The sequence below is a fragment of the Cibotium barometz genome, chromosome 14 (genome assembly GCF_041138505.1).
Source record: "Cibotium barometz isolate CiBa-2024 chromosome 14, ASM4113850v1, whole genome shotgun sequence".
Lineage (NCBI taxonomy): Eukaryota > Viridiplantae > Streptophyta > Polypodiopsida > Cyatheales > Cibotiaceae > Cibotium > Cibotium barometz.
Window position 1 is genome coordinate 37355061 of NC_141059.1, and position 72089 is coordinate 37427149.

The 72089-nt window shown below is 38.5% G+C and overlaps 1 protein-coding gene across 7 annotated transcripts; it reads right to left on the reverse strand.

Moving 5' to 3' along the window:
- Positions 1 to 23352: 23352 nt before the first annotated feature.
- On the reverse strand, positions 23353 to 59270 carry LOC147631984 (uncharacterized). 7 transcript variants are annotated; one of them, XM_086808523.1, is made up of 7 exons: positions 58640 to 59269; positions 58257 to 58320; positions 56658 to 58158; positions 56524 to 56580; positions 56359 to 56432; positions 44983 to 45075; positions 23353 to 23624 (listed from the first exon to the last, which is right to left on the reverse strand). In XM_086808523.1, exons 2-7 carry the CDS (start codon positions 58306 to 58308, stop codon positions 23575 to 23577), a joined length of 1827 nt encoding a protein of 608 aa, XP_086664649.1. In that variant the 5' UTR covers positions 58309 to 58320; positions 58640 to 59269; the 3' UTR covers positions 23353 to 23574. The 7 variants fall into 7 exon arrangements, with proteins under 7 accessions (XP_086664649.1, XP_086664648.1, XP_086664646.1 ...); XM_086808524.1 differs by lacking the exon at positions 44983 to 45075 and adding an exon at positions 43436 to 43484 and having other exon boundaries at positions 23502 to 23624; positions 56360 to 56432; XM_086808521.1 differs by lacking the exon at positions 23353 to 23624 and adding an exon at positions 44499 to 44820 and having other exon boundaries at positions 58640 to 59270.
- Between the last annotated feature and the right edge of the window lie 12819 nt (positions 59271 to 72089).

Genomic DNA, 72089 nt, shown 5'->3' on the forward strand with positions numbered 1-72089 from the left:
GCTGTGTGTGAGGGGGAGTAAGATGTAAAGCATAAGAAGGCGGATATCACATATGGTCAACCTTTACATAGTTGAGCTCTAGGCATAAGCCGACAATGGAATAAATTAATCATTTATCTAAAATTTCGACTTCGATAGTTTTTCTGAGTTTTCTCATTACCATCCTAGAGAATATGAAAAGGTAGAGTTTTCTCTCACATAGTATTTACTTATTCGTTTACCAATATTCATGGGATTTAAACATAGGATTAAAGAGTCTTCTTATTTTGATATAAAAATTCTATATGCATCTATTTATGCATAAAATCCAACTTCTATGGAAATAACACTTTTATATAAAAAGAAATCCTTTTATGCATCTATTTATGCACAAAAATCAATTTTGATGAAAGTAACACTTTTATAATAAAAGTAACACTTTTATAATAAAAGTAACACTTTTATAATAAAAATTTTCTTTTATGCATCTATTTAAGCATAAAATTCAATTTTGTTTTTTATGCATAAAAATCAATTTTGATGAAAGTAACACTTTTATAATATAAAAAATTTCTTTTATGCATAAAAATCAATTAACACTTTTATAATAAAAAAAATTCTTTTATGCATCGATTTATGCATAAAAATCAATTTTGGTGAAAGTAACACTTTTATGATAAAAGAATTATTTTCAATATGCATCTTTTTATGCATATATAATAAAAAAATATCCAATATGCATCTTTCTATGCATAGAATTTAAAACTAATGAAAATCACTCTTTTATAAGAAAAACATAACGAATATGCATCTTTCTATGCATATAATTTAAATTTTAATGGAAATAACACTTTTATTATAAAAATATTTCTACTATGCAATTTTTTTATGCGTAGAATGAAAATAACACTTTTAGAATACACAAATGGTGGGGAATACTCTTTTTGAATAATATAAGATAAAACTTATTTCACAAAATTTAAGAAAATTTTGCCATAACCTCCTATGTATGGCTAACAATTTTTTAATTTTTTCTATCCTCAAGTTACTTAAAAATTATCCCAAATGGTTTAAAGCATTCTAAACTAATCAAATTCCACTTTTAAAAGAGAAACAGGATCAATCCCAAAAACAAAAGATTTGACCAATCATTGAATGCTTAATCTCTATTTTACCAAAGTCACTTCAGATTTGATATAGGGCTTGATGTAGCTTCTCCTTGATGAATTTCAAGATTCTGAAGCCACCAGCATGTGCAAAGCATCCAAAAACCTCTTAGGCTAGCTCCAATGGCTCTAATTCCAAGGCGTGATGAAGAATTTATGGTTTTTCTGAGAAAAAGAGGCGTTGGCAAAATCGTGATTTTCTGCAGCATCCGATGGCGGTTTGACGATTTGATTTGACAAGCTGATGCATGGGGAGGTTGGCTAGGTGTGGCTAAAAGCTTGTCAGCTAATGTTGAGGCTAGAGGGAGATCAAGCCCCTCCACTAGCTGGGGGTGCAGAGTATAGCTGCAAAAGACTTAAAAAAGAGGATTAACTCCTAATCTATAAACAATAGAGTGATTAGGCTTAAATATTAGCTGGATCCTAAGCTATGGCTCTGATACCAAGTTAAATTTATAGCAATGTGATGAGCTATGGTGGATCAAATGCAAGGATCAACATGATTAGCAAATAATTAAAAGGTGATTAAGGCGAGATTAGTGCACAATTAATCTAATAGCTTAATGTAGGCATGGATACTCAAAAACCAGCAATTTCTCATTAGGCCAATGCCTCAATTTATAGATTTTACATCAAGTGCCAAGCATCTAATCCCACTTATTTCTCCTTGATTTGTGCCACCTCCCCTGATTCTTGTCACTCATGCTACCCTTGATTCTGTCATCTAGTAGATCATGCTACCCTTGATTCTCTCATCTAGTAGATTCTTCTCACCTTTTCAGTGCTACTCCCTTTTACGATCTCTAGCGAAGGGCTTCTTCCCGCACACACCCATTCACTTGCATATTTCAACATCCTTGAGTTCCATGGCTTGAGGAAGAGACATCTTATAGGTTGTTTTTGAGATAGGTTGATCACTAGGGATCAGCTTGATTTCAAGATCAACTTCTTGAGGAGGTAGTAGCCATAGTGCAATGTGTAGGAAGGAGGTATCTTATGTTTTTTCCCAATATGTGGCTATGGGTGCGACTATGTGCATAAGCTATGTACGTGGGCAGAGCTACATGCATCATAGAGGAGAACCCACCATGCATTGGGCCCCTTGTTTTTTGTAGATTGTAGGCAAGATTTTTTTTAATCCAATGAAGTGGATTATTGATACATTTTTATATTCTAGATGTTGACAACTAGGCGTCTACCCATGGATTTAATATTAATGTGATTACTTAAAAATTTGATGTTATTAACATGCCTAAATAAGTCAATAACACACCAACATCATTGACATAAAAAATGTTGGCCTGTTGTGGTGCTTTGTGAAACCTCTAAAGCCCGTAGTGTTTTGTTTTTCTAGTTGGTCTCGTCAGCCTTTTGCTATTTCCCGGCTTGCTTGACAATGTTATATAGATATCCCCCCTCCGGGTCCACGGGGCTCATTCTCATTGTATGAGAGATAGAGATCTATACACAGAGAGAGTGCTAGAGAGAAGGCTTTTTGTAAAGAGTCAGCTATACATGCATTGGGTTGGTTAATTATCCAAATAGTAACCTTTTTGAATAAGAGCTTTGAGCATTGCACTAAAGGCAATCGAGAATTGCATCCCAATTGGGATAAAGTAGAGTGCATTTTCTTATTTATAATGTACATACATTTGTAAAGGAGAAGGTAGCTAGAAAAAACCTACTTGAGTTTTTGAGATGTTAAAAAAGATTAATACCTATACTCAAGCAATGTGTTAGCGAGGAAATTGACCACTTATTTCCCTGGCAACCTACTAAAGTCCATATTGGTTATGCGTGCAACATATACCAAACTAACATGACGTTAAATCAAGCAACAATGATAGTTTACAGGTTACTCGAACAATTATCGGATTGCCTATTCACTTAACAGTGGAAGAACACAATACTATAGAGCTAATCTCAATGAAGTTAACAACCGACATAGACATCAAGACTCATAAACATAACATGATGACTCATGTTAAATGAAGCTAAAACCCAAAAAGGCAACAGTCTTACCAATATATATATATATATATATGCTAAGCAGAGCAATGATACAAGCAATGATACAAAAATGGTAGCCAGCCTCTGTAAGGCTCATGAATCATGCCTTTATACTACTTTTATACTACTCACTTGCTGCATATGTCACTACTAAGATTTCTTCAGGATGGTAATATGCATTATCAAGGTGTACAGAAGGTGCCACTGAGTAATAATGACCTTTTATCTACCGGTTGTCATCGGTGGTGCTGACTTGCAGTTGTGGCAAGGTAGATATCCGGCTAGGCTGTGGTCATTAGTTTGCGCCTGCCCTTAGCCTACGACTAACACTTGGCATGCTCGATGGTTTGAATTCCCAATCCGAAGACTTAAACCCAAAATTGCTGACAGTTTTTGGAATGTTAGCTGCCTCTTATGTTATGTGGGATTTTTTATCATGGTCTTGGTAGCTACACCTTAGACTTTAAGATCCGTAAGGCGAAATTTGAAGGATGCCTTCCATGAAAATCCATGTTAGGGAATTTGGAAAAATCCATGCATTTTGGAAAAAATGAAATTGATATCTTTAAATTAATTTTGGTAATTCTAATGAATTTGTTAATTTCATTAAATTTGAAAGAGAAAGTGTTGCTACTCAAGGTTGCTAATAATAACACATATGGGGTGTTTACAAACATCGTTTAAGCTACAATGTAGCCAAGAAAATATCCATAAAATTTTAAAGAAAAGTATAAAAAACAATCTAATTCTAAATAGTAGGAGACTAACATGTACTAACTCATAAACAAAAGGTGACCAACATAGATCCAAATAGTACTGTAATGATCTAAACTCGTTGGTCTTCATCACAGTCCTCAGATGTTGTGAAACTCTCCTTTGCCTTAGCACACACATTTGCTAGAATCTTAATCTTTTGTGGCATTTTTTCCCCTTAGTGATCCACGTAAAAACTATCGTGTTTGATAGTTCCCAACGCATAGGATCCTTCTTGTTACATATCCAAATTTTTTTCCAACAAACTCTACAAACCTCAGCATCACTAACATTTCTCTTTTTGCATATTGGTGCCCAATATTATATTACAATCCTCTTGTAGTTTTCAGATGTTCTGTTGGCATCTATGTTACTTTGCGCTACACCCAACCATATAGCATATATTGGTTTTGGTGGTCGAATAAGAACAAAGTATTCCTTTCTAACATCAACCATGGGCTAAAAAGCTTGCTTTGGCCTTTTACTTTGTGGTCCACAATAGTGATCATCAAGTTCCTCCAATCCAAAGAATTCATCATGTCAATAGTCATGTCATCCACATGTGTGCCTAGAGTTCTTGGCCAAAAGTTTTGATAGAAGCCTTCGTCCTAGACACCTGGTCTCTCTAGTGCTGCCTGAGCCATGGCCTCCCAATACTCAATCACTGGGCTGATGTACAAGGTGAAATCTGCATATCAGATCCTTGAACATTAGTCCATCTTTTCCAATATTGTTTTTGTAATCCTTAATTCCTTTTACCACCTCAATGTGATCTTTAATGTACTCAAACATTAGAACGACACATGGAACCCATGTCGGAAGTATTGTGTTACCATCACTATCCTTCTTCCATAATTCAATACCACACCATCCCTTGGCAGACATTAAATGGATTTAGGATGCACTTTATATTGCATGACTGGAACCTTTTCCTACAAGAAGAATCTAAATTGTAATGGTTTTGAGTGCCCCACTAGCACATCTTGTCCATCAGACAGGTAACCATCAATGAATCCCTTGAAACCTAGGACATCAGACAAGTACCCATCAATGAATCCCTTGAAATCTAGGACATTTGTCATCAAGAATAGGGTTGGAGCAGATACTGGCTATCCTTGAATATTTTCATTAAATGTTGGAAGGTGAATGTGTGGCTAGTCCTTAGTTTCTTAGAAAACCTGCCAAGCAATGCATCAATATCATCATGTGTATGACAAACCATCAGAAATCCTAGCTAGATCATCTTAAATACTCCTTTGGCAACCAACAATGATAGATAGGCAAACAAATACCGATTCTTGTTCTCTGATGCGTAATTGTCCAATTGCAACATCAAATTATCTAGTAACTTCTTGAATTCTAAACTAGCATTTGTGTTCAACACTTCTATTGCTATCCCAACATCATTTGATGTAGTTGAGGAAGCTCCCATGTATCCATCCTCATGTGTGTAATGCTGATCAAGAGCCTTTCTATAGTTTAAATCATTCAAAAATGTGCTAGTAGATCTGGGCATACCATCATCGGAAAAACCTCCATACTCATGTTTGTCACACCTCTCAAGGTTTCTTAGATAGAAGGCAAGAGAACCTATTTGTGAAATTTGGATCAGATGGCCATAAGCTGATAGCAAAATGTCTATAGTTCCCTTGTCCATGTCCATGGGCTATGATTCCTGTTAGTGACACTCGCAATTGTGTTGAATTATTTGTCTCCTTGGAACGCACCTTCAATCTCGGGATTGTTGTTCTTTTTTTGTCCATCTTATCATTTACTATGCATAAGTACTTATTAGGATTTGATTGCCCACGTGGAAAGCCTTTAGCTCACCACGTGGACATGTGGTTACATGTGGTGGCAGTGCCATGTGGGCTGTTAAGTACACATGGCATTGCCACATGTAATGCTCGAGTGGGCATTACATGTGGCAATGCCACGTGGACAAAATAACCCACAACAAAATAGCCCACGTGGCATGACCACATGTAATGCCCGCGCTCGGGCATTACACGTGGATTGGCCAGTCGACGTGGTGGCGATGCCACGTGTAATGCCCACATGATGTGGGAATTACACGTAGTGGCCTCATGGCCTTTGCCGCCCATGTGGCAAAGACTATGAGGCATGTGGCCTTTGTTGCGTGCGTGGCACATGGCAATGGCCACACTGGCCACGCAGGCCCATGTGGCCAGTAGTGCAAAGGCTATTAAGCCATTGCACAGTGGCTGTTAAGGGCTCACAAAAGCCCTCAACAGCCTCTACCTCCCCCCTCTCTTTCGCTCCCCCCTTTTTGCCTCCCCCTCTTGCCTCTCTCACTTGCCCTCTCTCTCCCCCTCTTGTCCCCCTTAGTCCCCCCCTCTCACCTCTCTCTCGTTCCCCCCCTCTCGCCTCTCTCTCACTTTCCCTCTCTCTCCCCCTCTTGTTCCCCTCACTCGCCCTCTCTCTCTCCCTTGCTCCCTCTCTTGTCCCCCTCCTTGCTCTCTCTCTCTCTATTACGTTCATCTTGGCAATTTGTGTCTCCCAACTGATCCTTTATTATTCCACTACATATAGTGCACTTTGAAAACTCGCTTGTTTTGGCGAGGCCAACATGCTTGAATTCTGTATTCCAGATCCTACCAAATGTTGATGCTGACATTTCTTTTTGATTGATATTATTCAATGTCATATTAACCTCATTCAAAATGTCCACCTACTTGTAGACATCTGGAACACCTAGTTGGGTTTCCCTAGAACCATCTGTCATGGTCCTACTCCTGTGGGGCATCTTCTTAGAATTGTTTTGTATAAATTCTCAAATTATTGCCCTTCCTAGTTCATTGTGATCCCATTCCTTTCTTATAATCCCCTTGTTTTTCTGCATTCACGTTCATATACCATTTTTAAACTTACCCCTATACCATGCATCTCATATACCATGCCCTTGAACATACTTCCATACCATTGAATGTGAAGCTATACTATCTTGTCTCCACTCCATCCACATGGCATGCCATTTCCATAGAATCATACACATAATCAGTGCGAGATTGTAAGAAACGCCCCCAAAAATCTTTATGGAGTTGTATCATTGCATTACAATTAGTAACTTGGCAACATTTTCTCCTCCAACAATCAATTGTAGCTACATGGGAAACAGCATCTAATGTTGTCCTCTTTGAATTACATGTTATTCCCAACACTTTGGGCTGCCTTTTCATCATGTAGTATCTTCTCTTCTTAGTTGGAGCATCAACACATTCATCAATAAACTGGTCATCCATATCATTAGAATCCTCTTCAATGAGGAGCGCTGAACCATCCTCAAATGTGAGTCTATTAATAGGCCACCTAATGAGATTAACACCAGTATTTAAAGAAGGTACTGGTGACTAAACTTGTTGGATAGCTTGATAAACCACTGTGACACAAAGTTGGGGTTTTGACTTCGGTCACTTCTTAGAATCAAAACACACTTGTATGAAACCTCACAGCCTCCTCACCTCCCTTTCTCTCCCTAGGTTAAGATAAAGATAAACACATCAAAGGTGAGATCATAATTCATGGAAGGAAAGATAAAAGGCTCCAGAGAAGCAAGAATTTCTGCCAATCTTGTAGCTCCAAACAAGAGGGCAATTCTTTGTTGTTGGAAGAAAATCTTCCGACTCAGGATTATGTGAACGGAAATATACGGGGGAATGTTGATAAGGTTCATCCGTTCAAATTAGGCAATTTGCATGGAACATCTTAAAGTAAAAGAATATAGCAATCACTTACAAAAGGATAAGATACATGGTATTTTCTTTTTGATAAGAGATTAAGAGGAATTAATCATTATTAAGAAGAAATAATGGCCAAAAGTCAATAAAAATAGAGATACATAGAGAGTTGCAGTTTTAAATCCATATAGACTGTACAAAAGAGGTTTACATAGGTACGTAGAGCTTGAAGAGAGATTTGCGTCTATATAAAAACTTTCAAAAACGAGCAACCGAGTAAAAAGTTATGAGCATTTTACTACAAGACTATAAAACTATCAAAATTCGCCTAAAAGTTAGCAACTTTGGGAGAAATTCTGATCATCAATGAAGTAAAGGATTAGAAAATTAGTTACATGAGTGGAAAGACCATATAAATAGCTTCCTAGCCATATGATCAATTTTAGAAACCAATACCCGAGTGATGAGTAATTACCGGTTAAAATTTGGGTATTAGACCACAAAAATTGCACTTCCCTCTCTTTGCATGAAACCCCAATTTTCACATAGCCTCTTTCCTTTCATCTCCTTTATGATTCAAGCTAGAGGGTAAGGCTTAACATTGCTCAGTAGACAATCATAAAGATTTACCTATGGTCCCCAAAGTCTTTCCACATGCTCATTACTGCTAAAACCATTGGTACCTCCAAAGGAGGGTGGCAATAAGGCAAGGGCTACCTTGAGAAGTTACAGGCCCACCAAGATAATAACTCCTTATCCCACTTATCGTGAATCATCAAAGAGGTCCAAAATTGGGTTAGGCATGAGATGCTAATGCTAAACGAGGCATTCACATGTAAAGAGAGTGTTTGAAGATAAGAGAATGGCAATGACACAAAATGCTCAATTGAGGAGGCTTCATTCATTGATTTGAAAGGGAGAGGAGGGCTCCTTTTATAGGTGGAGAATCACCCTCTCTTCCATTGTTACAAATTATAACATAAAAATCTTCAACCCTTCAGTGACATAAGGGTAGATGTCACCATCAATTTTCCTCTTAGGCTAAGTCTTCTATTGATTATTAAATTGAAGACTTTTTTACTTTGAAAGTGTGATGAGATAATAGCCAAGTCTAAGTGGCATGTAGGTGGAGATCCCACTTATACATGGTGGAATTCTCCTCTTCCATGTAGGCATTTTGGAAGAATCTTTCCTAATTATGCACCTACATACACTCCTCCACATGCCTTCCACACTCCCCAACTTGTAGTCTTATGGTGAATACTATATTAATAATACAATTAAAATCCATGTGAGCATGAAGGCCCACTTTTATTTTCCACATCACTAGCCCATCTACCATACCAAAGTATTTATCAAGCATACTTGTGGCATTTACAATGTGTGCACCTTAAATCAAGTACAACCATTATATTTGAAGATAGAATGCTGTTATCAGGGTAGCCGCCAAGCTGCCACATCACCACGCCGTTATTCCATTATTGTGGGCACCGCAATCTTCTTGGACAAGCTTCCATCTTATTACAATTGAGAAACCATCCAAATATGTATAATATTGAAAATGAGAGATATCAATTTTTCATGTCACATCTTTCCCCCCCAGCAGATCCTCCATGCTTGTCTTGGGGGTCTGCTAGCCATGGTGCTCGAGGGTAAAATGTCTTTAGCCGGTACTCATTGGCACGTCCGGGAACCTCCTAGCCACTTGCATCCTCTAGAAGATAGGTGTTATTTTTAAACTTTTGCTTTATCCTGAAGGGGCCTTCCCAACACCGAGGAAGCTTCTTACATTAGAAAATTTTTGGACCCAAAAAGGGCCTCCTAAGGATTCCTAATTTTAAGGGATTAGAGCTTAAAAAGCTAGGCTTAAGGGAGACAAAGGCTATGATGACCCCTATTTTTTGCCTTGCCACATCAGCCATACCCCCTAGTTTCACTTTTTAAAGGGAATATTCTCATACTCTCTCTCTTACTTTTTGACTTTTCTCATACTTTCTCTCTTCCTTTTTGAATTTTTATCTTCACTCTCTATAAATTGAATCTTTCTTGTCAGTTTGAAATCTCCTTTCTCATTAACTCCAACCATATCTCCCTTCCACACATCAGCAAAACATTCTTCTATTTAGGTGGGCCCCAAAAAGTGAAAATTTTTTATTTTTTATTTTTTTACATTTTGAGGTGGACAAAACCAAGACTAGTTGGCCATCCTAAAACTGGGGCCTCTTGAGATGGTGGTCATGCCATGCTTTCTGTTTGTTTTAATCCACCTTTAAAGCCTAGTTGTCCAATGCCTAGGGTTTCTCTAGAATGGTTAGATGGAGCACTAAAGCATTGTGGGTGGTGTCATCCTGGTGGGAAGTTCCTCCCCTATATGACCTTTGGTTGAATTCAAAGGGTAGAATGGCCTCCAAGACGTGGACCATCTGAAAGGGGTTGTGGAATGTCGTGGATTTGAAAGTGATTATCTAAGCCCATAAGGTTCTAAGAAGGTCCTTTGACCATTTACTAAAATTGGTGTTCGTACACCATTGAGTTGCTCCAATAGCTTACTCACAGAAATTATCAGACACTCGGGCTAATCTGGAGCACATCAAAGAGGTTCACTGACATGGTATGTCCCGTGAGTAGATTCTCCACCAAGAAAGATGTAAGCTGTGGTTTGGAATGTGTAAGGGAAGCGGTAGGAGGTTTTTTTGACACAAAAGGTTGGTTGTGGATGTCCTTGAAGACCTGCAAAAAGGAGTGATCTATGACTGTGTAGGGGGGTGGAAGAGTTTTATCATTTGGCTCAACCCCTTGTTTCTCTTTAAGCATGGCCTTTTTTTGTGATCTGGTGACCACTATGGTGGATGGTGGATCTTCATGGGTACGTGTTGGGGGTGTGACAGACACTTCAAGAGTGGGAGAGGAAGGTTGGCAAGTGGACAGAGGATGTCCTATAGAGACAAAGTGGGTGGTTGGGGTTAGAATTGTGATTTCTGAGGATGTACTATGGATGGAGGATGTCCTATAGAGACTAAGTGGGTGGTTGGGGGCTTAGAGCAACACTTTTCTGTGCAGAATTTGGTGATTCTGACACTGTAAACGCGTCCGAAACGGCCCAAAACCCCAAAAACGGCACTGGAAACGCTAGAATCGGACATCCGGAGGCCCGAAAACGGCCAAAAAAGGTCCCAAAAGTGGATTTGCAGATAATTTGGTACCGTCTTCCCGAAGCTGAGACTCAATTCTGTTATGGTACGTTAGATAAAGTAAATCCCGATCAAATTACACAACTTGATCATTGTAACCAATCCAGAAATATTCGATCAATGTTGTAAAGAAGCAATACATTTAGATGATAACATGCTAAGATGATCTTGCTATGAGGTGTTCCTCATCTAAACCAAGTGAAGCAATAGCAAAAGAAAGATCGATCTCAGAACTGACATTCCAAAAATTTTATGCAACCTTGCTTAAAACCTTAGAGAAACATCTCTAAAAGAGAATGAAAAACTTTAAAACCAGACATCCTTAATGCCTTTAAAAGTGAGGAACGAAATGCCTTGTGTTGAATGCAATCACTACGACCATGATACTAAAAAATGTCCCGCTTATGGTACTAAATTGAATTTTTTCAGTGCATTTCACCCACAAACGGATAGCCAAACAGAAATCTACAACCAGTTGGCCTTTGATGTGCTGAAGTGTTATGTCCACGATCAGCAAGGTAAGTGGGAATCTTATTTGCCTTTAGTACAAGCTATTTTGAATGATTCTTTTTCTTTAGCTATTAGTAGGACTCCATATGAGGCAGCATTTGTTGGAAGACCATTTCAGTTGCTATTGACCACCAGAACCTTGTCTTCAATACTTGAAGCGAGAATAGATTGACGGAGTCTTACCAGGAGATTTTGGCCATGTAAGACATTTCATTCTCACAAGATCTTCAAGAAGAAGGTACCAAATCGCGTTTATCTGCAAATCCACTTTTGGGGTCTTTTTTGGCCGTTTTCGGGCCTCCGGATGTCCGATTCCAGCATTTCCAGTGCCATTTTTGGGGTTTTGGGCCGTTTCAGACACGTCTGCTATGTCAGAATCACCAAATTCTGCATAAAAAGTTTTTTTTTTAAGATTCAAATTGGATCACCTTATTAATGTGACACGCTTCTACGAACATACATTACTATTTCTTTTTCTTATTTTCATCTTCTTTTGTTGAATTTTCAACGTAACATTGGCCCACTCCTGATTGGTTGAGAGCCTATTTTCTCTCTCTTCTAAAAGGCCCCAAAATGAGCTCCCTTTTTTCCTAATGTGCTCGCCAGGTCGTCGCCCTGCGCTGGCACCGAGTTAGTGCCTCTCTCTCTAGGTGGGCTTGGGGTTCGCAAGGCCGCAACGGCTGCTATCTCCTCTCTAAACGGCTGCAACAAGCAAGGCTAGCTGAGGGGGTCCTCTTGTCTCCCGGTTGCTCCCGTGACTCCCGGCTGAAGGAAATTAGCTTCGCAGCATGCCAAGGAGCTCTAGGTACTCTCTCTCTCTCTCTCTCACTCACTCTCACACACACATACACACAGGCATATTCACATGAGTATATCGCCTCTTAAGCTCTTTCCTCTCCCGATCAGAGACCTTTGGCTTGATCAAGCCTTGAGGAGGTAAAATACTTTGATATTTTCCTGAAGCAAAATATTAAGACCGAAGCACCTAAATGCATTTGAAGCATTGCTTCCACTAGTGTGGGTCGAGAGAACTTAAAATGTGTGTTTCAAAAGACGCTTATGAGAAGGTTTGATATCTTTATGGTGTGCTGTCTATTAGTCAAGATGCATGGTTTTCCTTTTTCGTTATGTGAGCATTTATACAATGCTTCCTTTAGTGCTAGGCTTCATTATGGCTGAGTTTGCCCTTGATCTACGGAGTCTATACCTTGCACTTTCCTTTAAAGGTGAATTTGGGCTTATCCTGGATTCATCTTGGTATATATATTGTTTGAAGAGGTGGTTTGTGCCATGCGTGTGGCAGATGACAAATATGATTAAGGCATAGTGTAGATAATTTTGGATGCTTTTGATTGAGTAAGTTCCTTTGCCCTTATGTGAAGATACACATGCGAAGTTTTCGTCCGAGTTACGACCAGTTGATATTGTGCTAATTATTCCCATCTTTCTCTGTGGTGCATATGTCCTATCAACCTCCTTTTTTGTGCTAATTTTTTCTATTTAATGCTTCTATTAGTGATAGGTTTCATTATGGCCAAGTCTGCCCTTGATCTCCGAAGTCATATACAGAAACTCAGTTTGTTGAACTTTGTATTGATGTATGCTCGTGTGTGTGGGGGAGCATATATTGGTATACCTAATTCTACAACCGCTATTAGGCAACTGACGACGTTAGTAGGGATGTTGTAGTATTTAGTCAATACTATATGCATGATGGAGCTAATGGTTATATGGTCTTGTGGATGGCTACCATGAGTCTATACCTTGCACTTTCATTTAAAGGTGAATTTGGGCTTATCCTGGATTCATCTTGGTATATAAAGAAGGGAAGTAAGAAAGTCACATTAATGGTCTTTTCAGGTCAAAGTTGGCCTATAAGACAAATTAGATACATTATTGGCAGTACATTCCACACTTTGAGATGCTATAAATGACACTAAGAAAAAGCGAAAAAAAGTAAAAGCACATCAAATAGAAACTGCTCTCGATAAGTGAGAGAGGAGAGAGTTGTGTGTGTGCGTCTTTGCATCGAGTCGCTTAATTACCTTTGCATTGAGTCATTGAGTCATACTTGAGTTGTGGATGAGCTTCACATGCTTAAGAAAAGTCAACTAATGTATGGTGTTTTTTTCATAAGCTCGATGGCCACCAATGAAACACAATTGTTTGAAGATGTTTTGCTTGACGCGATGGTCGTACCGCTCATTTGTGCATTTCTACAGAGGAGTGTTGCAGGTTGAATGTACGATACCTCAGGCGAGGTGATATGATGGACCATTTGCGCAAAAAGCATCATATCAATGTAGATATTCCTATGCGAAAGGGTAGTCGTCCTCTAGGTCATCGCACTCAAGAGGCCCCAAGAGCTTTGTACACAAAGCAATGTCGTGCGCGCTTTGAAAATCCGAACCATAAGCTCAACAAAAACACGAGGACTCAAGAAGCTCGACTTAAAAAGAGGGCTGAAGAGGATTGGGATGCAATGGGTGATGACGAAAGATCGTGCTTTGAAAGCAAGGATACTTACATTAGAGAGAAGGTCAAGAGTGCAATGCAAAAATACCTCACGGGAAAGGATGTTCGCTTGAGTCGCATCAACAAGCGGATTGCTGAAGGCTATGAGAAACATGTGAGTATAGAATAATTGCTTTGGTTGGTAGTGCATTATATTCATGTGTGTTTGCATCATTTTGAGTAGTTTCTTAATTTAGAGGCGGCGCTTAATAGTGAAGGATAATGCAACGACATCCACACCCGCCGCCGCCAATCCTTTAAATGATGGATCACATGAAGTACGTGACGAAGTAGTCACTCCGGTAATACTCTCCTGACAGAGGCTTAATGTTTTTTTCTCATTCTTTTTTACAACGTGGTAGAGGTTCTTTTATTGTCATTAAATTTATATTGCTCATTCTCTTTTGTAGGAGAAGTTGGCGAGCTTTGATGATCAAGGGCCACTTTTAGCTCCTATGAAAGAGGATAGCGCTCGTAAGTTCTTCGAGGGAAGCCGAATCTTGTGCTCATTGCAAATTGGTGAGCCAATGGAAACTCCCCTTGCAACTCGTGTGCAAATGGCCAAAAAAGCAAGGGTGTGTTAAAAATAAATTCCTTGTTTATGTAAACGTTGCTTTCATAAAGTGTAGAATGGATATGTATCAAATGTTTCTCTAATTTTGCATAGGTTGGCATATCCACAAGGCTTGGGTCTCCTACTATTATTAGTGACTCCCCTCTATCTAGCACAAGTGCTCCCATTACCATGGTCATTTGCGAATGGAAGCACAACTATAGATGCTAACTTAAGTCAACCTTTGAAATGTGATGATTTCATTAAGAGGTAAGGCTATTTAATAGAAGTCTTTTATCTTTCATGTGTGAATCATTTTCTACTTGCATGTATGATCATATGTCTTTTACACTATCTAGGTTTGAGAGTGGTCTTGCTATTCAGTTTGTGTCTCATGCATCGAATCAAGTTGTTGATGGTAGCCTTTTGTAGTCAATTGTGACTCAAAAAGCATCGACACGGACAATGAATTTGTTTCATATGTAAGTCTATTTTTTAAAAAAGGCTTGATCTTTTCCATATGTATATTGCACAGGTGTGACATAGACCCGCTTAATTTATAGGTGGTTCGAGAACACAATGCCAAGCCATGTCTTCGAAAAAGCATGGTTTTGTGACAGCCTTTGGTATGCCTTTATGAAGGCATGTCAAAATCAAGAGGCAAAAAAGCTTGATAGTTACTTTGGAGAGGTAGATGTGGCAAAGTACTTGTTTATCTTCTTTCCAATTGTGGATGGGTAGGTCTACTAACTTAGTACCTTTGATGTTCAAACTATCTATTAGGATGCTTAATGGATTAATGTGTTCTTGTTGCTTCTCATTCTACAGACATCATTGGTAACTTTTTGTGTTATACAACAATATTCATAAAAGGCTAGTGCGTTGTCCATGGGAGACTCATGGATTACTATATCTTGATCCACTCTCAAGGGTAGTGTCTCCAACTCATTTGTCATCTGTTTACAGGTACATATTGGCTACTTGTTTTGTTATCTTAGAACAAAAAAGTCATTTTTTTTACCATCTACACCAATCTTAGGGCTTTGCAAGTCATGGCTTCACATTGCTCTAACAACTCATTGAGGGAGTTTATGGAGAGGCCAAGGAAGTCCTTGGATACCTTGGAGAAACCACATGTAATAATCCTGGCACCCTTGTGATCACTAACCATGAAAATTTGTATTGGTTCACTCATTCTTTGATTCTTTGTTGGCAGGTGCCGCAACGGCCTAATGCTATAGATTCACGGTGGATTCTATGTCATGGCCTACATGAAATGGATGATTGAGGGGGCATACGGCAAACGATCGAAGAGCTATGTAAGATGCTTCTCTTGAGTCTTATCTCTAAGTTTCACAATTAAGGAGTTGTACTCATTCGATTTTATTTTCTCTTATGTGTGCAGTTGACTAGGACCTCGTTCAAACATGAGGCCGTGGAGCAGTTGAAGCTAGATTTGGCCACATGGGTGAAGAAAAAGATCTTGGAGATACAATGAGTTCACCTTCTTTGTGTCGGCATAGTTTTGGCTTCACATGATACTCGTTTTTGTATTGTGGCAACAATTTTGGGAATGATAGTTTGTATCGCGGAAAACTTATTGACAAACTTAGTTGTCTTATGACAAATATTTTGGCAATGATAATTTGCATTGTTTCTTATCTTCTCTTGTTTTTCATGAATAACTCTACTATGTTGTGAATGTGAAGTCCCTCATGCTTCTTTCTAATGTGAGTTGTTGTGGATGTGAAGTCCCTCATGCTTCTTTCTAATGTGAGTTGTTGTGGATAATTTCTTGGCAAACACAATTTCTTTAAAGATTGTTGTTCTTTCTTGATATTTAACTCTATTATGATGTGAATGAGAAGTCCCTTATGTTAATTTTAAATGTGAGTGGTCGTGGATAATTTTTTAGCAAACACATTGTCTTTATGGATTGTAAATCTTCCTTGATGGAAAACTCCATTATGTTGTGAATGAGAAGACCCTTATGCTAATTTTTAATGTGAGTGGTTGTGGGTAATAGATAGACAATGGTCTGTACTCCCTTTATTCTCAAAAAGGGCTCCTAAGTAGATGAACATAATCCTTAGAGGGTATGTGAATAAGATACTCATGCTTGTAATCCTTGTGTGATCCTAAAGTGAAACATGTGTGAACCTAATGTGAACCTTGTGTGAACCATGTGTAAACCCAATGAACTCAGAGCAATGAGTCTCGAGAACATGTACCTTCGGGAAAATATTCACAGGGTTGTAAACCCTGAGTGAACCAAGTGTGAACCATGTGTGAACCAAGAGTAAACCCCATCAATTTATGGCAATGTGACCCGAGAGCATACAATTTTAGAAAAGTATTAGCAAGGTAGTGAACCCTGTGTGAACCATGTGTGATCCAAATGTGATCCAAGTGGGAACCATTTGTGAACCATGTGTAAACTGTGTGAACCCAATAAACTCATGGCAATGTGACCCGAGAGCATGCAACTGTGGGACAATATTCACAGGGTTGTGAACCATGTGTGAACCCATTGTGAACCTTTTGTGAACCATGTGTGTACCCCATCAATTCAAGGCAATGTGACCCGAGAGCATGAACCTTTGGGAAAATATTTACAAAGTTGTGAACCCTGTGTGAACCTTGTGTGATTCATATGTGAACCTTGTGTGATTCATATGTGAACCATTTGTGAACCAAGAGTGATTAACACTGCTTGAACCCCATCAATTCATGGCAATGTGACCCGACAACATACAACTTTAGAAAAATAATAATAGAAATGAAAACCTCATTTGAAGTGAACCACGATCATAAAGACACGGTAAAGAAAGCAAGACTCTTAATTCATTGAGGATGGAGTTGTGTAAAGCTTGATTACAAGAGAACAAGCATCCACTCAGAGGCCAACACGTTGCGTAGCATGTCTCCATTATCTTGAGCCAAGGAAAAGCATCTCTCTTGATCTACATCACCGCTGGGATCACATGACACAATTTTAGCAGTAACGCTAGAGGAGATCCCACATATTCTTACCACTTTTCCAACAAGAATACAATCGCCACCACCTGGGGCTTGCCTTGATGTCAAGGGTAATATTGCATGGCATGTGCAACAAGTTATGGTCACTTTAGGGTCCAGTATAAAAGTCTTTGAGCAACAATGGGGACACCAAATCCATGGTTTTTCTGGGAATCTCACTCGTTGTCGACCATGTTGATGCTTTCTTCTCAACACTGTGGTGAGTCTTTTTGGCCTGGAGGGTTGACAAGTTCCTATTTGCTCCTCCTCACTTATTGAAGATGCCCTTTGTATGTGTTTCACCCCATGGCCAAGCCTCGTGCTTGTGACATTCTCCTGTATCTGATGGATGCCTCCTCGAGTGGGCATTTTGATCTATCTAGGTGTTGGATCATCCATGAGGATGGACGTGTAACTCTTGAGATGGTCCAAAAGAGTTTCAAGCTGAGATGAGTCACTCTCTTGCACACGCACTTCAACTTGATCGAGCATGCTTCTTATTTCATTGATGCTCGCAAGTACACAACTCTTCTGTTCTGAAAGACTAGAGGATGCAACACTAATCTCAGGCATGTTTTGAATGTGCCCCTCGCTAACATTAGTAGTATCCTCCATAAGCATACTTCTTGCGCTGTCTATGACTGGGTGGATTGGAATCAGGTGACAAAAATGCTTCTCAATGATTAGCCTTAGGCCATATAGATGCTTGCAGTTGCTTGCAACATCCGGACAATCACAAAAATTGGTCTGCAGACTGACATGATACCATTTATTAGATGAAGCACTTAACATCTTGAATAGCAAATTTAGCTCATTTACTGCAATCACGGAAGAAGGCCGTTCTTCAAATCTTTGTAGCAATTTTTCTCCTTCCCGTAAACATGTTGTTTGCTATTGAGTATGTCCATAGATATTGAATCATCCGGAGTCAACTAAGAGAGGAGCAAAGGAGTTAAGTTAAGAAGTGAACATATTACTATGCAAAAGCAACCAACATAGTACCTATCTCTTGTTTTTGCATGAAAAACTCTAATAAGGTCCCACCCATGCAAGTGCCACTTTGCGAGTCACCAATGATTGCATGTACCAAGTCCAAAACAGATCGATTAATCTATGCATTCAATAATGTGTACTTTATATATTGCCATAGTCTCTCCACAAGGTTTGTAGTGCCCACATTTCCATAATTGAAGAGGCGACCAAATCTTGGCCATCTAGTTCGCCAAGGGCAATCACTCCCACACCAACCATTTGTAACATATCTCTGCACATTTGTGTTTAACTCATAATTTTGCAAGAGAATTTCATAGTTAAGCTCAAATGCAGCTTACGTAGAGCTATTCAAAAGGGTACACATTGAGGAGTAGAGATGGTCTTGGGACTCCTTGGGAGCCTACAGAATACATTACCAAACATTAATGAAGCGTATGGTAACCAATGAGAAGCATTACATTGGAAGTCAATGAATACCTTTGGGAGTAAGTTCTCTACCCACGCTTTCTTTGCATGGAACCAGCAGAGAAGGACATGGCATGCCACTTGTTGTTGGCCACCTAAGCCATTGTCTATCCAACAATAAGGATCTTCTTGCACCACTTTGTTGAAAGCCTCAAGCTCCATGTGTGACTTGTCAATTACCAAGGCAGTTGGATGAATATCTCTCATTCTAGATAGCACTGTCTTGAGAGTAACCTCGAGAGCAATTGCTTCTTGTTCAGACCTTGGATCATTTGTGCATAACATAAACCAAATAGATATGTCAATTCCATTTTGATTGGGCAATACTGCAGCCATACAATGGTAGCCCAAAAATGTTTGTTTTAAATGTACTGTCAATTGCCCATGAGTTGTTCAAAGAAAAACGCATTGCCATGTGCAGCATCCACTCATCTTAAATTATTACAATGAACGGTCTTTTTTGAGCAACCTCCACAGAAGGATTGTAGGGTTGACAATAACACACCTGCAATGCCGAGAAAATCTTGTTACTTTCAAGCTGCACTGGGCCTAGCACCTTACACACATGGCCAACTAAATTTCATACCTTGCCGTGTTTTTGCAATAGCTGTACCTCTTTCCACATTGCAACCCAATCATCTCCAGATAGCCTCCGTACAAAAGATAATAAATGCCATTGTTTGTTCATCACATTATTGCCAATTCAGTGAGAGGTATGTGCTAGTATGCTTTGTACCTTGCCGTCTTATTTGGAAGGACATCATCGACACTTCTCGTGGTATCATAAAAAACCTATAGATTACCTTATCCACATTAGAGGCATTATCATAATGCAACTTCTCCTTTGACAAGGACATTTTTGCAACATGACGCGGAATTCCCACATCAAACAAGTCCTCTATATAACATTGGAGGACATTTTGATGCACAGGTAGGTGATACAAGTCTTCTCATGAGCCTGGCACATGTCCTTCATGATAGGGATACAAAGTGATGGAAGCAATATCAGAGACATGGTCAATACGTACTGCAACACGAAAAGGACATCCACACCTTTTTGATTTTCTTAGCCTTCTCTTGCTTCCTTGCCTTCGAGGTTCCTTGCCTTTATGACATGCATATTCAATTACCTTTTTCTTTCCACATAAACTATTTCTGGAGCGAACAAACACTAGCCGTACTTTGTGCTCAATGACAATGTCATCTAGTGCTTGACCCAGATTAGAAACTGCAATGTTCACGTATTCTTACTTTGCTAGATTTGTGTACAAAGTGTCATGAATATCACGGTGGGATACTCCATCTTCTGCCATGTGACATTCTCTAACAATTGTGGCCCACTCATTTATATGGGATATTTTTAAATGTGGTGAAGAGACCAAGCATTGGTTAGAGGACCCATCTTCATTCTTTTGTAGCCGCAAATTGTCCCATAGTTTTCTCCATCGCTTGAGATCCAAAGAACCTGTGGTGCTGTCACATGCCTTTATCTCCTCTAATCTTGTGGAATCGTTATTTTCAAGAGCTCCCTTCATTAAGTTGTAACTTGCTTTGTTAAAGGAGTAAAATCGTTGAGAAACATACCAGTGTGGATCAAGCGAAAAAAAAATACTTGAGTTGATCTCCAAGTCGAGAGGTGGTCTTGGGGCTTCGCATGAACGGCCTTCATTGGAGCTTGTTTCAACGATATTGTCCTTGGATGTAGAGAGCTCACTGTCAGTAATACTATCATTGGATGTAGAGAAGTCAAAATCATACTCACTTGATTCACACCATAGCCAATCCTCAAATGACCACACCGGTCTGTCAAGATCACTGCTTGCAAAGAAAGATGCCATAACACACTCCTTGAATAGTTGATAACTTTAACCTTGCGGCACTAGTTTACTAAAAGAATCCCATCATTGTTTAAACCAAAAGCCAACCCGTTCACATCAAGATCACACAAGGTTCACATTCGGATGACATTGCTACTAGTTCACGTCAAGATCACACAAGATTCACATCGGGATGACATTGCTAATAAATCACATTATACTCAAAAATAGGCCTCACCACTAAAGGGAGACTAAAGGGAGCCAAATGTGGATAAATGATCCAAAGGGGGTGATAAAGGAGCTTTAATTCAAAAAAGATGCCTTGCTTTAAAGTCCGCACCCTCTTGAATGCTGACAAAACATTAGGACCTCAATGGAGTCTTCTTGGGCCCTTTTATTTGGCAGTTTAAGGGAGTCAAACCTTTTCTCTTAAGAAGAAACGTTTTCTAATTTGAAGCTTCAAAACGGCTACTTTATTCGAATTTGAATTTTGGGGGAAAAATAGAATTTAAAATCTAGCGGATAAAACCATATCATGTAGCATATCTATGGAAAGCTCTTGATGCGTAGATCACGGATCTGTTTAATCACCGCTCAAATCGGAGCTTGTATGTAGAAGTTATGGAGGTCCGAAAATTGTAAAATTGCCCCCCCCTTTTTGGGGGGAAAAGTGCACCCTTTGACCACTCTTACACCTCTCTTAATCACCAATGGTTTTTGCTTACATGGCGGGCTCCTATTTGTCAAAAAGTTAAACGTTTCCATAACCTCATGGCAAATTAAAGGGCCCAAAAAGACTCCATTGAGTTCCTAATGGCCCGTCCTGACCACTGCGCCGCCCCTAGTTCACACAGGGATCACAAGATGGGATCACATAGGGTTCACACTTGGATTACACAAGGATTACACATGGATCACAAAATCCGACGGCCCACCCGATCCTCGATTTTTGAGTGAAAATGTCCGCCATTGATCCCCTTTGAAAAAAGGGGTGTCATATAGTCCCGAGAGGCAGGCACCACTAACCATTGGCAACACTTAGAGGAAATGGATTGTTAAAGCCACCAACACTTAGAGGAAATGGATTGTTAAAGCCACCAACTCGTAGGTATACATTGCCAATCAAAATTTTAATGAGGAAAAGTGAATGTAAGTTTGAGCAAGATACAAATTTATATGAAGACATTTATTGCGTAAAAAGTCACAAAAACTATGGACTTTTCTAAATATATGGGACTTCAGCTATTTTTAGATCTTCTTTATGAACATTGATTTAATTTTTAGTACAAAAGAGAGAAAAGTGCAACTTAATAAACTCTAGTTACTATTGTTGGAGAGAAAATTTTGCAAATTAATTTGGGAAATCACATATGGCTGCATGGGATACAACTCTAATACTTTATTGTGCATTCAAGAATGGATAGAATATTTATTATGCATTTAAGAATGGATGGCATATTTTTGGTGGGAATCTAGAAAGTCATAGACCTTTAATATGTGTAGGGGTGGATGAGGTTAAGTTGTGCTAAACGCCCCAATTCTAACTCCTCAAGTAGGACATCTAGATAGAAGGAGTCAACATATCTTTATACTTGTACCAAGATAGTTAGATTGTATTTGTAGTTCATAAGTTTATTTTCCTACCACAATGACAATGTTTTTTACTTTTTAAACTATGGCACTTTAGACTTGTACAAGATAGGTAGATTGTATTTGTATTTCGGACGTTTATTTTCCTATCAAATCAGCACTTTTACTTGTTAAAGAAAAAAATGAGGGGGCCTTTGGGTTGTGGTAGACCTTGCTCGTGCTCTCAAACAACCTAAACTATTTATGAAAGCATCATTATAGTTGTTAATCCACCTTTGCAATATCCTCCACACTTAATCGAGTATGCTCAACCTTGTGACAACTTGCCTTGTAATAACAACAAGCCTCAAGTGCATTAAAAACAAGAGAGAAAAAACGGGGAAAAGTGATTTGATCCCTTAAAGGGAAGTGATATGGAAAACAATAGTGTATAACTTTTTTGGAAAATCGTGTAATCCCATTACCATTCTTGCCTCTTCAAATTTGGACCAAATTTACATCCTTATAGTTTCACAAATGGTTTCATCATTTCTCCTTAATTTACTATTAGCTTTTATTTGTAAAATGTTCATGTTGAGTACATATAAAAGGAAAATTTCTAGATGCAAGCGCTTATTAAACTATTACGAACTACCATTAATGCATTGCTTATTACACAATTTATGATCTTAGCCATCCAATCATTGTGATCGAGGCATAAATGAAAGCTAAAGTCAAACATCAGAGTAAGAGAATTAATATGAAGTTGATGTGATAAGAAGTGTTGTTGAGTTTTTGAGCATTTGCACCTATTAAATCTCAAGCCCAATTGAGAGCACTCAACATACTACACTCAATTAACCACATAGAAATCAAGAGGGCATTAAAGTGAAGATATATTTCTTGGATATCAATACCTTAAATAAACAAAACATTTCTAGAATTCCTTTTGTATTTCAAAACTTTTTGAAGAGGCCTATAAATATAGAATTATAATGCATTTCTAGTTCTCATAAGTTTGAGTTTTTGATCACTTTCTTAGTATGTGTATATTTCCCAAATAAATTATCTGAATAAATACCTATTCTTGAGAAACAGAACTATTTTTATAATAAATCTATGAATCCCTTATGGTTAAAGTCTATATCAATGCCTTAGTACTACAAGTTACATCATGTTTTCAAAAGGTTCAATGTGATAATATGTGCATGTCTTTGGTAACAAAGAGTCATGATTTTATCTTGTGAACTAAATAAGAAAGTATTTGTAGATCTAAACCCAAGAGTAGTTTCTCCAACTTCAAGTTCTTTACTTAGCCAGATTTTATCCCGCACATTTTCAATGGTTGAGGTTGGCTCCAAAAGCTTTCCTCGGCATGTGATTTCTACCTGTAAAAAATAGGGGGAAAAAAGTGAAACCTAGTGAAGATATCTTACTTTGTAGAAATATGTTTATGCAGTTACCTATTTGGTCCCACCATACATATTAGAGTACTATTTGAAAAATGAAGGAATGCTGTAAGACACCTTATGAGATTCAAAGTCATCAAAATTCCTACAAAACCTCAACTCATAGTTTATGACTAGGGGCATGATATCATGAAATTGAAGTCGTCCTTGCACGCATCATGTGAATCCCCCCTTAGTACTTCAAGCAAATAGGTACTTCATAAAGATCCCTATATTAGATACTTGTAGAGAGCAATAAGTATGTTATATATAATTTTTATTAATAAAAATATTTCTTTCTTTATGTATACACTTTTAAAGATGCATATGTAACATTCATAAGTTAAGTAGATAAGATAGGTGGCTAATAAATGAGATAACTCTTGTAAATGTCAAATTTATCACTAGACTCAATTTGAAAATAGTTTATAAATACCTATTTCTACATGTATATATTTCAAAGATGCATATATATGACACCTTGTAAACTTCAATTTTGTCATTATATTAAATTTAAAATTGTCTCCCATATATACAAGTGATATCATACATTTTCTTCTATAAAAAACCTTATGAACCACATGAAAAATGAAACAACTAATATGCACTATGAATAAACTAATGCTAATGCATAAAAAGTTCTACCTTGACTCTTTAATGCTTGGACATGCATGCGTGGATAACATAGTACACCTCAATGCAGGGGTACGTTGGCCCAACACAAAAGTGAGCATGGTAAGGTTTCTAGTAATTAGCCTAGATGCTGGGTCATATTAGAATTGAAGTTGTGAGATTACTATTCTCAAAGTACTACTTGTGTGTAGTGCCATATATACTATCTAGTGCTACTTACACTAGCTAGTTACAAATGCATATGTTCTCCAAATCAAACGCTTGAAATTCAAACTTCAATGTACACCTCTTAAATGTAGGTGGTGTTTTTTTACCTTCACTTTTTTGTGAGGATGCCGCTTATTTCCCATATTAGAATTGCAGTTCTGAGTACTATTCTCAAAGTAGTACTAATGTGTAGTACCATATATACTAGCTAGTGCCACATTTACTAGCTAGTTACACATGCATAGGTTCTCCAAATCAAAACACTTGAAATTAAATCTTCAATGTATATTTCTAAATGCAAAAGAAGTTTTTTTTTTACCTTCACTTTCTCATGAGGATGCTAGTTATTTCCCATATATGAAAGGAGAATCTTAGGCATTCAAAAAAGGTTGGACATGAGATAAAAAACAAAAAGGAACCAATCATCACAATGCTTCATGTTCCCAACCTTGTAATTTCTCATGAAGGCATTTTGATGTGTTTAAAGGATGACTAGTGGATAATTACTGTAGTCTTGATTGTTGTGTGAAACTAACATAGCCTACTCTCACATGTCTACATCAAACTTGCGACCTCTGGAAAAACCTCTCCCTCCTTCATGATGTTAGGGTCCTATATCCTTTTACAAATATGCTATATTTGTAAAAGGTCCTATATCCTTTTACAAATATGCTATATTTCTCTCTCAGGTATGCCAAATTTGGAGCATTCAACACAAAAGTGCTGAATAAATTCAAAAATTCATCAATGAACTACACTTACAACTACTTACACAAAATAATTATATCTTGGCATTTCATTCTAATGAACTAACTACAAAGGTTATTTCCATTACCGTACAAATAACCCTTGTTTAACTACACTTATTTCGATGACCTTAGAAATAGTCATTGTTTGACTATACAATAGTCCATGAAAATGAATGAGTGTAGATGTCTTTCTCTAATCTATTTCGATTAAAATACTTATCATGTAGTACTGATTAATCCAGATGTGAAAGAGCACATACAATACATTTAGTCAAGTACTAATTTATTTATATTTGATAATAAAACAACTCATAATCTTCTAAATAAATCAAGGTATAAAAATATAGCATATCTAAATGTACATATCAATCCTTATAAAAGGATTTCTCTAAATACCCCTTCAAGATGTGCTACATAGGGTTTCAACAATGTACATGTGTTTCATGAATATTTAATGACCTCTAATCTAGGCTATAAATGTTGTGTCTCCAATATCCTACTTCCATAGTAGATGGACAATAGGACTTTTTTTTTGGTTTGGTTTGATTTTTCTTTTCCTAAACTATAGATTTTCCATAAAAACTTCATGATCTTCATCATTTATGTATTTGGTCTCATAAGACTAGCTTCTATAAATGTTAATAGAACTCTCTCTCTCTCTCCCGGGGAATCTATTGGACCTCCTGACGGAGGTCCCGGACCTCCGTGTGAACGGAGGTCCGGGACTGTACTTCTCGTATTGCAATTCTACCCCCTCTCTCTCTCTCACACACACACACACAAACATTGCCATATGGGATGATATGTAGGCTTTTAGTGGTTTATCTTCTACTTCCAACTAATAAATGTCTAATTTGTACATCTTCAAATAGTTTTCATGGCTAGTTGATGGACATTTGATTCCAATTATGGAAAGTATGTTGAATTCTTGATTACCAAATACTCGATTCTATGTGTTTCATCTTCACATAGCATCCTCACATAACTCTATTTGTTATATTAACTAACTAGGGGCTAGTTCTCTTGCACAAATTTTCCACTTTAGGCTAGATGTAACCTATTGTTTGTGTCTTTCTCAACCTCACATGGAAAATCTTTGAGGTTTAAACCAAAACATTCGGAACTTTCATCAATGGACTATATTTTGTTTGGTATATAGTATAGCACACCCCTTTCATTGTATATGCCTAGACCTCTCTCTCTCTCTCTCTTTCTCTCTCTCTCTCTCTCTATATATATACATATATATATATATATATGTGAATCTAGGGAGATGGGCACATATCTAATTGGAGAGAGCTCTCTATGAATAAGGGGAGATTGGGGATGGGAAAATATCCTATTGGGGAGAGAGAGAGAGAGAGAGAGAGAGAGAGAGAGAGAGAGAGAGAGAGAGAGAGAGTTAACATGGTTGTCCTATATCCCTATATAACTAAAGAGAGGGACAGATCTCTAGTACTATTCTTTAAAAGAAATATATTAGGCTATTCTACAAAGGCTAATGTGCTAATTTAGATGAAGATGCACAAATGTCCCCCAACCTCTTGCATAATGTGCAACTTCAACATGCTAAAAATAAACTTGGAAAAGAACACACTCCTTGAACCCTCAACTTAAAATCAAATGAGTAATATCCAAAAAGTATAGCAAATAGATATTTACCCGATTATAATGTGGCATTCTTTTAGAATATGAAAAAGAGAAACAACAGTACTGTTTACAAGATCTTTAGACTCCTAACTACTTTTAGGCAAGACAAGTCTCAATCTTAATCACAAATATGAAGGATTTACCTTCGTAAAGGAGTCAAATCAATCTAAGAATATTAACAACATGACCCTTGACATACAATCCAACCACTTTTATACTCATCTTTTGTAACCGTCATAATTTAAAGGAGTTATCTCAATCTTAATTTATAAACCGCATGCATGACTCTAGTATACGTGGAATCACACCATTTTTATACTCATCTTTTATAACCATGCTAAGCACTTAATAATGATATATGATTTTTGGGGGGGGAGGGGGGGGAGGGGTCTTTCCAAGCTTACGGCATGTGTAATGCTGGCTAACATGGTTTTTATATAAACATAGAACCTAAGAAATAACTTCACAAATTTTTGTGAGCCCTTGGTAAGTTCCACGGGTGACTAGACATTATAAATATGAGGCTATGTATATAAGGCATTTTTACTATTGAGAAAAGGGGGAAATCCCATTTATCATACTTGAGTCTTCTTGCTCTTCAATGTCTTATTAGTAACAAGTGTATTATAGTGTGTCTACCTGATGTTTTCCTTGTTGATTGCTCTCTCTCTCTCTCTCTCTCTCTCTCTCTCTCTCTCTCTCTCTCTTGCAGCTTCTCCTCCTCCCCATCTCGTGAGTACACATTAGCACTGGAGTAGAGGTTGAGCTTTTCCATAGCTTTCTCTCCATCGCTCCCTACCCACTCTTGCAAAGACACCAGTGGTGGAGAAGGTGATAACTTTGGTGATGCAAGTTAGTTGACCTCACTTACCTAGAAGAGGAGATTGTCACATTTGATCATTGATCACTAGAGGCAAGCCCTGTATTGACCCTTACATTTGTGCTTTCTCCCATTGTGGCATTGGTACATCTTTCCCTCTTTTTTTTTGGGGAGGGGGGGGGGGGGGAGCAAGAGCTTAGGTCTCGTCCCCTTACATTTTACTTTCCCAAGTGGAGTGCACTAGATTTGACAGTTTGATTTTGTTTGTTTTTGCTTGATTGGCTTGTTTGTCGTTATTGTTTCTTGCAACATTGGAGCAATGGAGCGGTGGAGGGAGTGCCCAATATTTGCTATTTTATACTTAGTCATATAGGCCCACTTCAGCCTATGCATCCTCATCTACGCATCCCTCAAGTGTGTGAACAACTGCAAGCCCCAAGCCAAGGCAAGTGGAGCAAAACATAAACACCAGGAGGATTGATTTTCCTGTTATTGTTTCTTCTCTCTTGGAGCACTGGATGGAGCATTGGAGGGGCATCTCATATATAAATCTCTCAAGCGTGTGAGCAAGTGCCAGCACCAAGGCAAGCCGAGTGGAGCAATACGCAGACACCAGGAGGGTTTGCAAGCATTCACGTTTTCAGTCAGCCATGCTGGGAAGGAAAACACAAGTCTACATCAGGCAGCCACGAGCATCTAGAAGAGGGGGGTTCCCCTGTGGAGGAAACCCCCCCAAATCAAGTGAGCCCCTATTGGGACAGCAAACCGTCAACGTTTCTTGTGATAATACAAGCAAAACTATATGCAGAGGGGGCTCAGTGATTGGGACCCCACCATCGTTGGGTGTAGCTACATATCTCTCCCCTACTTACTCTTATCGAAGCAATTAACACACACCTAACCATGATTAAGATTCTTTTGCTATGCTACAAAAAAGGTAATGCACTACATATCTTCTACTATAGGCCAAACTGATGCACTCCTGTTCCAATTAAAATGGGCATACTCATCCTTCATTGATAAAAAACAAACATACTAATCTTCTTTTTTTTGGGACCAATATTCACATCAATTCCTATGTCACAAGCTTTCTAAAAAACAATGCAGTTTCTAGAATTCCGGATCTCCCACAAGTAACAGAATCTGATAATATTAAAAATCAAATCAACATGTCCACCATTTGTTGCCCATCTCCCAATCAACCAATCCCCCCATTGACTTTGTACCCCTAAGTTACTCTGGACCCATTTCCCAATCTTGGACTAAGCTCCCCTAATGCCAGGGCAATCCCAAAATGCATGCTTCCCATCTTTCAAAGCAGTCTTACATCTAGGCCAGCATCCACTAGTAAAATTCCTCTGAACCAATTTAGAACCAGTAGAGCTCCCATGCATATTCTCCATAGAAAAATCTGAGGTTTAGTAGGTATTTCAATCTCCCATATTACCTTCCATTTCCTTCTCCAATAGTTAGAGCTCCAGCTCAATTTCCAGATTCTATTACAATCGATGACATTCTCCTCACTCATTCTCAATGCATTGTACAAGACTTTAGTTGTACCTTTGTCTATCTTAGATCCATTAAACCAAGAGCAGTCTCTAATCCAACCGTAGATTCATCACTGATGTGGATGTCCAGCCTTTCTTCACCTCCTCCCAACACATGTTTGACAAGCTACATATGCTTCCCTATGAGATAAGGCAAGATCCATCTCCAGTTGCTCAAGTTCCTTTCACCCAACTGATGCCCCATCCCAACAATCAACAAATCTCCTCAGACCTTTGTCATTCAACGTTTTGGCTATTCTAGGGTATTGTAGAGATAAATGGGGATTAAACTTGGTGAGTCCACAAAATCCCTAGAGACATCAAAGAGTTCCCTGAAGCTCTACCACAACCATCCCAAACCATAAATTCCAACACCTCTTTCCATTTAGTGCAAAGCATCCTGCAAAGTAAGGACCCTGTGTTTTTGAGAGGAGCATAAGAAAACAATTTGTCTTTCCGACCTAGACCTTGCCAAACTCCATCAAAATAAATAGTTGAGCAGTCTACTAGTTCCTTTAGCATCCTTGACCAGATTTCCTTCTGTTGTAGAAACTTGGGTAAGAGCAAAGGCAACCTAGAAATTATATGAGAAGGAGATGAAGACTACCTAGGCCACCCTTACGCTTAGGCAGGCCAAGCCAGCCAAAGCCAAAGCCTTTTTATTGGATCCAATATTCCTCCACACAAAATCTCTTACAGGTTTGAAAATCTTCTACCAATTCCCTTTTCCAAAGTCCAACACAGGGAATATAAACATTATATAGGCATTCAACACAGTGTTACATATAGTGAGCATATAGCCACCCTATCATGGAAGGGGACCCTGATGCCTTCCCATTTCTTGAGTTTCACAAAGAATTTGTCCAATGCCGAGTCTGTGAGTTGTTTGTTGGTCACCTCAACCCCAAAAGGTACCCCTAAGTATCGAACAATTTGACCTCTCTTCACCACCCCACACCCCAATCTCTCTAAGTCAAAATCATTGTCCTTGGAAATACTGATTAGTTTAGACTTATGAATATTGCATTTTGAGCCAGAAGCATCATCAAATTCTTGTATAATGCTTAAAGCCAATCTGACATTATCATTATTAGCTTCCAAGAAAAGTAAAAAACCATCTACAAAGCATTGAATGACCAATTGCTCCCCATTGCTCAACTTTAGCCCAATTACCCTCCCCTCAGTAGAGGCCTATTCTAAGGCCATAATCAAGGGGTGAGAAGCAATAGCAAACAATAAAGGAGCAAGGGGCTAGCCTTATCTAACTGATATATTTACTTCAAACCCCCAACAACCCTCCCATTCAACAGTAATTTGGAGTTTCCTCCCAAGGTAAGTGTGTATATGCAAGAGGATATTCTGAAGCCAAACCCCATTCTCTCCATCACTCTAGCCACAAATGACCAATGAACCCTATCATAGGCATTTTCCAAGTCTAGCTGCAAGAGAATACATTTCTACTTAGCCCTCCTTAGGACCACATCCCTCCCCATCATAGCTGCATAAATAGACCTTCCCTTTATAAAACCATGTTGTTTCTCACATATGATCTTGTGAAGAGCAGGGGTAATTCTAATGGCAATAATTTTTGCCAAGATTTTGTATATGAAAGTAAGCAATGTAATAGGCCTCCAATGATTAAACCTCTCACAAGCATTCTATTTGGTAATAAGCTTCACCAACCCTTCCTTTGACTCCTTATCTAAATTACCTAATTTAAAGGCATTTCTGCACATGTAACATGCCCATCTTCATTAATAAAAAAATGTTCCTGTAATAGATGAATTTATGAGTTTTTATGATGTAAAAATCAGTGATTTTATTAAACGAGACATTTCTACTTAGAATCTTGAAACTCCAAGTCCAAATTTGGAATGTCCGCGTGATTTCACCCCTTAAATAGGATTTTACAGCATCCAAAATGGACACCAGATCAAGCGTATACGCGAATTTTAGTTATTTTTAGTTTAAAAAATGATGGCTTTTAAAACTTAATAAATGCATGACCGGGCATCCGATTGATCGATAGTCTAAACCCCAACGACCATGGGAACATCCTGGGCATTTTTCCTAGAAAAACAATTTTTGTCCCCCGGGTGCTTTGGCACACAAATCAAGGCCGGTGCCCCAAATTGGACCGTACACACTCACAAGGGTGGCCGTACAATGGCCATGTAAGGACCAAAGGCTGTGACCACCCATTGTATGGTCCACACATAGTGCCACGTGGACATCCATGCTGCTCTGACCAAAAGGGTACATGCATACCACAACTTTGCCTGTGCACCACCACCGTAACTTCCCCCAAGCCCATGAAAACCACTGACCCATACACTTTGATGGCACACCGTCCTTTCAACTGTACTTTGCTTAGTACCCACACCCGTACCCTGCCCCCTGGTACTCCATGGCCAGCACCCCTTTGCGTAGAGTACACCATGCACAAGTCCGTACCGCCCTTCTGTGCCTATATACTGTACTTGATGCAGTCCCTTCAGCCTTCCTCTCAGCACCCCCTAATCAGCCAGCTTTGAGATAAGCCCATTCTCAATCACACCCACCCTTGTGAGGAGAGGGTCTCTTCTCCCCCCGTGTGAAGAGACTTACAGTAGCCCTCACCCCTTCAGCAAAATGTTTTTGCCTTTAGGACATCTCACAAATTCCCCACCCCCCATTTACGTAGACTTTAGCAAAAGGTTTTTGAGCTTAGTGAAGGTTCACGCGCTGTAATTTTTTGCTCATAGAGTGAGCAGACGATCTCGAAATTGAGATCCGACTGAAGGACTGCGATCGCAACGTCAAGCACTACGAGGTAGTGACCAAGATAGCCCCATCCCGGAAATGTAAGAATGTCACCTCGGGAGGAGAAGCATGCAACAATGAGATTAGAGAAGATGCTCCTAATCCAGCTCCAACCCTCTCGTTTGTAAGCTCCATAAGGGAATAGTGGCCAGGTTAGCTTGGTTATCATTTAAAAAGATTTTTAATTTATTTTTTAATATTATTATCAATAAATCAAGAAAGAAGATGCGAAGTTTTTCATTGAAAAATGTTAGAAATTCTATGAAGCTACTATTTGAAGTGATGTTGTATTTTATAATCAATGGTTTGTATTAAAATTGCTATCTTTAAGAGAAAGAGTATAGCTATTTTTTTTCTCCTAGCTTCGATGCTAACTCCGTTTCCGTGCTTGTGTAGCCGGGCGACGTCATTAGCAAAGCCCGAGAGATCAGCCCATGGTATCCCTCATACTAATGGGAGAATGAGGTTCAGGCGAGTGATTGTGATGTTGTCTAGTTTTGAGGGCCCAGGCTAGTGCGGTGAATAAGCCCACCCTAGCGTGTAGACATCCCTCTGAGGGGTGGGAGGATCGAGTGACGGAGCTTGAGGGGGCAACAGGACAGCTTGAGTCCTTGCCCCAGCGGACGAACGAGGTGTATGATCTTGTAGGGTTTTGCCCAGCATGTAGAGGTTGGAGGGCCGAATTATAGTTCATCGACAGTATAAAGGAAAAGAATAAGAGAGCCGGTTTTTCTTGTATGGAATTGACTCTTGTATAAACTTTTTTTCCTATAAATCTTGTCTTTGGATTTATTATATTGTGAAAAGAGACTGTTTTAACAAACCTTATGAAAGGGTCTTAATTAAGGAACATGTTTATTTATGTCAAACAATGTGGTAGGATTAATTAAAAAATAAATTGATGTGTGAGTGGGATGGAAAGTGAGAGGATGGAATGCCCCGATGGCACCATCCTACGGACGGGCGGACCCGATTAGTCGGGTATCTTTCCAACAGATTAAGTGAAAGCCCTGCGCAAGATAAATAGGTTCTCAGGCCGCAACTCTATTCTAGAAGACTAGGCCAACGGCTGTGCCTTGTATAGATGAGGAAAAAAGCGTTGTCTCTAAGAATCAAGATTAGTAGTTGCCCAAATTATGATCAATTACCCTATGGGTGATTTGATAGAAGACCACGCTTCCCCTCCTGTGAGAGGGATAGGACTAGGTCTTATACCTACAAATCGTATCCTTGAATCTCTGCATGGCAAATTTTCTCCAAGTTAAGAAGATGTCCCTCCCTCATCTCTCTCATATCGAAAAACGATGGGGTAGAGATTTTTGGAGTTGCGGGTTGAGATATTTCTTCATCTTAGTGGATCGAGTTGGGAACCTTACCATCGACCTAAAGAGCGGATTCGTTGGATTGAAAAGTTGAAGATGGTCCGTTTATTTTGGTTCGTGGGTACTCCCAAGACTGACACCTCTATGAATATAGATGGTATTCGCATACCATAGGACCAGTGGGTGTATGATCGAGTGATGCAGGTCTTACTACCTGTCGCGACAGAGTAGCCGTGTTGGGACCTAACCCAATCCGAGTCTACCACCCTTACCATCAGTTTTTTGAGTTTTAGAAACTACAAGCGGAACCCCCATACTTCACCTATGTGGACCGCTCTACCCTTATGTCATAGTCGAGCTTAGGAATTTCCCTTCATGACGAATAAAGACTAATTATATTAGTCTCAGATCTTTGTAATAAAACTTGTCTTTGTAAATATTTGGGAAATAAAATGATTTCGATGTTTTACTTTTAAAAAAGCTTAAGCATTGTGGAAAGTATTTACACCGATATCCAGGAGAAGAAGCTCGTGCTCAAGAAAATGCAACCTCCCTCCTTTAAAGGAGAAGGTTCAAAGATTAAGAAGGATGCTGAAGTCCGGATTAAAACGATGGATGATTATTTCTCTGCTAGCAGTACTCGAGTAGCAAATCAGTCTGAAGGCAAAACATGTTCTCAAAGGAGCACATAAGGGACAGCAAGTTTTCCTAGTCAAGCTCAACAAAGCCGTTGAACCTAGTAAGGAGATAGAACCCTCTTGGCTCCAAGATTTCTCTGACATCTTTCCTGTTGAGCTTACAGGGCTACTGCCTCCTCGAGAAGTCGGTCATGAAATCAAGGTGATCCCTCGAGCTCAACCCATCTCAAAAACACCCTATAAAATGTCCCTCCCTGAAGCCATTGAACTTAAGGAGCACCTTTCCCAACTCATTGAGCAAGGATTTGTACACCTGGCCACTAGCTCTCCTTGCAGAGCACCTATTCTTTTCCAAAAGAAAAAGGACGATCCTCTTCACCTCTGCATAGATTATCGAGGGCTAAATCAAGTCACTATCAAGAATAAGTATCCTATCCCTCGTATCGACGAGCTTCTTGATAGGCTTCATGAAGCCAAAGTTTTCTCAAAAATAGATTTGAGGTTTGGTTACTATCAGATCAGAGTCAAGGAAGCAGATATACCCAAGACAGCCTTCAATACCCGTTATGAGTTTACTGTAATGTCATTCGGGCTAATCAATGCTCCTGCAACCTTCAACCACCTAATGCAAGATATATTATATCCTTACTTGGATGAATTTGTGCTTGTCGTTTTTTATGACATCTTAGTCTACTCCAAGTCAATGGAAGAACATGAGGAGCATGTGCGTAGGGTTCTGCAATTGCTACGTAGACATAAACTCTATGCTAAGAAGAGCAAATTTACAATCTTTACTCATCAAATTGAGTATCATGAGTTCATTGTCTTCGAAGATGGTATCTCAGTAGATGCCACCAAGGTCAAAGATATACTAGAGTGGCCACCCCCTAAATCAGTTCATGGGTTTTTGGGGATCACAGGATGGTACATGATTTTTATCAAAGATTATGCCCTGGTAGCTACACCCTTGACGGATCTTCTTAAGAAGGATTGCAAAATAGTGTGGTTTGCCAATCCATCAAAACAATTTTGATAAGCTCAAGGCCATTATTACTTCTGTCCCAATCCTGAAACTTCTTGATTTCACCAAGGAGTTTGAAGTGGTCTAGAACTTGGTGGTGTCTTAGGCCAAGAAGGAATCCAGTCGCTTATACTCCGTAAGCTGAAGCAATATGAAGCAAATTATGCCACCCATGATTTGGAGCTCTTAGCAATTGCTCATTGCCTCAAATTATGGAGACATTATCTCATGGGGGCGAAATTCCAGCTTGTAACTGACCACAAAAGTCTGAAGTGGATCTTCACCCAGTCTAACCTCAACATGCGGCAAAGGAGATGGATTGAAATCCTACAAGAATATGACTTCAACATCAAATTTCACCCTAGGAAAGATAATGTGGTAGCAGATGCACTTAGCCACAAATATTTCTTAAGTGCAATTTTGATGCCAAATGATACCATATTGGTCAAGGTGAAAGAAGTCTCATCTCATGATCTAGATTATCAGAGCATGGTGAAGTTAGTAGAAGAAGGGGGAAATTCTCAGGGAAAGAGAAGAATCTAATCAAGTGATACTCCACTCATGAAGGAAGCCTTTACTTCAATTACAGGCTATATATCCCTAAGGATCCTGCTTTAAAGAAACTAATCCTCCATGAAGCTCATGATAGTCCCGCTGTAAGGCACCCAGGCTATGCAAAAACATTAAATGCCATAAGGAGGAGCTTTCATTGGGCAGGCCTGAAAAATGATGTGCTTCGGTACTTGAAGCAATGTCTCTCATGATGCCAAAGGATCAAAGATGAAATGGTAAAGATGCTTGGGAAACTTCAACCCTTGGAATATATTCCCCAAATGAAGTGGGAGTGCATTAGTATGGATTTTGTCACAAGTCTCCCCACTGTAGAAGGAGGATATGACTCCATTTTGGTAGTAGTGGACTTGCTTACCAAAGTAGCTCATCTTATACGAGCAAAGAAGACATTAAAAGCTTTTGATGTTGCTCAATTTTCATCAAGGAAGTCTTCAAACTGCATGGTCTCCCAAAGAGGATAGTAAGTGACCGGGATTCTCACTTCACTTCAAAGTTCTGGTAGTCCTTATTTCAAGCCTTCAGTACTTAATTTTTCTTTAGCACAGCTTATCATCCAAAGAATGATGGCCAAACTGAGAGAGTCAATCAGCTAATTGAAGACATTCTTAGAGCATATTGTGGATGGGAACCAAGAAGATAGATTCAATACCTTCCTCTAGTAGTATTTGCCTACAAGACATCTTATCATCAAAGCATAGGAATGTCAACATTCAAAGCACTCTGTGGGCAAGAATGCTTATCTCCTCTAAATTTCTCTGATCCAACCATAAGAGTTGAGGCATCTAGGAAAATGCTCGAAGAAATGGAGGAACAGAACAAGGCAATCCAAAGGGATATTAAAGCTGTTGAAGATCGGCAAAAGCATTATGCTGACACCAAGAGGTCTGAATTGATCTTCAAGGAAGGAGACAAAGTTCTTCTACGAGTGTGACCCAAATGAACTTCTCTATCACTTGAAAAATATAAGAAGCTCAGCCCTAGGTATTGTGGTCCCTATACAATTATCAAGTGTCTAGATAAAAGTGCTTATAAACTAGACAGGTCCCAGCCCATATCAAAATCCACAATGTATTTCATGTAAGTTTGTTAAAGCCTTATGTACCCAATCTCGATCATATTCTTGATGATGACCAAGTTGTAATCCCTACTCAGGGAGTCCGTGAATTACAGCCTAGTAGGATCATAGATTCTAGAGAAAGGCAACTCCATAATAGAACTCTTATAGAATATTTAGTACAGTGGAAAGATTACTCTGAAGAGGATACAACTTAGGAAGATGAAGCTACACTCTTAAAGGATTACCCCCATTTCATGATGAGATGAGGACATCTCGATTTCTTTAAGAGGGGAAGGATGTAACATGCCCATCTTCATTAATAAAAAATGTCCTTGTGTAATAGATGAATTTATGAGTTTTTATGGAGTAAAAAATAGTTATTTTATTAAACGAGCCATTTTTACTTAGAATCTTCAAATTACGAGTCCAAATTTAGAATTTGCACATGATTTTACCCTAGTATAAGATTTTACAGCATCAACGGACACCGGATCAAGCGTATACGTGAATTTTAGTTATTTTTAGTTTAAAAACGATGGCCTTTAAACCTTAATAAATGCACGACCAGGCGTCTGATTGATGGACGGTCTACACCACCCCAACAAGCAGGGAAACATCCCGGACATTTTTGCTGGATAAATAATTTTCGCCCCCCTTGGGTGCTGTGGCAGGCAAATCGAGCCCAATGTCCAAAATTTGGGGACCCTGCCACAAAAAGGATCGTACACACTCACCAGGGTGCCCGTACAAAGACCGCGTAAGGACCAAAGGCCGACCACCCATTGTATGGTCCACATGTACCACCATGTGGACATCCATGTTGCCTCTAACCAAAAGGGTACATGCGTATCACACCTTTGCCTATGCACCACCACCGTTCCTTTCCCCAGGTCCATGCAGACCACTGACTAGTACACTTTGACGGCACACCGTCCTTTCAACCTACTTTGCTCACTACCTGCACCCGTATCCTGCAGCTATATAAACCCCCAGGTACTCTATGGCCAGCACCCCTTTGCGTAAAGTATCGCAAGTCTATACTGCCCTTCTACGCCTATATATTGTACTTGCTACAGTCTCTTCAGTCTTCCTCTTAGCACCCCCTAATTAGCCAACTCTCAGATAAGCCCATTCTTAATAATCACCCCACCCTTGGGAGAGGAGAGGCTGTCCTTAACTCTTCCCCCCCATGTGAAGAGACTTATAGCAGCCCTCACTCCTTCAGCAAAACGTTTTTGCCTTTAGGACATCTCACAAAAATCCCCCCCCCCATTTTGCATAGACTTTAGTAAGAGGTTTTTGAGCTTAGAGAAGGTTCACGTGCTACAGTGTTTTGTTCATAGAGTAAGAAGACGATCTCGAAATCAAGATCCAACTAAAGCACTACGATTGCAATGTCGAGCACTACAAGGCAGTAGTCAAGATGGCCCCATCCTGAAAACGTCAAAATGTTACCTTGGGAGAAGCAGCCAACAATGAGATTAGAGAAGATTCTCCTAATGTGGCTCCAACCCTCCCGTTGCAAGCTCCACAAGAGGGAACGGTGGCCAAGTTAGCTTACTGTCAATAAATCAAGAAAGAAGATATTAATTTTTCCATTGAAAAATGTTAGAAATTCTATGAAGCTACTATTTGAGTGATGTTGTATTTTATAATCAATGGTTTGTATTAAAATTGCTATCTTTAAGAGAAAGAGTACAACTATTTTTTTTCTCTTGGCTTCAACGCTAACTCCGTTTTCGTGCTTGTGTAGCCAGGCAGTGTCATTAGTAAAGCCCGAGATTAGCCCATGGTATCCCTCATACCATTGGGAGAATGAGGTTCGTTGATTGAGGCGAGTGATTGTGATGCTGTCTAGTAAGCCCACCCTAGTACATAGACATCCCTCTGAGGGGTGAGAGGATCGAGCCACGGAGCATGATGGGGAAACAGGACGGCTTAAGTCATCGCCAAAAGCGGCTAACAATGAGGTGTATGGTCCTGTAGGGTTTTGCCCAGCATATAGAGGCTAAAAGGCCAAATTCTAGATCATCAGCAATATAAAAGAAAAGAATAAGAAAGCCGGTTTGGCTTGTATGGAATTGATTCTTGTATAAACTTTTTTTTTCTATAAATCTTGTCTTTGGCATTATTATATTGTAGAAAGATACTATTTTATGAACCTTGTGAAAGGGTCTTAATTAAGGAACATGTTTATTTATGTTAAACAGTGTGGTAGGATTGATTAGAAAACAAATTGACACGTGAGTAGGGTGGAAAGTGGGAGGATGGAATGCCCCGAGATGGCACCATCCTACGGACGGCGGGTGGACCCAATTAGTCGGGTAGCTTTCCAATAGATTAAGTGAAAGCCCTACGCTAGATAAATAGGTTCTCGGGCAGCTCTATTCTAGAAGACTAGGCCAATAGCTGTGCCTTGCATGGATGAGGAAAAAAGTGTTGTCTCTAGGAATCAAGATTAGTAGTTGCCCAAATTATGATCAATTACCCTATGGGTGATTTGACTTTTAGAAGACCACGCTCCCCCTTTGGGATAAGACTATATAGGTCTTACCTACAAATTGTATCCTTGAATCTCTACATGGTCAAGGTGTCGATGAGTATAAAATTTTCTCCAAGTTAAGACTTAGTAGACTATCTTAAGTGTTTCCCCTATTTTGGAAAGGGGGAACCTTACAAAAAAATTTCCAAACATATTCCTTTAGAAAAGGCCAAAAAACGATGAAAATTTCACAGATAGTTCATCCTAGCTAGGAGACTTCTCTCTCCCCAGCTTTAGAAGAGCCTCCCGACACTCCTCAAGTTCTATATCCCTTTCCAGCCATTTAGCCCTATTAGGGTCCAGTCTCCTACTAACTTGCTCTAGCAATTTGATCTCATCTTGGAACCTTTTGGTTGAATAGTCCTCCTTAAGACTGAGAGTTTCCCCCAAATATTCAACCCATTTCTTCGCTATTAACCTCAACCCTTTTATCTCCTGTCAATTTTCATCCAAAACCCTACCTGTCACTTCCTTGCCTTTCAACTTTTTAGTCATTTTAAACAAATACCCATGTGGTTTTCTTTTGTTGTTGAAAGTTTCCATTTGTACCTGACCTCCTTCCTCTTGGAGCATTTCTCATCTTCACTCTTTCGCCCAGCTTAACACTTGAAATACCAAGTTATCTCTTCAACAATTAGTTTCCCAACTTGCCCTTTTTTGTGTAAAGATTCTAAAATCTCTCCCCATCTCTTTCTCTCTTGTCTACTTTCCTCATCTCTTAGTTTCCCAACCCTCCTAATTATACCCTACATTTCATTGGCAAAAATCCTCTAAGAGCCTTGCAGGTTACTCTCTTTTTAAGTCTCTCTATGGCCTCTTTAGTCTGCCTAACAAAAAGATCATCCTTTAGAAGCAGATCTTAGTTTCCTAGTAGAAAACTTATTTAACTCAGCTTCCTCCCACAACCTAGGACATGTCATCCCCATTTGAGGAGCATGTGATCAGAAAATCTAGGAGGCCACTCACATTTTGAAGGTATGGGGTACCCACATAGACTACTAACTAAGGAAAACTCTATCTATTCTAGAACATGTTACATAACCCAAAGTATTGTAAGCTGAAATAGGGGTACCCAAGATTTGAACCCCAATCACCCATCTCCCATCCATCCCTTAGGGAAAATCTCCCTCTCAGCCCTTCCCACTTCATCCTTTCATGTCCCATCAAAACAATGCTCCCCCCACATCTATCCCTCTATTTCTCAACCATATTGAAGTCCCCCATAAGAATGTAGTTCCCTTGACAATTTAAATTAGCTATATGTTCCCACATCCCACTCCTCACCTTATGATTATGAGCCCCATAAGTTTTAATTATCCAAATTCTCTGCCCTTCCAAGACAATTTCCACAATCAAAATTCTCCCATTGGGATGCTTAGCTATGATGTTAGGGCTTAGACAACTCTTGACAATGGTTAGAACACCACTAAACCCTCCATTCACTCCCCCATACATTAAAACCCAATCCTTAAACTTATCTTTTCTCAAAATTTTAGACCCGCATAAATTATGTTCCTCAATAGCTAATATAGACAAATCCCAATCATTTACCAAACTCAAAAAATCAACACTCTTCTTTTTATCCTTAATCCCCTTAACATTCCACATACACCCACCGATAGTAGAGCTCATGATAATGTAGTCTCATGCACCATCTCTATCTCCTCTCCGCTCCCCCCTTGATCCCCTTATTTTTGTATTTATTTCTAGGCTTCATCAACTTTCCGATTGAATTTTTGAGTTGATGAGGTCCCACTATCCTCCTCCCCTAAAGGATTAAAATGGTTCCAATACACCAATGGGCTTAGACTACTAGAGTGTTTGCTACCCTACTTATCCCTAGCTCCTGCCTCCATTAAATTTCCTTATGGCATCCTCCTTAGCTTGCCTTACACTCACTTTCCCTTTCACTCTCCTCCAACCTCCCTCTCCTATCGAGTCCCCATCATTCTCCACAATCCCTTTTCCTTTATCCTCTTTCCCTTTATCTCTGCATACCTCCTTTTCCATAGTCTTATTCTCTCTCCCAACCTCATGTTTGTCCTTATGCTCACCCTCATATCTAACCTGACCGCCCTTCACACAGCCTGTATAGCAATGTGTCCAAACCCACCACATTTAAAGCCTACACCAAGAAAAGGCCCAAACTTCAACATCAATTCCATTTTGCCTAAATCACCTAAGTCCACTTCTACAATTTTATGTGTCTCTATGGCTATATTCCATGCAATGCATACACTGTTAGCCTGGCGATTACCCACATCATCTTTTGGTAAATATAGAACCGGGCCAATCACGCTAGCAATCTCCCTCTCAGGCAATGGAGGAAGCCAAGGAGGTAGCCCAACCACCTCCACCCAAATAGAAAAGGCTTCAAAAAGGCTTTTATATTAACATTAAAAAAAAGGATTAAATGGAATAACATGCATTAGCCTATGATCCATAAAGAGGGGAGCTCTGGCAAACAACTCCGACACAGAGCTTTGGTAAACATAATATTAAAGAAACCTTTTCCTAGATAGAAAACTTGAGAAACCACTCTACCCTGAAAGACATCATCCTATAGTCATCTAGAAACATCTACTTTGGATGGAGATTTACCTGAATGGAACACAATAACACTACACAAGAAAAAAAACCCGACTTGACTCCTCACCAACTCAAGTGAAACTTGCAGACATACCTTCCCGCCTCTAGTTTTAGGCCTTTGTGCTTGAGGAATAATCCTATCTGTTAGACTTTCTGGTGAAGATTTCTTACGATCCCTTCCCTCATCCTTTGGCTCCCACATCCTCTGGAACCTTTATTCCCCTAGTCCCCCCAACCACCAACATCCTTATCTGAATGTTTCTCCAAGTCACACTCCATGCATGCAGTTTGTCACCCCTCACAAGGTACGAGGGCATGCTTCCACACATGTGAGGCAAATCCCCACTCGCCCACAATCGCTGTCGGACGTCACCACTTAAATGCCCACTTAACTACTTGATCTCTCCACTCTTCTCTCAAAAACATACTCATCTTATCATGTACCCTTGTTTTTGTAGATGTATCCATTCTTTGATTTTTTGGTGTGCATACTCTTTCTATAGCAATCGGCGGCATACCCTTCTTCACTAGGTACATATGTTCTATTTTCTCTTGCAGTGAATGTCCTCTTGTTTCCATAAGTTGATACATGTACTCTTCTCTAAAATGGATATATAACCTTCCTTTGATAGGTCAATATGTGTGATGTTCTTATGGATTGATATCATGTACTCTCTTTTTTAAATTATATTGTCGCATTCTTAGGATTAAATGATGCTTTTGAACTAGGTGGTATAGATATTCTTTTTGTCTAGATCGATGTGCACATACATTTTAGTCTAAAGTAAAAGATCTTTGATTATAAATGGGACGTACTGGGTGGTGGTTGGTCAAAGAGAAAACCACTATGAAGTTTCACATAGGCCGATAAAATCTCATGGTGGTGCTTTCTTACTGCTAGTCAGTGGAAACGCCTAGATTCGGATACCATCTCTAGAGAGGAGGTTCAATCAAATCATGGTACATGAATGAGTAGGAATGCCGATCATGGTGCATAAAGACATGTATCAAGTTATAGGAAATGATGATGATTAATTAAAACTTGAGAGAACACTTACTTTTGCATTTTAGTTTATATGTTATTTTCACCTTCATGGTAGGCGGTAGAGAGATACGACAACTCAAAAAAATCAATGGCTTTCATTGACATGTAACCTCCTCCCTACTCTTAATCAAGCATGAACAGGGTCAAGAAGATGTAACAAAGGGATTTATAGTACTGATTTTATATGCAATAGTATTTATGATCCAAATTTTGTGTGTGTAGTAAGTTTTTTTAAATTCTAAGTTTTCCACATGATAAGTTTTCTTTTAATCCAAGCTTTATGCACCAAAAATACACGATTTTGGTTTTTTATGGGACATTTTTTCTTATCCAAATTTTGTGCGTGAAAAATTATTTTATAATCCAAGTCATGTATGTAGCCTTAAGATTTTTGAAATAACTAATTATTTTTAAACTCAATAAGATTTGGTTAAACATCTCATAATTGTTAGTTTTGAAAAGTTATTTTACTTTATAAAATAGTTGTATAAGGCATTTCCCTCATAACATTTCATTATAAGACTTCAAACAGATCAATTTATAACTTTGTTCTTACCTCATTCCTTCCCCTCGCTTGTCTTCTTGCACTTATGCAACCGTAAATCCTATGGAAAGATCGATGTGCAAAAAACTTTAGTGTTACACAAAGACTTATTCCTATGAGTTTGTGAGTACATGAAACACACCATGCAGCCCTATTACACATTGGATGGCTCCAACAAGCAAGTACAAGTAACATGTTTCGATGGCTTATATCACCTTTATCTTTAATAATGACAAGACCTTAATAGCAGCAACAACTTGAAGAGATTTACCGACACATTGCATCTACTAGGCTACTTCTTTGTTAAAGGATAGTGTGGATGGAGCCTTGTCCTCCACCTAATCAGGTTGTTCCTTGGAAACCACATCATGGCTAACAATTATCTTCTTTGCTTTTTGTATAGTTAGTAACCCTTTGACTCCCTTCTACATGGTTCTGGAACATGCACATATAGTACTCACATCCAAATGTCCTAAAATATGTAACTAAAGGTTTCTTACTAGAATAAGTTTTAGGTGTCATTCCATTCATTGCGTTTGTATAGCTCTTGTAACTCTTGTAAGGATATGCACTGCAGTGTTGACTGCCTTGACCTAAAAAGAGTTTTGTATTCCTTTTTTCTTTAATCATACTACACACCATCTCCACAAATGAATGATACTTATGCTCTCCAATGCCATTTTGTTGTGGAGCATGAGTAATTGTCAAATCTCTCTTAATCCTATGCTCCTTGGAGTAGGTATTAAACTCATTTAATGTATGATACTTATGCTCTGTGACACCATTTTGTTACGGAGTATGAGTAATTATTAAATCTCTCTTGATCCACTTATCCTTGTAGTAGGTATTAAGCTGACTTGATGTATGATACTTATTCTCTGTGACACCATTTTGTTACGGAGAATGAGTAATTATCAAATCTCTCTTGATCCTATGCTCCTTGTAGTAGACGTTAAACTCACTTGATGTGAATTCTCCTTCATTTAACGATTTGCCCTTATCCCAAAGAAAAAACACCCACATCTTCTTAATAAAGTCATTGATAAATAATAAGAAGTAGGAAGCACCACTCAATGGAGTGGTTGACATTCACCACACATAGACTTGTATGTACAAGCTCTAGAGGAGCATTTGCATAATTCTTACTTTCTTATATAAATGCATGGCAGTATTACTTATCCATCATATAAACTTCACACACATCTAAAATCTCTAAAAATGCTAGTAGATGTGCCAAAATCCTAGACCTTTGCATCTCTTTTGAAACTATAAAGATTAGATGGCCAAATCTCTCATAGCATAGTGGACATTATCTTGGGCTATAAAAGATGACAAGTCATAGAAGTTGATGCATCGGATTCCTCTCCCGATGACATTTCCATTGGCATCTATGATGACTGCACCAACAATCCTATTGATGAGAACATAACCTTTAAGTCGCAGTTAGCTTATATGGCCATAATTAATAGTAAATTACTCTTAATGTCACAACCACATTAAAAAATGCCATCAGACAAATTCTTACTATCACCATTTGCTAGAAACAAAAGAATTGGTACCTAAATCAATGGGTGGGCATTTGGCATTGTTCCCAACTGCTACCAGGATGGACTCCCCATAGGCTTGAGGGAGGTATACCCTAGGGGGGTTCCTAAAAATATGTAAGTATAGCACGTGAGTTCAAATGAAGGGGTTTTTAATTCAAAATTTTAAGGTAAAATTTTGAAAATAACATTTACAGAAGGGGTTATTTCAATCCATATTTAAAAAAAAAACCATATGTCCATAAATAAAAAGGCATCATTTTAATTATGAAAAATTCATAGGTAAGGGGTTTTTTAAATACCCCTTGAATGCATGTGATACATACGGTTTCTTAGTAGTGCACGCCCAAGGGTATACCTGCCCTTTTGATTGGGTTGTATGTTAGAATGCTTCACTAATGATCCATGAACTATCAAACGCTAATGAATTTTTCTCCTTTGCACATATTTCTTCTATTGCTATGAAATGCCTTAATTCCACTTCAACATTGATTTCGGTCTCCTTCAAAGGCTGCAAAGTGCTATTCTTCTCACTTTCTTTCTTTAGGCTAAATGATTTGACCACATGAGTAGGCTTAAACCATAATAGAAACACTTTACCTTTGATTTCTTTTTCTATTGCCACAAATAGCTTTAATTCCTTTAGCAATATTCTAAGACTCCTTTAAAGGATGCAAAGTTGGATATAAAATCTTATGAAACATTTAAAATGTCTCTTTAACAATAAAGTGATCTTCTTTAAGTAGTAGAAACCAGTGAGCAACTTGTTGAAACTGTACCACCTTATCATGCTTTCAGCTAGTTCCATTCCTTTCATTTGCTTTCTTCACTCTACATGATTTGAACACATGACCATGCTTGTCAGCAACACTTTTCCTTTGATATCTTCTTCTTCTCAAAATCTTTGGGGATGCTAGAGCCCTTTTTCTTGGCTTTCTTTGCATTTACAGAGAGAATGCATCGTAATTGTCATATCTTTCTTTATATTGCATCAGATGATCCAAAATTGATGACCTAGTTTTCCATAATAATAGCACTTCATGCTATTTTCACTTTGGTTTCTTTACACCTTGGCCTCTCTTGCTCCCCCTAACTTTAGAATGGCCTCTTCCACTTGTTTGTGCATGATTACATTTATATTGTTGTTGCCCACAATTGTTTTTTCCAAAATGACCTACACCATGGCCTCTAGATGAAGATATACCTGTACCTTTATCTGTGCCCTTTTCTACATATTTCCTAAAGATGATTTACTCATAGAATTCATCTCCTCAATGATAAGAAGGGCTACAAGGTCCTCAAAGTTTGGAAAGTTTTCTCAAGTTCGGATGGATTTCCAAAATGAATCACACTCTTTTATAAGCCAATTCAATGTGATCACTGACACCAAGTCATTACCATGGTAGGAGCTCCAACAATAGATCTCCTATCGAGAGCATCAACAAGCCCTTTAACTATCAATGAGTAATCACTAATATTCATCTTATTCCTTTGCACATTATGTAGCTTTTTTTTCAATTACATATTTGTTGACTTGGTACTTATGCTATGTAACTTACCCAAGGTATCCCATGTAACCTTAGGTGTCACTGCATTGTATATAAAACCTATCATAGCATCCATGTCATGCTAATAGTAGATAATGAGGAAATAACTTTGTTGGCTTTCTCATGCCAAGTCTTAAAGGCCTATGCTTGTTGAGGAGTAGCATTTTCTTTTTATCTCCAAATCCTTCTCGTTACCTAAAATAAACACTCAGTATCCTATTCTTGTGCATCTTCTTGCTCACAATTTGGGATAGATTGTCCGACACGGCTACTTATGAAACAGTTCTTGTAGAAACTTCTACACGTATGATAAATGTGTTATACTGTATATGGACCAATCACATAAACAAACATCCACCAACAAATTACAAATCTCAAATTATTTACGTAGATTGTCCTCAACCAATGTTTTACACAAACTTTGCACCAAACTAGAATTTGGGCATACATAGTCAAAATTGATGCTTTCATAAAGTGCCTATGAAAAACTTATATAGCCAAAAATGGGACTTGAAATGGCCTCAAATACAAATTCCAAAATCAATACGTTCTTTCATATTTTGTCCCACATAATATATTTCCTATTTACTTCACCTATGAAGGGCAGCTCTAGATGTGATAGTGCACCTTACTATTGTGCTTTCCTGATTCTCTTTCCTAGTAGTAGCTACTTGTGGAGAGTTTCTTCCAAAAAGAAGGGAATTATATGGACTTACCCTTATATATATATCTCTTTCTTTTCTTGTCTCTTTCTTGCCTATTAAGCTCTTCACACAAACCACGGCCTTGATATGCCATGGGGGAGAGAGTGAGCTTGAGCTCTTTCTTTCCTCTTGAGCTCTTCACACAAACGGATGCTCTGATACCATGAGAAGAATGTGGGGGAGAGAGTGAGCTTGATCTCGTTTTGTAAAGAAAACACACATATATAAGAGTAGACAAGCCTTGATACCATGAGAAGAATGTGGGGGAGAGAGTGAGCTTGATCTCCCTATAAAGAAAACACACATATATAAGAGTAGACAAGCACAAAAGAGAGATGGATGTCTAATTTTTTTTTATATTCTCTTCTCTTCTCTATAAACATTACATAAACATAAGAGCACATACTGTATGGGAAAAGTATTGTACTACTATAGCATCCATTTGGTTGGTGCATAACATGAACTCGACTACATACGCTGGTGCTATGACTATGCCATAACTCTAATGAACCAAAGTGGCTCTCACATAACCTGTAAACCATAGGTAACATACTCGGAAGGTTCACTATTATGTAAAACTGTGTATATCACGTGCGTTCAAGAACTTATTTAAAAACTCCTTATCTGTAAAATTTTCATGAATAAAACACACCCTTTTTATATTCAATCTATAAATATCCCCTTTAAATGGTACCCTTATGTATGTAAAAAATGGAATTAAAAAACCCCTTTTTGTTAAACCCATGTGCTACACATATATTTATGAGTGACCCCCTTGAGGTAACATATCACCTATAATCTCACCAACCATTCTAATGACATATGTGTAGAGATATCATCCTGACGTTTCACGCATATCCATAATATTTGAGCTTGATATCTTATGCATAGACTTGCATAAAGCTTCTTGCAAGCTCTATGCATAGACTTGAAAGTTTAATGTAAGTTTAATGCATAGGCTTGTATAAAACTCTATGCATAGGCTTAGAGCTTCATGCATATGCTATCAAGATCTATGCATAGGCTTGCAAGCTTTATGCAAGGTCTATGAATAGGCTATGCATAAAGCTCTATGGATTAGGCTTGCATAAAGCTTTGTCCATAGACTGTATGCATATGCTTGCATAAAGCTTATGCATAGGCTTCTTGCAAGCTCTATGCATAAAGCCTATGCATAGGGTTGCAAGCTCTATGTATGGAATTAGTGATTCATGCATAGGCTTGCAGCTTTATGTAATCTTTGCATAGGCTCTGCATAAAGCTCTATGCATTAGGCTTGCATAAATCTTCTTACAAGCTTGATGCATAGGCTTGCATAATGCCTATGCATAAAGCTTCCTGCAAGCTCACTTTATTTAATCTTATGTTTCATGCACTAATCACTTTGTTTAATCTTATGTTTTATTCATAAGCGTTTTCTTTGGCTTCACAAAAAGGGATAAAGCCTCTTTTTCTTTTAATTTTTTATGCAAGTTCTAAGTTTATTTCACCCTTGGGTGCCGGATTTAGGTTTAGTTTGGGCTTGAAAGCTCTATATAGCATAGGCTTGCATAAAGCTTCTTACAAGCTCTATTCATAAAGACTATACATAGACTTGCACACTTAATGCATAGGCTTGCATAAAGCTCTATGCATAAGCTTAGAGCTTCATGCATAGGCTTGCAAGATCTATGCATAGGATTGCAATCTCTATGCATAAAGCTCTAAGCATTATGCTTGCATAATGTGTTATGCATTGGCTTGCATAAAGCTTATGCATAGGCTTCTGCATAAAGTTTATGCATAGGCTTCTTGAAAGCTCTATGCATAAATCCTATGCATAGGATTGCAAGCTAAATTATGCGTAGGTTTACATAAATCTCTATGCATAGGCTTAGAGCTTCATGCATTGGCTTGCAAACTTTATGCATAGGCTTAGACATTCATGCATAAGTTTACAAGCTCTATGCAAAGGCTTGCAAGCTTTATGCAAGCTCTATGCTAAGCTATGCATAAAGCTCTATGCATTATGCTTGCATAAAGATTATTGCAAGCTCTATGCATACGCTGAGAGCTTTATGCTGCATAGGATTTCAAGTTCTACGTTCTAAGCTCTAAGTTTGAAGTTCTCTTTTTATTTAAATTATTTATGCAAGTTCTAAGTTTATTTAATCCTTGGGTGCCGGGTTTAGGTTTAATTTAGGCCTGCATAAAGCTCTATGTATACAAGCTTTATGCATAGGCTTGCAAGCGGAAAGCATAGGCTCTATGCATAAGCTTGCATAAAGCTACTTGCATATGATAATAGATTAATTTCTCTACATTATGTTACAAGTGTTTGGAATCTCATCACCAACCAAAGGACGATAAAGATGGGGAGAACGAATTGGAAAGCATTTTGTAATGATGATGAGAACTCGAACACTTGTACATCATGTGGAGATACTGTTTATGAGTATATGCAAGAAGCTTGCATAAAGCTTTATGTGTACGCCATAATGTGTACGCCGTAAGGGCATTTGGGCATAAGGACGTTAAGAGGACGTTAAGCATAATGCATAAGCTATATGCTTAAATCTTAATACATAGGCCATATGTAGTAATGCAATAATGCTTTTAACCCTATACATCCATCAATGCTTACTCAATGTAATGCATTTGTGCAGGTTTATTTTTGATGGCTAGACCTTAAAAGTTAATGAAGATAAACAATAACATGTTATTGCTGCTCATGTACCAAAATGATGAAGATGCATACAGCATTGTGGTTACACTCAAGAAGAAATCAATAAAGCCCAAGAGAAGTTTTTTGAAGTAATCACAGAGTGGAGTCATAATTATCTTATTTCTTCTACACAAGGAACAACAGCTCATACTCAACTTGTCGATTTAGTGCAACGAGCTCAACAAAATGTACTTTAAGATTTAGGTGTAATGAACTATGTAATTTGAAATTTACAATATAATCCATGATATTTTTGGCTTATTATAATTATTTTTTGTGTTTTAAGTGTTCTAATTATTATAACTAGAGTATAAATAATGTGATTTAAAAAAAATGGAGACAGAATGGGGGAGATTTGTGGGAACACATGTCCCCACCACAAATCTCTCCCATTGTGTCTCCGATTTTTTCTTTTGCAGATAGTATGCGGCTATAGCCACGTGTGGCTATATATACTGCTCTATAAATGCTTACTATACACACAACTATTTTGCTCCTATACACATAGTTATTGACGTTGTTGTACACGTGGTTATTGACACTGCTGTAGCCGCGTGATATTTTTTTCCATTTATAGATCCTTTTGAAATTTTCACGGCTATGCTCTTCGCTTGTTGTAGTGCACCTCCCCTCCCCCCCCTTTCATCTCTACATCAAATTTGATATAATAATTATAAAAAACATGTGAGTTTTGTTCTTGCTCCATGTTTGCATCCATACATTTCAATATCTTCAAGCCAAGGTTAGCTTCTAAGTGCCACTCAAGACTTGTCCATGTAGACATTTTGTCACCTTCCACCTTTAATACTATCATGTGGATGTCTATCATCATGTGCATGTGCGTATTAATATTATCATATGTGTGTGTGCAATACATCAACATAAGTATCTATATGAGATACAGCATCATCGTCATCATCTATGCCGATGTGGTATACAACCTCAGTAATATAATCACGACTACTCAAGAATGTAGGATACTTAAAAAAGTGACCATAGGAAATCCCAACTAAGAAAAACTAACCCATCTACCTATAGGAAGTATCATAATGACAAAGAGTCAAGGGATTGCAGAATGTACCTCATCTCATAGACAATGAGCATTTGTACTCAATAAACTTTACAACTCCATCCTCAATCTTTCGCGTGAATGGGCTATTTCCTCATCATGAGAGGTAGATGATGCTGAAGAATCCAGTGTGGCTGATGTCTAGATGCCCCAAATGTATGCACAAAGTCACTAAAGTGATATATAATCTGATCTAGTCCATGATACTATGTGCAAAGGATCCCCAATAGAAGCCTAGCATCACACATGCACCCCCAATCATTGAGAGTGACGAAATGATGTCATCGCACCAAAGAGAAAGGAACATGGTGAGTAGCAAAAAGGTAGTAGTAATAAACCATGGTTTCTTGTGTGAACAACACCAACATGCTCAAAGCTGGGAACAAGGTCTACAAAAGCCCCAAAGCCTGCCCTCAATACGCTAGGCATGTGAAAAGGGCTAGCGATGCACGAGGAACTCACACCGAGTGTGTGAACAATTACCAATAAAAACCAAGGCATATAAACACACTCCCATAAAATACTCCAAGTGTGTGAATACCAAGGTAAGAAAAGGAAAGAGGAGTGTGTGAAAAGATGAAAACCTCTAGAGTAAGGGAGAGTGTAAAATAGGTAGTAGTTAGGGTTATAGGGCTAAAGGTTTCAAAATTTTTTTACTTCTTCTTCCTCACGGCAGCTCACACTAGCTGTATGGTGGTCGAGCTTCCTCCTCTAGTGGGCTGAGGCTGCGCACGCTCAATGACGCCAACACTAGATTACAGAAAAACTGCATCTCTCGTTCTGTTGGTAGAACCACTGGCCTTCTCTAGTGGGTTGAGAGTTCTTTGAGCTCAGTGATGCCACCCATTGCTTGCATTATATGTATATTTTTTTCTTTGTTTTTTTAAAAACTGTGCTATGCTTAAAGCTCTGACGACTGTGTCCGTTTTACTGCTTCAACGACCTCATTATTTTAAAACTGCACTATGCTTAAAGCTCCGACATCACGACTATGTGAATTTACTGCTCCGACTGTGTCCGGCCTGCTCTCGGTGCTTGGCTGAGCTTGTGTGCAAGCTATGATGGCACTACTGCACGACTATGGATCTCTCTCAAGTGCGCTACGATGGAAATATTGCAAGGAAGCCCATGATGTGGTTGGCAGAAGGAAGCCTTCCTATCCCTTGAAAACATGCCTAGCTTTGGTTGCTTCAAAATCCTCTGTTCTTTCAGCTGAGAGGGGTTGATCAGTGATGTAGTACCCCTGCTCTTTGGAGCAGCTTCCTCTGTACCTACATTCAGCGTTGCAATGGTGATCCTGTTCAAACGGTGATGTAGTACTTGAACGGTGACGTAGAACTTGCACGATCTCGTCTCTGTTTGGATCCTTGGTGGGGCACCAACGGGCTGGCTGCCCGGAGGTAAACAAGCAGGCTAGCTACCTAGAGGTGAACAAGTAGGCTCTACTTGTGGGTGTGTGCAATGGGCTGGCCGCATGGAGCTGAACAATGGAGGTGAACAAAAGGCTCGACTGCTTGGTGTGTGAATAAATATCAAAGCATTCCTATTGGATAGCAAATCTGGTAGCATATATCAACCACCTAATGAAAATGGCCCAAGGTTGCCTTTGTCAACAGATGCATATGATCCATCCCTGAACTGAATGCTCTAACATACTCCCTGAAGATCCAGCTTTCACTTCCTGATTTTGTGTATCCAACTGAAATGAAGCTGCCTTACTAGTGGTTGCATGCTTACGGCTGCTTACTTCTTCTTTGCTGGGTCTCCGCGTAATCCTCTGCCATGCACTATGCCATCTCCTTTGTTATCCTAGTGTTGTTTCCCTCTCTGTATGCCTATTCGCGAGGTCGCCATGGCCACCATATATGTCTATATTTTCTCTCGTTCTGTATGAGTGTTGGATACTAAAACCCAGACGGCTGACCCAGCATATTGCCCGATTGCATTGTCGAACATCGCAATAAAACCACCGCTTTGTCGGGGATAGCATGCACATATTTTGTGTTTCTTATTGCTGCATCAAGTCTATAGTTAAACTGATGAATACCTTTCCAGTTGTATAAACCAAGGTGTGAAACCTCTCTGTTACTATACCACCTTGTGGTTAATAATACATTGCTATACTACACTTCAAGTAACGATTTGTACTAACTTCAACCATTGGTTGCCTGCTAGTATTGCAATATTGTTCTCTTTGTATAGCTTAATGGTACCAACTTTTTACATAGATCAGTTTTTAAGTTTGCTTTCTTTTATGTTTTACCTTTTCCACTCTAAACTGTTACTGACCCTTGTATGAAGATATGGAAGCCCGAGCACCAGTTGTGCTTTGGTGCTTACACCAGAAGGGTTGGGTTCAACTCCCAACAGGGTGTTGCAAGTTAAAGGATGAAGTAAGTTTCCATACATGGGAAGATGCAAATTTGGAAGCTAAACCCATTGAAGTAGGGTAGAAGAGACAAATACCTAGATGTAAACAAGTAGCTAGGTATTTGAAATCACATGGGTTTGTATGTAAGAGGAAGATATTTGGTGTCTTGCATAGATATGACGGAAGCGATAGTAAAAAGAAAGAAATGGAACTTAGAAGTTTCATGGTTGAATTAATGTAGATGTAGGAAGAGGAATTTTACGAATGTCGTGAGATTTTTCCATATGTACTAGTGACTATTATAACACAACAAACTTTGCATAAATCTACAATAAAACTATAATTTATACCCTTTCTTGATGAGCTCTGCACTAAGATTTGTGTAGCAACCCCAACAGTTCACTCCAAATTGCCAAGATTCCCCATAAACTAGGCAAATGTCAAAGAAAACTAGGGTTCATGGATAGATTTGGTAAGAAGAAACACTAATCAAGAAACTATATACAAAACTTAGAGAATAGGATTTTTAAAAATAGAATAAAAATTAATTAACACTAATCTCAATACTAATCCACACAAATCAAGATAACATAAATCTTGAAAAACTATGTAAAACTTAATCCGAAAATGAGTGAGTCTTAATCACTAACAAAATCAACACCAAATTGCCAAGATCAAAGCAAAGTTACCAAAAGCAAAGCTCTCATACACCATTGAAAGAAAGCTACATCTTGATTAACCTAGATATTTCGACTAGCTTAGCCTAGATTAGTCTTGATTAGCCTGAATTAGGGAGAAAAGTTAAAGATCTAGGGTGCAATGTTATAAAGGTCATCAAAAGATATAAAAGAGTAATAAAGTCAAAAGGCATACAATAGCAATGACTTATATAACCACTTGCCCTAAAATATAACCACTTGCCCTAAAATATATCCACAGTGGCCCATGGACAAAGCCTATTTGCCTAAACACCAATGTGTATATGTGCAAGTGAAAAAAATCTTTATTACAACTACTATGGCAAGCCATAGTATCCATGGTTAATAAAAGCCATAGTATGCACGGCGACCATGTCTAAGTAGAGGTTGTTAACAAAATATAGATAGTGTGGTTGTTGACATGGTAAGCCATAGTATCCATGGTTAATCAAAGTATCCTTGTCAAGGTTTTAAAACAACCATTCCAAGCCATAATATCCATGTTGAGTGGAGAAAACCCGTGTAAGTAGAGGTTGTTAAACTCATCATAATGGTAGTAACTTACTTCTAACAAAGACATGGAATCTTGGACATAATGATGACCACCAAATATGGCATATACACTCAAAATCATACATTTTTAGCCATGGTAACATTGTATGGAATTGGCAGCAAAGGTCGAGCAATAAACCCTTCCTCGTATGTGCATCTACGACAATTGTATAGAATGCTTCATATCCCTTATGGCTAATTCCAGCACAATCCGATATATCATATTTTGGTGTCATCTGCTTTTTGGACCACTTGTTAAATAGGCCAATCCTTGTCTGCTTCCTCCATCGCCATACCCCATTATCTCACCCATAAAATAGCTATAAAAATTTATAACAACATAATTAGGTAATCTATAAATATTTTATGTCATTTTTTTCGTGTTAATTCTATGAATATCTTTAACTCACAATACATTTTTGTGTTTTCATAAATATGTGCATTTTCATGTCATCGACTTTGAGTGTAAGACAATTTAAGCTCAAATGTAGTTGATCTTCAAGCATTAAATAAATAGATAATTTTGTATGGTTAGACACAATAGTTAATCCCTATGCACACCGATAGAAACATTCCATGAAGAAGCTCATTTACTTGCTTCATGATCTCCTCTTCTGGGATGAACTTACACGATAGATAGACTGGCCTATTACCATCCCCTTGTGATAAATAAAACACCTTAATTACCAAAAAAATCCATCACTAGACAACCCAATCTTGATTGAGGCCCATGGGAAATCACTAGCTAGGCATTTCGATACATGGATTGATATACATGTAGATTGTACGTGTAGATTATCTAATGTAACCAACCTAAGGTACAATGTGGCAGCTAGCATGCGTAACATGTGTGATCCATTATAGAACCCAACAAGTCTTGCTCACCCATTTGTGATCTATTGTAACACACAACAAGTCCCATTGATGACAGAGGTAAATTTTTAATGGTGCGGCTTTTTGAGGATGTATGGAATCGAATTAGTAAGAGACGTTAAGGAACTTAGCTTGATAAGAATTGAAGCTACATAAAAGGAGTAATGAAGGAGTAGATCTTTGCATACTGGCCACCCAAAGATAGGACCTTGTTTGTTCTTATACATGATACAAACTTATTTGTTGTGGATCAACAATATGTGTAATACTAATATGTCATGTTCACTATCAAACTATACTCCTCTTTCATAGGTTTTGAGACCAAGTACATGCGATTTGTTCTTATACATTATACAAACTCATCTATTGTGGATCAAGAATATGTAATACTTATATGTGCTCCTCACTATCAAAGTATACCCTTCTTTCATAGGTTTTGAGACCAAGTATGCGATGTCCTAAAATAGTTTCACTTTTCTCTTCAAATATTTCCAGAGTAATGGAGCTTGTGTTCAAGAAATAGTAATAGTGTACTTATTAGGCTTCAATCTAGCATCCAACTTGTAAAGTGTGTCGGACATACTTTAGCATATCTCTTTTAAAGCATTAGTAACTTGTAATGTGTGTCCAGACTTTTGTGGATTTGTGGACACACTTTAGCATGTCTATTAAGGTCGAGTAACCTGTAAGAGTATTTAGATTTGCATTTACAAGCTTTAGATTTGCACTTACAAGCAATATTTAGATTTGCAATAAGAAAGAAAATATCAAACAGTATAGCCATCGCAAACTATATATGCTCTCTTTTTTTATGTATAAGGACTATAAATGAACTTCATAATTATTTCGATCGGCTAAAGAGTAAAAGGAATACCTCATCTTCTCCTGATAATCTAAGCTTGCTCATCAGGTACTTTTTAAGGACCGAAATTTGCATCTTTTCGTCTCTGCATAAAACGTAAGCAAGAACCCTAGTAATTAGCAGCAAGAAATTATAAACCAAACCGTGACTGGGGGAGACAGTCGTAGATTACGCACCTGATGCGCAGGTATATTTTGTGCATGGGAGAAAGCTCTTCACAATCATCGTTGTCACTGCAAAAACAAGAAGGCGCGCTAGGTTATGGTTGGGTGGAGAAAGAAAATTGGCCTTAGGATTAAAGTGAGCTTACCCAGATCGAGCTGCCTCCAGAGATAACCAGAGCCCCGCGTTGCGGCGCGCTAATGGCGAGATGGAGAGGCGGAGACGGTGATTCACGCCGGGATTAAGTGACGGCGGCGGCGTGGTGATATTTCGGTGGTGTCCCTCCCCCAAGTTAGGAAAGCTCCGTCCCACAGATTCCGGCACTCTCTGCTCATGCATATTATGCGTTTCTGTCGTTGAACCCCTCACAATGCCCTTCCATGGCATCTGCTCTGTCGCCATACCCTTTGACAAACGCCACCTTCCCTGGCTGCCGCCTCCGGAAGGCCACCCCGATGCCGCTGTCGGCCGATGAATCTCCGACACAAAGCGTGCCGCTGCCTGTTCCATCGGCGCCGCCTGGATGACCTCCGACGATCCCCAATCATCAAGAAAAGCGCGATCTGCATAGACAACTTGAGGCTGCGCCTGATCGTAAGAAAATCCGGTGCCACCTTCCGGCGCTCGCCACTGATGAAAAGCAGCCGTTGGATCGTTGCTTTGGCTAGCTACGAACCGCTCATGATCAACTGCAAAACAGTGGCGGTTCCCATCGAATCTAGGCCCGCGGATGCGGTTCATCATCGCAGAGAAGGCTGCTGGAGATGGGTGATACGTGGAAGGAATTGGTCGCGGAATATTGCCACAATGACTAGATCCGGCAGAGATCTCCGACAGATTCATCGGGCTTCTCGGCATTTTCATGAAGGCACCGTGCTCCGTCACCTTAGGCTTCTCAGGCAGCAGCTGCAGGGTCACCAAGCCAGACTCTGGTGATTCGACTGTACAGTCTCTACCACTTTCCTCTCCCTTTGTTTCAAAATTTGCCACCCCACACGGAAAGCCGAGGCGAAGCTCCAGCCAGCTTTCCTCTCTGCCGGAATCAACATATTCCAGCATAGAGCCCAGGTATCTCTCTGTCGTACGTCCATGCATGGGGTATGAGACTGTCGGAGCAGAAAAGCGGTCAGATTCACGGAAGCCAATTCGATTGCTAGCGGCGGCAGTAGAAGTACTTCTTCTTGCAGATGTCGGCGAAGCTTGTCTCTTCTCTTTGTCGTCAACGTTGCTGTTGTCGTGCTGAGGCTGGTGTGGAAAGGAACCTTCAGAAGTTCCGGCAGCTAATCGTGAGGCTGGTTGAAAAGGTAAGGGGGGGGCGTTGGAGTTGCTGCTTTTGGAACCATCTTCTTCAGCACTACCCATTTGTTCTGCCGTGAGATCGGAGTCGCCGGAGAAGTAAGCAACGCTCACGTCGGAGCCGGATTGATGATTATGATCAGGAAAATCTCCGGCATGGCTTTTCTGTATATGCAGGAGGGTGGCTTCTTCTTCTTCCTCTACTTCTTCTTCTTCTTCTTCTTTTTGCAGCAGCTCAACATCCTCTTGTGATGGCATAGGCGCTTGGCTAATTAATCTTCTTTTGTCTATATGGTTATTAACTCCAGAAGAATCATGCAGATTATCTTGCCCACTGAGTGTCATATCCCAAACTGCACGACACCAACGAAATTGACCCTCCACATCAATTTATCGGCCTGAAAGAAAAGGTTTAATTATAGTTTTAACCTTAAAAAAATCAACACTCGACCTATGTGGGCATGCGTCCCTCGGCTTCCCTCACCTCTTTGTTCAATCTCCATACAAAACCCCCCCTGCAAAATACAACATTAACTTGTCATGCAGTTGATCCATATATAGTATATACCCTGGCCATTACTCAGATTTTAACTGAAACTGCCCTCTAATTAAGTCTTCCTTGCTTTAAGACGTCAGTAAAACACTTTCCATGCTCATGAACCTAAGGACAAGCAGCCGGCTTTAAACACTACAATGTTACTAGTTTCTCATATTTTCACTAGGGCTAGCTGTTGCAACTGAATGAAGGTGACCCGTAAAGCTTACTATGACCGCTGCACTCAAGCCATTCCTTAACTATATAATACTTGTCTAAGAAACAAGGAAGGTAATCACCTTTAAACTTTCTTTTACCGCCTGTGGGGACGTTCTTAGTCCTGTGTTATTTAAATCAGGAGATTGCTAATAGGTTAATTATGGTTGATCATTAAAATAGCCAGGATCTATTTTACTCTTGTGCTGCAAGAGCATGTAAAGGGTTATTGTTTTGTCCAGAACAAAGCACACTTAGTCAAGGTACAGGATAACTGTGTGATACTGTGTGATTTTGGAGACGGAAAGGTAAATGAACGAGGCTTACTGCTTGAGAAGGCAAGCTTCTACCCTTAGGTTATTTAGACTTATTTGTATATTTATGACTGCAAAGACCAGGTCATACTAAAGAGAGGGAAGTAGAGTCACTTAGAGAAAGTGAGAAGGTAGACGTAGGAGGGCGACATGGAGCAACTAGAGGTGAAAGAATGTGTGAGACAAGGCGGAGGATGGGACAAAAGAGACTACAAAACAAACTATGGAAGGAAGCTGCAAGAGACAAAAGAGAACCAATGGATTGTTTATGTGAAACGTGTGAATAACTAGAACGGATTTAGAGGCGATGGATCATGGCTATGGCAAGAGGCACGCGTGCTGGAGTCAGGTAAACGGCGCGGGGCACGAGGGGAAGGCGATGTCTGCAAAAGCCTTGAAAGAAGTGGTGGGTTTCCCCTCCACTATTTTTAATAGCCACCGTTCGTGCACGTGTCACTCAACAAACCCCCTCCTTCAACGTACCTACCTATCACACATTGCCACTTGTCTTTAAAGGTCCCCTTCCTTGGCCACACAAGCGCCTCCAACTCGTCCTTGACTCCTTGGCCTTTGAACCCCTCTTTTTTTCTCTCTCTTCACACATTGCTTGTGAGTACTCTTATTGTTGGGTTACCTTCACACATGGCCGTGTCCCACATCGAATCATACATGCCTTTCGCTGCACACTGCACATCATTCCTTATATACTCCCCAATCCCAATGCAAGGGTCCCATTTGAGTACTCCATGCTCCTTCCAAGTTCCTTCTCTCCTAGAATAAGAACTATTCTTATGCATTCTATCCTCTTGCAGAATGCTACGGAATCACTAAGCTATTTCTTTCGTGGGAAACACCCTTTTGATACCTATTTATAAGTTTAAAAAGAGAAAAATCATTTACAAGAATCCAATGAAATCTTGGTGTGCCCCCTTTGAGACTTAGGTGAATTTGTTCGAAGCCACCACCTAAGGAATTTCTCCTCCACACATAATCAAATTCAAAGTGAGTCACTATTTTTTATACATCACAAAATTAAAGAATACTAAAACAAAAAAATAAATGATAAGGAAATAAAAGTGCTTGAACTATTTTGATAAGCTTCTGTTTTTATACTCCTGTGTTTCTATACTCATGTTGAGATCTCCTAGTAGTTCAATGTTTGACAACTTACTTTCTTTAAAAAAGAGAAAAAAACACCACCCTTTGCTTTATCCTTTTGTGCATTTCTTGCTCTATCTATTGATTTACCTTACTATTGCATAACATTAAGCAAACAATTATTTGTATACAAGATTTCATTCCAACAAGGAGCGCTTTTATATCCCCGTGAATCAAATCATTCACATGGCATGCTTTACATGATTATTACTTGCACGACTTTTTGACACACAATGTGATAACTTTATTAAAGCCGCTTTTTGATGTGTTAAGTATATGGATAACTTTTAAACACCTTGTTCACATGCATGAATTTCATGAAATCTATTGATGTATAGCTATATAATTCAAAAATGTAAACTTTTTACTTTAAAAAGCTTTCAAACTTTAGAAAGTCTAACCATGCTCACTTTCCAACTTATCATCTAAATTAAATCTAGCATCTCTTACATATTGCATGCCCCTTGGTATGACACTTGTAGCCATGGCATATTGTAATTTAACTTGCACTCAACTATTTTAAGTACAATCCATGGAAACATACTGTATTGTAGTTATGGGTTTTCTTGAGCACTTTATTGCACACAACATGTGGATGTTTTAAAATACATGGCATGTTTTTTTGTTGAAGTAGAAACTCATGGGGGGGAGGTCTAAATAAATCAAAATCTTACTTATTAGCATCAAATTTTCCATTGGTGATTCTTATAATGGTGAGAGCACAGTTTAAAATGGTAATAGACAGGGGTCGATTGGACATGGGACGATAACCAAAACTAACCTTTGTTTATATTGATCTAATTTACATGTTAATCTTGCAAAAAGGAATCTCGTGTGCTTCATTTGAACAAACATTGGAGGACCTTATTGAAGACAAAGATTACATGGAGAGAAACTAAATCTAAAATGCTTATTTTTTTGGGGAAAGGTCCCTTTATGTGAATTCTATCTATACTTGACAAGTTTTTTAAGAGGGGCGTAGGGTCTAATATTGGTCTAGGTGTGTGCACATTGTAGAAACAAGAGGGCTAAGCATTGGTTCCATAATTTATGCATTTATTGATAGAGTAGGTGCCCAATTCACCTTAAACACAAGGCTAGCATTTAGCTAGGGTGTATTTTATCATAGCATCAAACACCCCCATCAAGTAGACACAATGTCCTTAAATCCACCATAACCATAGACCTCAATGAATAAAAAACAAACACAAAAAGTATTGCTACTCATACACTCTCCAAGAAGCCATAAACATGCAATAAATGTTATGACAGTATTTTCTAGATGTAGGAAACTTATCTTTGCCTCACAAGAAATCACGCCAACAAAGATCTAATTGCTCATCTCCTCCTAGATGATAACACCCATATTGCTTTCAGAGTTAAGACACTCAACTTTGTGAAATTCTACTTTGCAAGTAATTTTTCTTCGTAATCCTCTTCAAAGTATAACCTTTGTAAGGAGTTGCGCTCAGAAGAAAGTATGTCTAATGTTGTGAACATGTCCTAGCTAACATGCTTGAAATCTTATTCAATAAAGAGGAATTTTATCAAGTCCCTTGTCTATGAAATATGTGAAGAGTCCATGCATGGATGGTCTCCTAGTATGGTCTCTTAGTTTAAGGTCTTAGATGTTTTGGAAGGACGTGTCTAAGGCCCTAATGATGACTTGGTACCTCTTGAATAAATATGGCACTCTTCACCTCCACATGAATATATGCATAACTAAGCTTGTTTTAAAAAATAGCCACCTATCTCATGATTTTTATAATTAATACATTCATTATAATACTTAAATTTGTGAAATAAATGGTAGCATGCATAACATGGTGTAATGATTTATTTCATAATAATTAGATAAAGCTTGGAGACATCTATAAGAGGATGCATTCATAGCTACATCCACAACCGCAATACAATAGAAAAAAATTGGAGTCTTAAATTTCTCTCACACGGCCAGGGGTACGCAGCTAGAACCATGCGCATAACCACGCTGCAATAATCTACAAAAAAAAAAAAAGAGGGGCGAGGGGGACGACAAAATGGGAGAGATATAGATATACTTATCTCTCTCCCGTTCTCCCCCTCCTCCACACACCCCCTAGTTTTTGTTTTAAAAAAAATAGCACACGCATAAGAAAATGCAACATTTATAAAATATTATAAAAAACTTAAAACACATTTATTACATATGAACAAGCTTCATTCAAGGATACAAACATATATTAAGAGTAGTCCACATCAAGTTAAACAAGATGTTCATATTGCATGTACAAGGTTAGAATGTTGCTTCAAAATAAGAAAACTACTAAGATAATCTTCATAAGATTACAAATTACTCAATCTCCTCCTCATCATCATTTGTAGCCTTGAGCTTCCCACCACCACCACCTTCAACTTCATCCTGACCTTTCATTCTCCTCCTACATTAAACATTTAGTGCTAAAGCATGCTCATAGAAATCTTCAAAGAAATGAAGTACATTCGAGGTCAACTACTCACCACATAGTTGTGTCGGGCTCTCTGGATGTCATTGCCACTCCCAAGGTATGACGTTTGTGATAACTATTCTCCAGTTCTCTTCGGGTGACCAACTATCATTTCCTAGAATTTGAATACAAGTTATATAACAACTTACAAATCAGATGATCTAAGCTACCTTTCCTTCAAGCTCATATTTATGGTGCCATACTTCTCCAATTTGTGAATTGTGCATCGCCTTTTGTAGTGGGTAGTGCTTATACTCCTTGAGAATATCCTTGACCGCCTTCTTCCACTCTTTCCTTCAAGCTCATATTTATGGTGCCATACTTCTCCAATTTGTGAATTGTGCATTGCCTTTTGTCGTGGGTAGTGCTTATCCTCCTTGAGAATATCCTTGACCGCCTTCTTCCACTCTTTCAATGAGTAACAGTGCACCGACATGCCTCTTCCTTCGTTCACACATCTCTTTATGCACGACCTCCTATTGTTCAATATCTTTATGATGTGGTCTCTAGCCTAGTGGTTAGTAAAATGCATGCAAAGGCAATTAGGAAACTGCTCATGCATGCATTGGACACAACATCGGTAAAGTCTTTGTCTCTCTATTCTACCCGTGGTTTGAAGGCATTCTTGTATGTTTGATTCACCACTTCGTGGAAGCTATAGTAAAACTGTCTCTTCATATCCTCTATAAAAGGGACACCATCATCGCTTAACGAATATTAAATATTACCTTCCCTAGGCTCCTCGTCATCATGTCTAGGTGAAGGATACTACTTACGTGATCCAAAATATCCAAGTCTAAATCCAATGCACATAATAAAAATGTGCCATCAAACATTTGGGAGCACTTAATTGGTAAGAGATATTCTCCTCTAGTTCCGAAGGGCTTGAGATTGATTTATCATCTCCTAACCACTTGGTCGAGGAGGTTTTATCCACATCACCTTGGATATTAAAAAAGAAGGAGTATAAGAGAGTGAAAGATCAAATTTCATCCTTTATTACACCTGTAGATGTCATGCATTATTTAAAAATATCGTTTACAAAAACAAAAAAGAAATAAGTGACAACACATTTATATGGACTAAAATCACATGATTGGCACAAGATGTTATAAGTATGTTTAATCTTTATATATAGTTTTCATGGTTATTTAATTATGATAATGTAACATTGTTTAGAATTTTTAATTGTATGTAGTTAATTATTCCCATATGTATGTTAAAGTGAATAGCATGTACACAAGTTGGCTATGGTTGATCATAGACTAGAGCTAAGTTAAAACACATGATTGGTAAGAAATAGTAAAAGAGTTATGTACACACAAGGGAGACAACAATATTGGGCAAAATGGATTGATTGATTCGTAGGCAAGTTCCCATTTATAGATTCCATACAACTCAATACCACCTAGTGGTTTCATCAAAGCAAGTGGTTCAACACACAAAATTAAGTGCTAGAGAAGCTTCACCCACACAAGCTAAGTGATTTGGTCCCTTTCACATGTACATGGTCCATTTGGCCCCATCCTTCTAGGGATGTGTTTGGTGCATATTTTAACACCCCCGTTCAAACACATAATCATTACGATGGTATTGATGACCTTTGATGACTCACCACAACTTGGGCACAACTTATGCTTACCTAATCTCCATGTTAGATGATTTCCCTCTTACTATGATTGCTTACCATGATCATACAAGTTTAGGATGACAATTTAATCTTGAGGCTAGTTAGGAGTAGTTGTGGGCTAGAGGTTTAATGGCTGATTTACAAAGATTTATAACACTTATGTAAAGTTGAGCATTAAGTGAAGTTCGGCTAGTCTAGGTTTAATGGCTGGTTTACAAAGATTTACAACACTACTGTAAAGTTTGGGGCCTGTCCCAAGACATGATCTAGAAGACATGGTCACTTTGCATTGTGAGGGCTTCATGATGCCCCTTGTTGTTGTCCTTTAGTTCTCCATGCTCTTTTTCTTGATATCCATACTCTTCATGCTGCATAATGTAGGCCTTTTGAGCCTTCTTTTGAAAGAAACAATCTTTCTCAATGTGTCCAAGTTTGTGATAAAAATAACAAATGATTGAAGAGTTGTAATTAGCCTTCCCTTTGTAGCCTTTGTTTAATGTGTAGAGAGCCACTTCATTTGATGAAGTGTTCGACAAGGTGTTGTCTTTTTCTTTGACCTTCAACTTCTTCTCTTCCTCCAAAAGATAATCTTCAACATCAACAAGCTTTGTGATAGGCATGCTGGTCAAAGTTTTCACAATGTTGTCAAAATCAAGAGGCAATGACTTGAGTAGCACCGCAATGGCAAAATGTCTTCATCCACCTTTAGTGAGATGCTGCAAGTTCGGTCATAGAACTTTGCATATAGTTAAGATGAGATGAAAGAGAATTTATAGACTTTATATCAAGTTTAAAAAACTCAATGAGCAAACCAAACTTAGAGCTCCTAGATTGAGCACTAAATAGGGTATCCAATTGATCCCATGAAGACTTGGAAGATTCACACCCATCCACATGGTGAATATATGTGTCATCCAACTCAACATCTATGATGGCTCTTGATTTTCATCTCTGGTCTCCCATACCGGAATAGTAGCTTGGTCCCTTGGCTTCTTCTCCTTTTCGCTTGTGATGCTCCATAGGCCTTTCTTCATGAGAATGTGCTTGATGCGGGTTTGCCAAGTGTGGAAGTTTTTCCCCTTGAAGTGGAAGGTAGTATCATGTGATGCCATTAGGGTTGAGATGGTTGAGCAACACAGTTGAGAGAAAATATTGAAGAGTTTTTCACTCAAACTTGAGTCACCTTGAAGATTGAATCTCTTAGTGAATGAGAGATTTGAACTAGAAGCTTGTGAAAGGTTTGGAAGAGGCTTGGATTTGATTTCAAGAAACTTGTTGGGCCTTGCACAAGAGTCCAAGACCAACATTAAGATGGAAAAACTAGTAAGTCTTAGAGATAAGAATTGATTATCCAAACACAAGGTAATGTTAGTGATCATTAATCACTAATTGGCATTAAAAAAGCTTTTGGCTATGGTTGTGTGAGAAGACACAGCTCTAATGAAGTGATTCATTCTCCTTAATGAGAACACTATTGGCCAAGTCCTCTTAGGGAAATCAAGGTAACCTTTCGGCATAGTCACGGCTAGGAAAAATTAGGCAATGGCGGGATGTAGACGCAGTATTCGCTGTATGACAAAAAAAACAGGCGATTTTGGGGGAAGTAACAATGGCACGATGCCTATGACCTAATTCACCAAATTTAAGTGACAGGATGGGGAGCCCATAGGCAGGGAAGATTCTTACAAACATTGGTGGGCAATGAATGAGTGAGCTAGGAGCATTGAATCCTCTTCCAGCTATGGGTATGGCTAGCAACTTTGCAATCTAGTGAAAGACAAAAAAAATAGTTCAAAATGGTTGAATATGTGGTAGCCACAAAAAAAAACATGTCTAAGGATAATGAAAAGGCTCTTGATACCATTTTAAAATATTGAATAGCACATGCAAGTTGGCTATGGTGGATCATAGACTAGAGCTAAGTTAGAACACACGATTGGTAAGAAATAGTATAAGAGTTGTGTACACATGCAAGTTGGCTATGGTGGATCATAGACTAGAGCTAAGTTAGAACACACGATTGGTAAGAAATAGTATAAGAGTTGTGTACACACAAGGGAGACAACAATATTGGGAAAAAGGGATTGATTAATTACTTCATAGGCAAGTTCCCTTTTATAGATCACATACAATTCAATACCACCTAGTGGTTTCATCAAAACAAGTGGTTTAACACAAAACTAAGTGCTAGAGTAGCTTCACCACAAGCTAAGTGATTTGGTCCCTTTCACATGTGCATGGTACATTTGGCCCCATCCTTCTAGGGATGAGTTTGGTGCATATTTTAACAATGTATTATTGGGTGTGGAGATCAAAAAAATATGCAGGGTCGTATACAAAATGGGGGAGATGGTGAGGTATACACAAGCAAAATTCAAACATGGTTTATTTTGGTGTTGTGCTAGTTTGAAGGGTTGGTTATGCAAGTTAAATTAAATCATCTCCATCTTAAGTATATAATTTCCAAGGATGTAGATCCATCTACTATTGATTCCCCTTGAGTAATGGCAGTGGAGGTACTGTGTATGATTGAGGGGAACTTTCCAAGATCTATACTCACTAGTAAACTACATCTCATGGTACACTTAATAGATGAATTATCCATGTATGGCCTTGTGCATGCTCGATGGATATTCTTCCTCCAGAGGTTCATGAAGAAATTGAAGGATTTTACTAGAGGCAAAGCACAAGGCTAGAAGGAAGCATGGTCACATGACTATCATTGTGCTTATTGGAACCAAGGTTCCTAGACAGATTGCCACCACGTGGGTAGGCTCAATATAATAAAAACACTCATGGAGGGATGGTTAGTGCTGTAGACAGTGTGTGTCCATATTTTAGAGTATCTCTATGAATGAGTAGGCTCCATAATGCAACAATTATAGAGTTGGATGATGAGAAGATGGTGTTGCATGTACCACAAGTAAAAGGAAGATCAAGGAGAATCGATAGGATAATGATGAACAAGGTGAATACATTTTGTATTGTTAATATTGAAGCTATGAAGAGATGGGTGGTAAGGTATAAAGAGGTCACAAGGATTAGAGAGAGCATTTAGGATACATTTGCCAGACTCTTGTCACTTCCACCTAACCTTACATAACTTCTGAAAGATTGTAGCATTAAATACCTTCATAAGAAATGGAAAAGGCATAAAAAGACAGAGAGGTGGTGACATAAGAGGAATGGGGATATACAAGAGGATACAAGCCTCAAGTAAGTGTACCTCTATATGTCTTAAGTAACCCAAAAAGGATCACATTGTAGGTTACTCATTTTCATATATATAATTCATTTGATCTTACTCGTAGTGTAAGGTTTGCAATGCCATGTGGTTTGAGGGAAGGCACTTTTCTTGGGGGGTGCACTATTAAGAAACCCTATGTACCACGTGCATTCAAGGGGTATTAAAAAAAACCCTTACCTGTGTATTTTTCATGAATAAAATGACTCCTTTCTCTTTATGGACTTACGGGTTTTTTTCCTCAAAATTGATTTAGAAAACCCCTTCTGTAAATGTATTTCTATAAATTTACCTTAAATTTTTTAATTAAAAAACCCCTTCATTTGAACTCACGTGGTACATATTTTTAGTTGAACCCCCCGAGGCACTTTTGCGCTCAATGTATAGATACAAAGAGAAATAATTAAGATTATGGAGTTATAGCAAGTTTTGAGCAAGAAAGTGAGGTAATAGTTCATTATTGTAATTTTATTCTTGAACATTTTAAAAATTGGATTCATGACATTCCACATTTATACATTGGTGTGAAATAAGGATGTGGTGTATCAAGGTCCTAATGTGACCGTGAAAAAGCATCCAAATGGGTTTATGGAAATTTTGGCAAATAGAGAGACACAATATTTGTGCTACCTCAACATTGTGAACAAGTAAAATATAACCATAAATATTTTATAAAAGATTTAATTATATAGATTCTTGTGCTACCTCAACATTGTGAACAAATCTATCCATACATACTTTATACAAGCTTTTATTATATAGTTCCTTGTGCATGTTTAATTAACACTTTATGTGTTCTTTCATACTAGGTTGTGTTTCAACTAGATCTAAATATTAAAAAATGGTGGTATATCATAGAAGTTACTCCTCATTCAACAGGCATATGTTAAAGAGCTTATGAATGAAGTTGGAGGAGTTGAAAATGAACATGTGGAGGATCAAGTGCAAGACAAGGAGATACCGCCAACCAATGATGATGAAGGTGTCCCTATCCAAGATGCAAACAAAGCAACTGAATCCAAACATACCAATGATGACGATGATGATCTATAGATGATGATGATGATGTGGAGTAGTTGACTACAACTAGCAATAGTGGCGCATATCTTTTTATTAATCTTGTAATGGGTGGAGATATAGACCTTGAGATAGACCAATATTGCTAGTTGTAGTTGACTACAACTAGCAATAGTGGCACATATCTTTTTATTAATCTTGTAATGGGTGGAGATATAGACCTTGAGATAGACCAATTAGCATGTATGGAATTGAATTAAAGATATGGCCAATATGTAGGACCAAAATCACTCTAATACATTATTTATTTTCACTTAGAAATGTATATTTCATTTTTTTCATGTGAGTTACTCTTTCTAAATATGATTATGTTGATCTTGATCCTCCTTGAAAATGGAGATGCACCATCGGATTGGTCTTTTGTTGGGTACCTATATTTCTTGCCAACATAAACCAACACACATTAGTATGATAATTGGTCTCTCTTGGAAACCTCTATTAAATTCTAGCGTAAACCAACACACATGGGTGTAAGGCATCCAACAACTTCTTGATATAAGACAATATCAAAAGGGTCATCTGAATCTTCAAGACTAAGTCGCAAACCACATTCCATAGGTATAATAATAAGTTTACAGTCTCAAAGATTAAACCTCTTCAAAAATGCCTCTATATATTGTGGCTGCCACCAGCATAACAATGCCATTATTATGCTACCAAAACTCTATCCCCAAGTAATAATGCAATGGGTCAAGATTTGAAATTTCAAAATACCTCTCTAAATTAGCTATAAAAGCTAAAATATGATCATCATCAGGGCCATCAACGTATAACACGAGACCCAAAATTCATATTTGGTCCTCTTAAGGGTAGTGTCAGTAGGACTATTGTAAAAACCTTGTGCAACCAAGTATGCATGTATCTTCTCATACCATGCTTGACCATAGATCATTTTTCAATCTGCATGCTTTTGATTCTTGACCTTTCTGAACAAAACCAAGAGGCTAAGATACATAGACCTTCTCATGCAAATCTTCATTTAAAAAATCAGTTTTGATGTCCAATTGACCTACATTCCAACCTTTATATTATGTTGCGAATGTAATGATACTCCACATGGTAATCATACAACATGTGGGTGCAAAGGTCTCACCATATTCAATGCCTTTTTCATGTGCCCTTTGTAACAAGCCTTGCCTTTTATATCGCTTGACACTACCATCAACTTTACATTTAATATTGCAAACCTATTTTGTGCTAATGGCCTTCTTGCCAAATGAGACAAACCACATAACTCCTAAGTATTGTTTTTTATCAAAGCATCATATTCAAATTGCATAGCACTCATCGTTTGTTTTGATTCCTTTGCTTCGTCAAAGGAGAAAGGTTCCTTTTTGTTACATAAATTGGCAATAAGAGCATGACATGCATCAACACGAGATGCGTGATTAGAACATGCACTTGTTCTTCTAGGCAAAGGAGTGGCCAATTTGCTATCACATAGTGTTTTCACTAGCCATTTTGGCATACTATTTAACTCCTCAATTTTCCATCTTTTCTCATCAAGTGCATCATCCACATTACCTCATCAATAGGGTGATTTGTGGGATGAAAAACATAATGATTTTTAACCTATGGGGGATAATTTTCAGCATCCAAATGCTCTACATCAATGTGTCCTGCATTGAACAGTGGAAGGACAGTATCAAATATGCCTTGCAAACATACATTTTGCTATTTTATACATAAAATCAAGGGCTGAATTGCATCTTTCACAAATACATTATCTTTACTCATAAGAATCCGCTTTGGTAGTGGGATGATAGAAATGATAACCTTTACTTTCCGAGCTATGCCCCACAAAAATACATTTAATAGCCTTATCCTCAAGTTTTCTACGAATTTTCTTGAGCACAAGTACGTAAGAAAGATAACCAAAAATGCGTAAGTGAGCCAAATAGGGCTGTCTACCATTCCAAGATTCAAAAGGCATATTTGTATGCAAAGTATTTGTAAGACACATGTTTAAAACATATGTTGTACACATGAGTGCTTTTAGCTAGAAATCAGGAGGTAACTCCAAACTTTTGATCATAAATGTGCCATCTCCCCATGAGAGAACTATTTTTGTGTTTAAGTATATCATTTTTCTGAGGTGTATAGGGCACAATACATTGGTGTTTTTTTTCATGATCAGCCATCTTTGCATGAAATTCCTTAGACATATACGAGCCCCCCCTCGATCAATACACATGGTACTTTTCTTACATGTAGAAACATTTTCAACCATAGTAGCAAAGTTGTTAAAGCACATAAAAACCTGTGACTTCTATTTCAATGGATATACCTAGGTATGTTTGGAGTAATCATCAATGAATGTGACAAAATAGAGCTAGTTCCCAATAGAGCTAGTTCCCAATAGATGGTGTCCCCACCATAGGACCAGATGCATCATTATGTATAAACTATAATTTTTGAATGGCTCTAGTGAACCATGTTTGGGAAATGATACATGTTGCATCATTATGTATAAGCTATAATCTTTGCCACATCTTAGCATCACCCATTGCCTTTGTGGTAATGGGTGATGCCAAGCATGCAGCATGACAAAGTTTAATTGACCAAAGTGTGCATTCAACAGCTTTTGTATTTCATATGCATCTAGCCTGTAAAGGCCGTCAGAAAAAGTACCATAATCAACAATTATATTGCCATCACTGCAATCGTGATCATTAATACATCTCTCATTCACAAACTGAACCACTAAGCCAGCCTCAGTAATGGCAGAGATAGATAACAAGTTCTTCTTGATCCCTCGTACATGTAATACATTTGAGAGCGTGATTGTTCCACCATTTGCAATAGTGAGAACAATTTTACCAACTTCTTTTTACATGATATGAGGCACATGTAACAATGTTTCAGTGTGTGGAGCAGATTCAAGTGATGAGAATAAATTATGATGAGACGTAATCTGCTTACTAGCACCCATTATCAAATACCAGACATGTACATCTATAATAGCCATGCATACATCCTTATGCGATTAAGGGTCAAAGTGCATTTCACAATGAAGCCCAATCATTGTGCATAGTTTGCAGATTTGTTGTTTTAAACATTATATGATGATGCATCAGTCTTGTCTTAGTCTTTCTTTTTCTCCTTCTCCGGTCATTTCTTGAAACTTTAATGTAGTGACCAAGTTTCCTACAATAGTTACATTTTTTCTTTTTCATTGTCTTGTCACCTTCTTTGTTTGCATGCTTGCCTGATAACTCTGATTTTGGCTTGTAACTACCCTGAGAAAAAGGACAGCCCTTTGCCTCTTTGTTAAGTGGTAGCAAGAGCCTGGTCTCCTGTATAGTACATGACATATTTATTTTGTCTAGATTTCTCTTCTTATAAGAGCACATAAACCAATTCCTCAAAATTTAAGATATTTGGATTTCCTTTGCTTATGAGTCTGACGATAGTAACAAAAATTTGATATGAGTCCGGCAACGCATTCAAGATAGTAGGCACCAATGAACTGTCAAGACATAATTCATTCAACACTAGTAGCCAACTACTCCTTAGAATCCTTAATTTTTGTAAGGAAACTATACATGGAGTCTCCCTCATTCATATGTTCTGACTCTTATAATTGCTTGTGTAGATAAGTAACATGTGCTTCATTGTGTACCT

Coding starts and splice junctions, on each gene's coding strand:
- LOC147631984 (XM_086808520.1), bottom strand. CDS start 58,308: ATGGAGATTGAACAAAGAGGTGAGGGAAGCCGAGGGACGCATGCCCAC. Junction 56,433..56,523: donor AAAATATACCTGCGCATCAG/GTGCGTAATCTA, acceptor CGTTTTATGCAG/AGACGAAAAGATGCAAATTT. Junction 23,625..56,359: donor GATTATCAGGAGAAGATGAG/GTATTCCTTTTA, acceptor TATTTTTTACAG/GTAGAAATCACATGCCGAGG.